Source organism: Musa acuminata, chromosome BXJ1-11 (genome assembly GCF_036884655.1).
Source record: "Musa acuminata AAA Group cultivar baxijiao chromosome BXJ1-11, Cavendish_Baxijiao_AAA, whole genome shotgun sequence".
Taxonomy (NCBI): domain Eukaryota; kingdom Viridiplantae; phylum Streptophyta; class Magnoliopsida; order Zingiberales; family Musaceae; genus Musa; species Musa acuminata.
The window spans coordinates 19,519,346-19,576,956 of NC_088337.1; the positions used below are offsets into that span (position 1 = coordinate 19,519,346).

Sequence of the window (57,611 nt, forward strand, 5' to 3'; positions counted from 1 at the left end):
CCAAAAAATTTAGCAAATGTTACATCATGCTTAGAATATTCAGGCTATCAAGTTTTAGATATGCAAGTTTTACAGCATACAAGATAGCACTTTTAGAACATGCAAGCTAGCAGTTTTGAGATGTTCAAGAAAGCAACTCTTGCTTCTTGAGATATGCAAATTTGTCAAGTTTTGCTAGATGTGCAAGTTAGCATTTTTGCCTCTTGAGATAGGCAAGATAGCACATATGCTTCTTTTGAGATAGCAACTTTTCGCTTCTCTTTAGACTACAAGCTAGCAATTTTTACGATATACAAGTTTCGCAATATACAAGCTAGCAAAAACTTCGAAAGCAAATGCAAGATAACTTTCTTGTGTAGGCTCATGATTATTGCTTCCTATTGTAATGTGCAGGTTGCAAGTCTTGCTTCTTGAGATATTCAAGATAGTGATTTTCAAGAAGACAATTTTTGCTTCTTGAAATAAGCAAGTTAGCAATCAAGTTTTTGCATCTTCTTGACTTGTGCAAGCTAGCTATCTCCCCCCTTTGTCATTGTCAAAAAGAAAGGAAGAATACAGTTTTGTAGTTTTTTTTTTTCTTTTACAACGATTTCAAAATCATGACAAAGGATGAATAATCAAGTTATGAATGTCAAGACAATTTTTCATCATGAATATTTTATCATTGCATGCATCGTTATCATAGGTTGAAGTATTACATGCATAATTTCATATCACCATTCATAATTACATTAATGTTTCAATATAGCAATTTCTTCTCAAAGTGTGTAACTTAGCACTCATAACATTTTAAATCATGATTTACATCATATGCAACACATCACATCATAATTAGAAAGCACAAGTATTGCATGCATAATTGCACATCATAAATGTTTCATATCATGATGGTATCAATTTTGTCAAATTATATCCTACCATGCATGATCAAAACTTCTCCCCATTTTATCATTGAAAACAAGAAGAAAGTAGGGGGTAGAGCATAAAAGTGTTAAATATTTCAATCATTTCAAGGCATCATAGATTAAGTTATGATTCGTGATTCATCATAAAGCAAGTTAGTTTTCAATCATCACATAAGGCATTTAAGGAATTTTTGAAACATAGGAGAATGATTAATTTAAGCATACAATGTTTTAATTCAAGTCATGAATATCAATGCTTTCATATTGTGAGTATCAATTCATGAATACCACAGGATATTATTTGTGACTTCAATTTTGCAAGATCAAGATTATGATTTAGATAAAACTTATTCAAATCAAATCATTAACTTGAAATTCATAATCAAGTCATTAAAATTAATTTCGAGATTCACAAAATATCATGAAATCATTAATCTCGATCAGATGGGAAAAGCATTTTTTAAGAGATTCTTTTTCATCTAATCATGCCTTAGTCTTTATATGCCAAATTAAGATAAGCATGAATGTTCAAGACAAAAGGCAAAGAAATCTTGTTATTTCTATATTATGAAATATATGATATCAAGGCTCATGATTCATTTGAAAAGATATAGTACAAATAGCAACTTGAAACATTATTATCAAGATCACATTTTAAAATATTCCAAGTTTTAAGATATTAATATGACACTTCATTGAATTCTAAGAAATCAAAAGACAAGTTGCATTTCATTTGAAGAACTCCTTTTTGATAAGCATAATGAACGATCTTGATTTATAACGAGCTTCATGTTATAATTATCAAGATCATGATTTTAATAATTATTCTCTTTAGCAATGAATCACAAAAGCACTTTATTTTTGCATAAGAAATCTCATTGTATTATGATTTATAAATTCTTTTTCTGCACATGAATCATAGGAGATATGTATGTGAAACAAATCTTTGCAAGCAAAAATACTATCATTCATATTTCAAGATGGAATTTATAAGCAGGGATCATTTCATCAAATCTATTTTAGAAAATTATTTTTCATAAGTGTATGAGTAAATCCGATTGTTAGGATACCACTTGTTAAGTGAATCCGAAAATGAAATTAACACTTTCATATATTCAGACATGATTTTTGCTATAGATTTTGAATTTAAATCATGAAGATCAAACAAGCTCATGATCATGAATAACTTAAAATCTCATGCATAAAATTGTTAATCATTGTATCATAACCATTTAATATTATTATGCATTACTTTAAATCAAACGTGATTTCATTCAACAATGTTAATCAAACATGATACATATTATTACTTCTTAACCATGATTTCATATTTTCAATCAAAATAATTTTGTTTATTTATCATAAAATATGCAATATTATCATTTTCGAAATTACTAGCATGATCATAATTTTGTAATTTTTTTTTTAACATGTAATTTTCAAGAAAATTAATTCTAAACTAAAAAAGAAAACTACATCATGAAAGCATCAAGTAATTTCAAAATAAACCAAAGGCATTACCTCAACGTTGTAGGCTGTTAAGGCGTAGTTTGCCGCCTCGCTTTTGTTGATTTTTTCTTCGTCTTCGGAGGAGCTCGATTCATCCCAATTTTTGTTCTTCTTCTTGCGTTTAAAGCAAGTAGTTCCATTCTTTTTGCTTTTTAATTTTCGTTTCATTTGTAGTTTAAGTTCACCATCACTTGAGCTTATGCTCGAGTGGTCTTCAAATGTTCTATGTCCCAAATCCTTCCTGTTCTTTGGAAGGTTGTTTTGTTCATCATTGTCCTCATCACTTGAGTCATCGCTCAAGTGGCATTCATTTGTCCAGAGTTCCAAATCCTTCCTGTTCTTTGGAAGGTGATTGTGTTCAACATGTTCATCATGTGCATTGTGCACCATTTCATATGTCATCAATGAACCAATTAGTTCTTCAAGTGGTAAGTTGTTTAGGTTTTTAGCTTCTTGAATAGCAGTTACTTTTGAATCCCAAGTTTTAGAAAGTGAGCGCAAAACTTTGTTAACGAGTTCAAAATCCGAAAAGCTTTTACCAAGTGATTTTAAACCATTGACGACATCCGTAAAACGGGTGTACATGTCAACAACGGTTTCGCTTGGTTTCATATGAAAAAGCTCGAAATCATGCAGTAAAATATTAACTTTCGAGTCTTTGACTCTACTAGTTCCCTCGTGCGTGATTTCAAGAGTGCGCCAAATATCGAAAGCCGTTTCGCACAAAGAAACCCGATTGAACTCATTTTTGTCCAAAGCGCAAAATAAGGCATTCATAGCCTTTGCGTTTAAAGAAAAATACTTCTTCTCCAAATCCGACCATTCGTTCATCGGTTTGGAGGGAAGTTGAAAACCGTTTTCAACAATATTCCATAAATCCAGATTCAGAGAAATCAAGAAAACTCTCATTCGAGTTTTCCAATAAGTGTAGTCCAATCCGTTAAAGAACGGTGGACGAACAACCGATAAGCCCTCTTGAAGAGCCATTTCTCTCGGGTGTAAATCCGAAATGAGAAATACCCCGCTCTAATACCAATTGTTAGGATCGAGAGCACTAAGAGGGGGGGGGTGAATTAGTGCAGCGGATATTTTTCAGCGATTAAAAAAACGAAAGCTGCGTTCGTTCGATAAAGACTATTTTGATGCAAAAGCCGATTCTAAGATTACTTATGATTAAGTGCAATTTATGTTTAAACACAGTTAGCGTCTAAACGCAGTTTGCGTCTAAATGCAGATTTACGTCTAGACGCAGATTTACGTCTAAACGCAGATTTACGTTTTAAACGCAGATTTACGTCTGAACTTTGAAACTCGTTTGTATACTCGCAGAAGGCCGTATGCAGTTGAAATCAAGATGTAAACGTGAACTGAGATATGATGATTGTGCGAGGAAAGCCGATTTACGTCTAAATGCAGTTTTACGTCTAAATGTTGAAACTCGTTCGTAAAATTGTAGAGGACAGTTTGCAGTTATCAATAGGATCAAAATGTAAGTGTAAACTGCAAAGAAACTCGTTCGTAAAAGCACGGAAGACAGTTCTGCAGAATCAAACGTAAACGTAAACTATAATGTACGAAAATACGAATTTACGTCTGAATGCATATTCGGAAGAACAGCACTTAGAACTTGTTCGTGAAAGCGCAGAGAGCAGTAGTAATGAAGGAGGTTTGCAGTAATGATAAAGTGCTCAAAAATAAACGCAAACCAGAGATTTAGAGTGGTTCGGTCAGCCTTGACCTACTCCACTTTTGGCTTCCTCCACCGACGAGGTCGCCGACGTCAACTAGGGGCCTTCCTTCAATAGGCGAAGGCCAAACTGCCCTTTTACAGTTTCTCTCCTTTTGACAGGCTCAGGAGACAACCTTTACAGACCTTTCTCTCCTCACTTTACAACTGAAAACTTGAAGAACAGAAGGAGGAGACTTAAAGGCTTTACAACACTTTTGAGCTCTTAGAATCACAGAAAAGATCAAGATTTCGGTGTAGGTCTATTGCTCTTTCTGTGCTGAATGGGTGGGGTATTTATAGGCCCCAACCCAGTTCAAATTTGGAGCTCAAAACCATCAAATCCCGGAATTCCGGGATCAGGCGGTTGCACCTCTGACTGGAGAGGTTGCACCGCCTGGCAGAGCTCGAAGACCGAGCTCAGGCGGTGCCACCTCTCTGTCAGGGAGGTTGAACCGCCCAGTCTAGCTCGAAGACTGAGCTCAGGCGGTGCCACCTCTCTGTCAGGGAGGTTGCACCTCTTTCACTATTTCAGCTCACTTGGTTTGACTCCAAACTTGGTCCAAACCAGTCCGAACTTGGGCCTAATTGGCCCCTACTTGGGTTATAGGATTAACACTTAATCCTAACCCTAATTAACGTGCTAACTATGAATTTAAAGACATTTTCTAAGCTATTACAAAGTCCGCAAGTCAAGACTTCTTCTGGCGAGCTTCCGGCAAACTTCCGACGGTCTTCCGATGAACTCTCGGAAACCATTCTGCGGACTCCCGGCAAGCTCCTAGACTTCACGATTTGATCTTAGCGAGTTCCAACGAGCTTCTTCGGCAAGCTCCGATCTTTCTCGGCGAGCTCCGCGAACTTCCAACGAACCTTCCGGCGAGCTTCCGAAAAACCCTTCGGCAAGCTCCCAACTCATTCTCGGCTAGTTCCGGTAGCATTCCCGACGAACCTTCGGACTTCCGTCGAACTCTCGAACTCGCAACAAATCCTTCGCGCTTGACTCCAACACTTTGTTTCGCTTTATGTCTTCATCGTTATCATAGTTAATCCTGCACAACAAAACAAAACTTCGATCGAGACAATTAATCCTAAGCAATTTACCCAAGTTGTCCGGCATGTCATTGGTCTCTCGACGCTTCGTCCGATTCTTCGGCGCATCGTCCTCTCCTGCAGCCTATTGCCCAATCGGCCAGTTGACTCCGCAACTCCGATATCCTTGGCACAATACCCGCTCTTCTTGGCCCGATGCCCGAGTCCACGGCCCGAAGCCTTCTGTCGATACGTCGACCGATCCACCGGCCCGACGTCCAATCTTCTGACATGTTCCTTCGGCATAACATGATTTTCCTGCTTTAATTGTCTCATCCTGATCGAAGCATCCTGCGTCACTCAAAACGCATATAAACATATATCAAGTAGTTTCATTATCAAAATACGAGATTCAACAAAGATCAGGCTTCTTCCCTTTCCATATCTCATATGGTGTAGACACTACCGACTTAGTTGGAACTCTGTTCAGAAGGTAAGCTGCGGTTTCTAGGGCATATCCCCAGAATGAGATGGGCAGGTCAGCGAAACTCATCATGGACCGTACCATATCTAATAAAGTACGATTTCTCCTTTCAGAGACACCATTGAGCTGAGGTGTGTAAGGAGGTGTCCATTGGGATAATATCCCATGGTCCTTGAGGAACTGAGTAAACTCTGTACTTAAGTATTCACCTCCTCGATCTGATCGAAGAGTTTTGATACTCTTTCCAGTCTGGTTCTCCACCTCATTCTTATACTCTCTGAATTTCTCAAAGGCCTCGGACTTGTACTTCATTAAGTACACATATCCATACCTTGAGAAATCATCAGTAAATATAATGAAGTAGGAGTAACCTCCAATGGCATGAGTTGACATGGGTCCACATACATCACTATGTATGAGTTCCAATAACTCAGTGGCTCTCTCTCCAGTTCTACTAAATTGAGATTTGGTCAGTTTTCCACGAATGCAAGGCTCACAAGTTGCATATAACACATAGTCGAATAGATCTAGATATCCATCATTTAGCAACTTTTGAATCCTTCTTTCATGGATGTGACCTAGCCTACAATGCCACAGGTATGCACTGTTCAACTCATCTTGTTTCCTTTTGGACACATTTACATTCATGATATGTGGAGTGGTGTCTAACATAAATAAACCATTATGCAATGTTCCTTTCGTGATGATCTTATCATCTAATAATATCGAACAACCATTGTTCTCAAAAACAAATTTATATCCACTAACTGTTAAACATGAAATGGAGATAATGTTTTTGATAATAGAAGGAACAAAATAACATGCATCTAATGCAATAAAAGCTCCACTAGGCAGATGTAGGGCGACCTCGCCAACAGCTAATACAGCAACTTTTGCTCCATTACCCATCTTGAGGTCCATCTCGCCTCTCTCTAGTCTCCTAGGCCTTGCTAGAACCTGCAACGAATTGCATATATGATAAGCACTACTGGTATCCAATACCCATGTGTTATCATAAGAGTCTGACATATGGAGACTGATCATGAATGTACTTGAAGCTTCATCAAGCTTTTGTTTCGCCCTTTCTGCAAGGTACTCTTTGCAGTTTCTCTTCCAGTACCCATCTTTACCACAGTGCAAGCACTGGCCTTTGTCCTTTGTTGGGTCTTTCTTAGCAACCTTTGCTTTACCTTGTTTGCCCTTGCCCTTTCCCTTCTTAAGGGACCTTTCTGCTTTCCTTTTCTTTCTGGTCTCACCAGTGTAGAGAACTGGCTTCTCTTTCTTAATAGTACTCTCTGCCTCCCTCAACATATTGAGGAGCTCTGGGAGAGTCACCTCAAGCTTGTTCATATTAAAATTCATTATGAACTGTGAAAAGGAATCTGGTAGGGACTGAAGCACAATGTCCACACACAAGTTATCCTCTAGGACCATTCCTAGACCTGTGAGTTTCTCTATCCACTCAATCATCTTTAGGACATGGTTCTGAACCGGTGTCCCCTCAGTCATCCTAGCGCGGAAAAGGCTCTTGGATATCTCATATCGTTGAGTCCTTCCCTGTTCCTCAAACAATTTGCGGACATGTAGGAGAATGGATCTGGCATCCATCTTTTCATGTTGTCTCTGTAACTCTGGAGTCATAGAGCCCAACATATAGCATTGAGCAAGAATGGAGTCATCAATGTACTTCACGTAGCGAGCGATCTCATCCTCGCTTGCCCCTTCTTCAGGCGTAGGCATCACTGTATCAAGGACGTACACGATTTTCTCCGCTGTGAGAACAATTCTCAAGTTACGGAGCCAATCCGTATAATTTGGACCAGTGAGGCGGTTGACATCAAGTATGCCACGTAAGGGATTTGAAAGCGACATTTTCTAAAAATAAAGATGTAGCAGAAATGAATAACATGCAGATTTTGCAAGAAATAAACTATCAAGATATGGACTTCTATCTTAATATGCTCCCACTATTTTACTAACGAGTCACGCGACACTCTCAGCACGTGAAACGGAAGTCTCCGGCAGACTTCTAGTGGGGATCAGGATCCAATCAGCGTCTTAGTGTAACCTCGAGAGACTCGACCAATGACACTAAGCCTAAAAGGTAGGCAACTCTTGCCGATCACAACTCCTTGTGATTCCCGTCCTGTTCGGCCTCCGAATCACCATGGCCTCGAGGGACTCGACCAACCATGATGCTCGGTTAAGTCAACACCTTCGTTACAAGATGAGTTTGATTTGATGATATATCCTCGAGGGACTCGACCAAGCATACCATGCCCTCAGGTCACCGGTGACATCTCTATGTCGTAAGCAAGATAGCGAATCACGATATAGGTGAGTCTCGAGGGACTCAACCAACTTAACCTACACCGGGAATTGGTTCCTACTTATAATGATGAAAGACCACGTGGGTCAATCTAATTACCTCACATTTACCGACTTAATATTATCGAGAGATGTTTCTATGATTTGGTCTCCTATGACATGTCACACATATACATATTTAATATATATCTACATCGCATGCAAATATATATACATATCTAGTATGTGTATAAGCAATCACACAAGATGATCATGGACCACAACCTAATATGATTAGGCCCGAGCCAGTAAGCCTAATCACTCACATCAAGATCTATGTGTGCAACGGTGCATCTCCATGCCCTGTGATCGTCCATCTCGTCCTCGTCGGTTCTGTCGACATCTTGATGCATCTTCATGCATCACGATCGTCCGTCTCGTGGGTTCCGCTATCGCATCCACGCTCCCGCTGCGCCTCCTCATGTGATTACAACTTAATCATAGGCACGTAGGCCCGACAATAAACGAGAAATATAATGGAGGCTCGCAGACCTCAATAATAATAATCACAAGTACACACATCACACGGTCCATGATCATCCGTCCACACATCATACATCACATGTATAAATAATCATCATCATGTAGGACTACTAGATAATAATAAATAATAATAATCAACTAAACCTTTTAATTAATTAATATTTTATGAAATCAGGGACATGTAGGGAATTTCTTAAATCCTAAGGGTATTTTCATAATTTGGACAAAAGAGAGAAACTGGAATTTCTCAAATTCACAAGGGCAAAACTATCCTTTTGCCCAAAACCCTAATTCCCTCTGCTGCTGCCGCTGCCGCCACCCTGCTGGCGGCGACCTGTGCAGCGGGGCGAGGGCGCTGACCTCGCCTGCAGGCGGCACGCCCGCTGGCGGCGCTGCCAATGCAGGTGAGTGCCCCCGCGGGCGGTTCTGCCGGCAGGGCAACGCCCGCAGGCGGTGCTGTCCCGCCGGGCCACTGCCCTTGTGGGGGGGGGGGGGGGGGGGGGGGGGGGGGGGGGGGGTTTCGCCCGCGGGAGCAGCGGCGGCAAGCGCCGCTGCCCTACGGCGCCTCACCCCGTGGGAGAAGCGGTCGCAGGCGCCTCTGCCCGCGGGCTGCCAGCCCCGCCGGACGCAAGCCTGCTACAAGCAGGCCGCCGACCGGCTGCTACAGACGCAGCCCCTGTGTTGCCAGCCTTCGGTTGTGCTGCACGCACGCAGATTGAGGGCAGCAACTGTTGCTGCCCTTCCTAGTTTTTGCATCAACGATTTTGACGTCAAAATTCTTCCTAAACACAACACACGCAGTTCAAAACCAATCATTCGCACGAACAACCTGGCTCTGATACCACTGTTGGGAAATCTTGGGGGCGACATCACATGCGCAGTGGAAGAACAAGAAAATAAAATCCCCGATTCCCAAAAGGATGTTCGTCATCGTGCGAAGATTGGTGCGCAAAATCCGCGAAACTTAAAACTGCGTATAGAGTAGATTATATTACCTAGGGAGATCGTATATCCTTGTTTCCTTACAGATCCTTAGGAGAGGGTGAAGGAGTTCAAGCGTCCTCCTCGCTAGCGGTGATCCACACAGCAGGGTTGCGACGACGCTCCTCAAAACTCCAGGCCTACTCTGAGGTGGAGAGAGAGAGGAGAATAGGAAAGGCAAGCAAATGCTCTAGCCCATGAGGCTCTGAATCCCTCCTATTTATAGAGGTCCCCTGTCAAACCCTAATGGGTCCTCCCTAGTGGGTATTGGATCTGCATCTAATAAGACAAGGGCTCCGTCGGATATCTCATATCCGAACCTCTACTCATCGCAATGCCTACCATATGTGTGTGACCCTCTAAGCCTAATATCGAGCTGGCCGTGAGTCATACCTGTCAGAACTCCTTCTAACTCAGTGAATTATTATCTCTGTAATAATTCACTCGACTCATCGACTACGGATGTATTGGGCCACTACGCCGTAGTCCCCAGACGATACAGGGGAATCCAATCTATTGGACATGTCTGTCCTCAGTTACCGTGTACCTATAGTCCCTCATCCATCTAATATCCCAAAGACCGTATATCGAGCATGGTGCTGTCAGACCCATACGGTTTCTACTCGAGTCTCGTTCTAATCGGATTCTCCCGGAGAACTCTTTCTTAATCAACCCGAATGACCCTGGCCAGGGATTTGTTTGAGCAAGAACACATGGGATATTCCTCTCATGACGCCGAGAGTGGATGATCCTCTATCGACACTCAATAGCCCTCGTAAGGTCGACTATCACTCCCAATGACCAGTTGTACTAGATCTGGGACAGCCAAACCTATAAGTCTGGTATCAAAGAGTGGAGCACTCATACAGGACATCCTTGGTGTCTCAAGTCTAAGGACCAGATACACCACTAGGACTACGGAATCGCTGTCTGACAATAAGACATCATCAACCATCCAACATTCCGTAAGCGGATCAATTAGTGAACTCATTCTCCAATGAGCACCTGTACTGTATCCCTAGTGTCCCTACACGAGCGGCTATGAGACCAACTGCATCCATCATATGGACGGGTATACAGCACACCAGTCTGTCCGGTTATCACGATGTCTCTCTCGAGTAACCTATAACCGGGATTATTTAGGATATGTGTTTAAAGGTGAATCGATCTCATTATCGTGATCTCATCACGATCCGATTCTCATTGCACAAATCCAAGGACATCACAATATATATATATATATATATATATATATATATATATATATATATATATATGCAATAGTTATAAAGTGATATATGCCAAAATATAATAAGCAAAAAGATTTTGTATCAAGTCACACGTGCCATCACTCACATGATTGGCTTGCTGGGCACCTATGACTAGTAGAAAGGGACCAAGAAGATGGAGCATGCAGAGGCAAACTCAAAGTACCAAGACAAGGCTGAAGGGTAGAGGCCAAGAAACTTCGTAAGACTGGTGTTAATGAGCTTCTCATCAAAATAGCCGAAAGTGAAGGACTTCGAGTTGTGCAAGAGTGCACGACCAAGGAACAAAGCAGGCAGTATGCAGTGTTGTACCTTTGCTACTCAATGGAGTAGGCGGCAGGGTTGATGGAGAAGACAGCACAATCCCAAAGGAGACCAAAACTATTATAGACTTACTCCAAGTTGGGGTGAAAACTTCTTGCATTCCAGAAGTTCGATGACATTGAGAAGGTGAATCACAGTAGCTAACTCAACGCAAGGAGTGTAAATACTTCAAGTGCTTCAGAAGTGTGAGCAAAGAGCAGGTGAAGGCCAGTAATCAACTCGATGCATGAAGTACAACCCTCGAGGAGGCGGGCGAAGTCAAGTAACCTTTGCCTTCTCAACTCTTGTGGGTGAAACTGAGTACCTCAATTCTCTTATCTATCCAGTAGAGGAGCTCTACACAAGTTCAAAAACCCTTCGAAGATAATGGAAGACAATAGTTGTCAAATCTTCATTAATGGTGATCAGTGCTACTGAGAGTAGATTATCCGCTTCATTTCCCAACAGAATGACAATCGAAAGTGGAAGTGATGTTAATCTACTTGGAAGTGACAACTACGTGAAAGAAGAGTCGATGGGCAAATTTGGTGGAGGAAGGACCCAAAACTTCAAAAGTTTACGAGGCGATGCTCGTTAAAGCTCCAACAAGCATCCACCCAATTCAAGCAGCATGAGACATTTGAGAGACTAGCGTATAGTAAGGATGGTCTTTTCTTTCATCTGAAGGATCCGCAGGAACCAACTGGGATCAACACAACTCAGCCAACCCCACACTAGAGTCAGAGTCATTGGCGAGTTGAAGCAGCATGGTGGATCAAAAGTTCGACTACTCAACAACAACAGTAGAGAGCAACTAGGAGCCAAGAGGTGCATTACAACTGAAGCGGAAGATTGAAGACTCAGCAAAGGTGGAGAGTTGCAGTATTGGCAAAGGCTTCGACGAGGACGTCGAAGGAATAAAATGGGAGAGAATGTCACAGAAAAAATTCTAAACATGATGTTTGATGTAATGCTTAGGTATGTCCGTGTCTTTTGGCTTGTTCATGCTTTGCACAATATGTAGAGGGATGGTCGAAGGCTTAACAACCTCATTTTAGTTGGGTTTGGTGGCCTTTTTAGGCTTGTAAATAAAGGTTGTATCATGTGGACACTTGTGAGAGATATTCGGTCTATAGTGGACCATTTTGACCCTTTGTTGTATAATCATTCAGAGCTTGTAAAGTGTGTTTGTAATTTGCATTGGCTGTGAAGTATTTTCGGAAATGTTTACTTGTGGATCCCGAGTGAGGCGTTTTCTCTAGCCCGTTTTCTCTTTTGTAGGTCCTAAGGGACCATGGGAGGTTTCGGAGATGCTGGCCTTTACGGACGGACACGCAAGGGTGTTGCACGACTTAAGCAAAACCAACTAAGTCCGTAACATTGCATCGACGCCGATGCAATCGTCGAGTGACGTCGATGCAGATATAGAGCGTCAGCATTTTCGTCGACGCGTCACCTCTCATCACCACTCTCCTTATCACCAATAGCCACTCGTGACCCCATTGGCACTGTCCTCCGCCACCATTGAAAACGTAACTGGGATGTTGAAATTATCTTTTTACCCACCGTTTTCGTGCTTCCGTCAGTAAAATCGATAGTATTAGGAAAAATAAAGCTATATGTTTTATTTTTGTAACTATAGGGAATTAAATGTAAATTTTTTGTCTAGGGATCAGGATGCTAAAGAGGGATAACGACATGTGGTAATATGTAATTGGCCCTAATGACACAGACCTTTACAATTTTGATTGTTGATATCTTATGTATTGCTAGATGCATACCTTTTAGTGCTTAATAATTTTCTCTTTTTTCAATTTTTTGTAAAATATGATATTTTATTTTTTTCTTTAATGTTGTTTTTTTATTTTTATATAATTTTATATTTTCTGATTTTTTTAGTTGATCATATGGTCAAACAGGTTGACACTCACAAAATCTTTCTATATGTTTTAAATATTCTTCGTATATATTAGCTTAATGATTTTATATCTTTATTCTTGAATATGCAGTCGGACCAATTGACCCATCAATCCAACTAGTGATCCAGTGATCAAGGTTTGGCCAGGATTGCCCGGTCCATTGTATGATAAGTACAAGCATTAGAGCATCTAATGATGAGCCATTCAAAGATCATTTCTCTTAATAAAGAAGTCATCCAAATTTAATTTGTCCCACCAGAAAGACTGTTGTGAAGTCGGCCATTGGCATGACACTCTTCCTTTATGGGTGGAAACTGTCCTAAGATTTCAATAGTTATATGAACTATAAAGAGAATCATGTCAAATATAGTGACTTTTGTGCTATTGACATTTGACATCATAAATAGTATCCAATGTGAACTAAAATTTAAGGGTAATTTAAGATCTAAAACACAATAAAAGTTCTGTTTTGTAACATTCTCCGTATTATGAAATCAGATACATTTATAAGTCTATTTTCCTTCACTAAACATTGAATTTTCTAACAAATAATGCAGCGTTTTTTAGACACATATAGATTGAATTGTATAGAACTGGGTATTGTAATTTACAATTTTATGCGAATTAAAAATGGTTGCTATTAGTTTAACCTAAACAACATTTGCAACGTGAACAATTTTCATTGCCATGTTGCAAACACCTCTCTTTCTACTGCTTGCCACTCCAAAGTATAGGAATTGAGTTTCCTTTGATTGATTGATTGAGTCAGTGGGAAAGTGGAAATGTGAGCTGGAGAACCATTTTGGTTTATAAAGAATTTTAGAAGAGTTTATTCTAGGTAAAAAAAATAAGCAAAAATCATTACTTAGTTGGCCTATAAGCTTTAAGAGTTGTGTGAAAAAATGAAAAGTCTTTTGGTCTTTTAAGGAGTTAACCTCGGGACTCTACTTTACTTTTATATTAAGTGCACTTCTGACTTTTTCAGTTATGATAAGTTTTTTTAAAGCTACTTAAGTCTCCTAGAAGTCACATTTTAGGTTTCCCAAGGACCAAAAGGTATACAAGTTCCTTAAAAGCCAAAAGATAAAATCTATAAAGTTACTCTTAGGAGGTTACTCTTGGGAATCATTTTCTTCATTTGATTATCTATACTAAGGCTCCTAAACCCCTATATCAATGGATAAAACACTTCATATTTAGATGAAAAAAATTACATCATCTCGCTCCTAGTCTCTTACTCTCCTCTTTAATCTCACTCCTCTCTTGTTTTCTCTCTATTTCTCTTCCTGTTCTATTTCAATTGGTTTCAGAGCCTTTCAAGCAGCAAAAACTCACAGATACGTGCACCTTCAACATCAACCCCTTGCATGTGGAGTTGGATTTTGGGAACTGTCCCTATGAAATTAGTGGATCAATTGGCTCTCGATGCCTAGCAATTTTTAAAAACTTTCTAATATTTTTTTCATAAACACTTCAAATTTTGATAAAATAAACTTGCATCTTCTATCTCCTAGTCTGTTATTCTCCTCTTTAATCTCACTCCTCTCTTGCTCTCTCTCTATCTCTCATCCAGTTCTACATCATCTTGCCTTTGTTCAAAAAGCACGAAATACACAGAGGGATGGTCTTGGGAAATAGGTTCAGTTCATAATTGCATAAAAGATCAGATGCGAAGAATGTCCTCTTTGTGTCATTATCCTTTGTTTTCCTAATCACTCTTTGGGTATCAAGTAATTCTATTTCATTATGTTTTCCCAGCTACTTTGAAGAATAAAGTGATTCTTGTTAGATTATCTATGCAGGAGATTATAATCCAACTATCCAAGAATGAATTGCTGTTCATTTCAGATAAAGGGATAATTTCCTTTTCTTTCCGAAAGCAAATTTGTTTATTAAATTAAACAATGGGTTCTTTGTTCATTACATTTATAATATTTTTATATTAATTGAGAATCAAGGATAATATATTATGTGGAAAGCTAGAAATTCACATTAATTACAAGAGTACTTAGTTTTGTGGTAGCCACAAAACATTTATGTATTTATGAAAAAAAAGTATAGGTTACATGTGCTTTGTTTACACAAATTGTGTTTATGTGTAAAACCTCATCCTCATGAAAGTTAGGTGATTAATATACATTGATATAAATTCTGCACATATAGTTAGGAAAAAATACATTTCCTGATTGCACTAGCATTCTAGTTAAAGCAGAAGTCTGTAGTTTAGATTTACATTTTTAGGGTCAAATGTTTATACATCGTCCTTTTAAAGGTTGAAAGTTAATTTTATATTTATTACATGCCATAATTTATTTGACTTCTATCAATAAAGGAGTTAGCACAGATCATAGGATTATTTTAGGATTTTGAAATATAGTGACACTTGAATGGGTTTAAGGATGCATACTATTGAAGGAAAATTAACATAATTTACACATAGGAACTTAAGTGAGTGGGGAAAAAATTCTTGGGAGATGGATAGTGATTCATATAAGATTTAATATACTGGAAAAGCTAAATAAAGAATGATCTAGTTTCTATTCTGAACAAATGTTTCACAGAAAATGTTGCAAAGATGCAAAGAGTTTGAGATAGAATTTTAATAATAAAATTTGTACCATGAGAAGGTACTTGTGCATTCTCGATGATGTATGGAATCCAGGTGCATTTTTAGATTTGAAAAGTGCTCTTGGATCCTTTTTCTAAGTTTTTGAATAATATTTATTGAATCTATTTAGTCTAATTTATTGAGTTGGTTTGATTCAGTTAAAGTCAAATAAATATTTATTTAATATTTATTTATTATTAAAGTTTAAATCCTGATAGACTCTAGATGGAATTCTATAAATAGGAATGTAACTACTTCTTTTCAGTTATCTATGAAAAATACTATTATGTGAAGCGATCAACCGCAGCCACGCACCCCTGCTTCCCTTGCTTCCGGCCAGCCCACCCGTCGCCCGTCGCTGCTCTCCGGCTAGCAACTGACTCTGCCCCACTTCCGGCCAGAGTCCACTGCCACCTCCCACCCGAGCCACCACCGCTGCCAGGAGATGACGCTGCCAACGTCCCACTTCGCCGCAGCCCTGCTCCTCTTCTCCACCGCTGTTGCAGGGCAACTCCTTCTCCACCACCGCCGTTGCTTCTCGGCCGATCGATTACCCCCATCGTCACCTCCCAGCCGAGAAACCACCGCTGCCAGCCACCGTCGGTCGTGATCAGTCGGCATCGCTAGCGGCTTCCCCTACGGTGCGACAGAAATAGAGTATCCTCTTCTGCCGCAACCGCCGATCTCCCCTACTGCTGCGGGCGTCGACTGCCACCACCATCGCTGTTGCTTCTCAGTCGGTGACCACCGCCACTGCTGCCTCTCAACCCCGGGAACAACCTTTCCTTCTGTGGTGCGACAGAAACAGAGCTCCCTCTGTTTGCCGCAGCCGCCCGTCGATCCTAGCCAGCGGACCGCCCCATCGCCGCTTCTACCGTCGACGACGCTGCCTAGTCCGCCATCGTGCTGCCCCCCCAGGTTGTAGCCGCAGCCGCCGGTGTCGCAGCCCCCCTCCTTGCAGCGGTTGCAGAAACAGAGCTTCCTCTATTGCTGCAGTCGCCGGTCTCCCCTGCCGCTACGAGCACCGACTGCCACCACTGTCGCCGCTGCTTCCCGGTCAGCGACCACCGTCACTGCTGCTCCCCGGCCAGCAGTCTTCCCTCCTTGCTGCTCCACCCTGCTCGAGCGATAAGGACCGCAGCCGCTGCTTCCTGACTAGCGGACCAACCCCCTCGTCACTTCTACCGTTGGCGACGCTGCCCCCAACCGCGCCACCATCGATGCCTCCGTTGTCCCTAACCGTGCCACCATCGCTGCCTGCCCTTGGGACGCAGTTGTAGTCGCTTGACCATCCCTCTTCGCAGCGATCAAAACAAAGCAACTCTTCCTCCGTCGCAGCCACCGCATCGGTGAGCCCTTGCCGATGCTGCCCTAGCCGCACCACCGTCGCTGCCTTCCCTTGGGTCGCAACCGTCGCAGCCACAGCCGCTCGACCTCCCCTCCTCGTGGTGACCACAACAGAGTAACTTTGCACTTTTTGCCGCAGCCACCAATCACTGCAGTTCCCGGCCAGCAACTACTGCCGCCGCTGCACTTGGCCAACGACCAACCCCTCATTCTGTAGCAACCGCCCTCCAACAGCGAACGCAACAACCGCAACAAGGACGCTACCCTGCCTCAACCCCAGCAGCGCACGCAACAACCACAGCAAGTACGCTGCCCTGCCTCAACCCCAGCAGCGCATGCAACACCGATTCCTCTTCTCAACCTCGGCCGATTCAACGCCGCCTTCCCCTTGCTTAGCATATTCTGCCACAACCATAGGTTGCCATCACCGCAGCCTCAACCCCGTTGCTCGGCGATCGCCCCTTGGGTCGTAGCAACTGCAGCCACATCAATGCAGTCGCCTTCCAACCCCGGTGCTCTCACCCCACGCAGCGATAGAAACAGGGCAGCTACTCTTCCTCCAACGCCGCGACCGCAGCACTACCCTTGGTGTCCACCTCCTCGGCAACTTCGCATTGACAGTGTTGATGCCCTTGACCGACACCAAAAATAGGAATTGAGATTACAGATTTGCAGTCTTACGCAATAGCCACTGATAACTCGGTGAAAGCACAAATGGAAGCATTGGAAATCAGAATTGAGAACCAACTACAAGAAACACTTAATGATTTCAAAAAGAGCCTATTAGAGAGCTTCAGCAAATTTCAACAAAATTGGGGCTCAAGTTCTACGTTGCATAGATCTGAAAATACAGAAAAATGGCCCCAAGATTGTGACACAAATTACTCATACATGAAGATGGAATTTCCGAGATGGAAAGATGGAGATCCGACCAATTGGATCTCTAAGGCAGAAAATTTTTTCCATTTCCACAGAACTCCAGAAGAATCCAAGGTAGAAGTGGCCTCAATCCAGCTTGAGGGAGATGCACTCTAGTGGTACGATTAGTATAAAACTTTCCACGGAGTTCCTTCATGGGAGCAGATCAAAAGAGGGCTTCTTGTTCGCTTTGGCCCATCAGAATATGAGAATACTGATTGTCAGCTCACCAAAATTCGTTAGACTTCTACAGCATTAGAATATCATAGTAGGTTTGAAAGATTGTCAAATCAAGCTAGAGATTGGTCGGATCGACAACTTATGGATACATTTATTGAATGGCTTATTCCAGAGATCGGGTGTGAAGTTAAGGCTCATCAACCCTGCACTATGATAGCTACGATCTCATTTGCAAATCTACATGAGAAAAAAATTAGTAAGAAAAGATCAGCAAAGGGTTTGTACTATGATGAAAAATGAAGTACGGAGCACCGATGTAAACAAGGACAACTTCTGATGATTGAACCAATTGGAGAGGAGCCGAAAGCTAAGAATGTGGACTCCGATCATGAAGGTATAAATTCTAATGAAGACGTTGAACCTACCGTACATACAATGCATACATTAACTGACTACTCTAACTCGCAAACTATGGAAGTTGGCGGAACTTTGGAGCATCAGCCTATTATAGTTTTGATTGATACCGGTAGCACTAACAATTTTATGGATAGTGATACTATTGACCGATTGGCCCACCACATTGAAGACTATGACATATTCGAAGTAAAGATCGTTGATGGACAGATTTTCACTTATGATAACAAAGGTTCAAAGATAAAATTGATTATATAGGGCCAGAAGTTTCATGCAACGATTACTACACTGAAAGACCGACTTGTTGCTTACACTATCAAAAAGTGGAGACCATACTTACTTGATCAATGGGTTGTGAAGCGTTGCAGATAGTCTATGGCTAAAGTGCTGAAAGAGAAGCTCCCCAAGATTGATGCTGCTCAGCCTTGAGGACAAGGCTGATTTGAAGAGGGAGGAACTGTTATGACCCTTTTTCTGAGCTTTTGAATAATGTTTATTGAGTCTGTTTAGTCTAGTTTATTGAGTCGGTTTGGTTCAGTTAGAGTTAAGTAGAGGTTTATTTAATATTTTTTTATTATTAGAGTTCAAGTCTTGATAGACTCTGGGTGGAACTCTATAAATAGGGATGTAATTGTTTCTTTTCAGTTATCTATGAAAAATACTATTATGTCTTTTGACAACCCCTAGGAGGCCGATCCCCTCGAAGCGATCGTTATCATCCCCATTTCTCCCCTTTCTTCCACGATAAGATTTTAGGGTCTTATCATTTGGTATCAGAGCGATGATAAGACTTTAGGATCTTATCATTTGGTATCAGAGCGATGATAAGACTTTAGGATCTTATCAGCTTTAGTAGCGGATCAGCGCGCTGTACGGTGCTTCGCAAACTTTATCAAAGTGAAGCATGGAAGCTATTCTGCCAAAAGGCATCTTGGAAAGAAGACGAAAGTTGTCCGCATGATACAGAGGAATGAGGGTAAGATTGTTGAGAAGTGTCAAGGCCTACCACTAGCTGTTGTGGCCATAGCCCGAATCATGTCACTCAAAAGGAAAACTGAGACAGAATGGAAACATGTTTATGAGAAACTAAGTTGGGAGTTCACTAACATCCCAAGCTTGGACAGTGTATAGCAGGTTCTGAACATGAGCTATGGTGATCTACCAAGTCATTTTAAGAATTGCATCTAACATTGTAGCATCTTTCAGGATTATAAACTCGAGAAAGAAGTTGATCAGGCTTTGGAGCTGAAAGTTTTGTCCGAGACAGAGCAACACAGACTTGGAAGAAGTTGCAGAAGAATTTCTCAATGAACTCATCCATCGGTCCATGCTGCACATCGTAGAGAGGAATAGCTTTGCAAGGGTGTGTGATTTAACTCTATCAACAGCCACAAAAGAAAATTTTAGTACCACGTGGAAAGATTCAGAATAAGCACATCTGGGCGATGAATCTCGGCGATTGTCAGTTCACAACTGTGCCACTAACAGCATCTTGATCCCGATGGATTTTTCTCGGATTCGGTCTTTGTTCGTATTCAAGCGTGACTCATCTCTAACCAGCTTGATATACTCTATATCATGTCATGCTAGATATCTGAGAGTTATAGATCCAGAGAATGCAGATATTGACAGAATTCCTGATGTGTTTATGGATCTATTTAACCTGCACTATTTGGGTTTGAGGAAGACAAAGGTTAAACAGGTTCCAGACTACATAGGGCGGCTTCTTTATCTTCAAACCTTGGATCTCTGTTACACTCAAATACAGAAGCTACCAAAAGGAATTACCCAATTATAGAAACTATGGCACCTGCTCGCTCTTAGTTTGAAAGAGGAAAGCCGTCAAGTTTTTCATTTCTTGGCCTATGTAAAAGTTCCAAATGGCCTGCAAATCTTACGAGCTTACAACACATTGACATTGCTGCAGATGAGGAGTCAGTGGAGTGACTTGGGAACTTGACCCATCTCAGATTTGCTCAACGTATCTGAAGTTCGAGGAATCGACTGCCCAGAATTGAGTGCCTCAACATCGCAAATGCCTTTACAAGTTGTGCATCACTGCTTACAACGAGTATGAGGGTTCTCTGGTTGCAAGATATCAGCCCCATCCTCAAGAATCTTGAAAAGCTCCATCTTCATGGGAAGACTTGTGGAACCAGTCGTAAAGGAGCAACTCCATGCACGATGACTCGTCGGGCAGCTTAAGGCATGTGTGGTTGTTGTATCACTAATCATCGCCCGACTGAAATCACAAATCAGGGATATGGCATGCATCTGGAGGGGAAGAGGGGGTTGGGTCAACGGCAGTACAATTTTGGATGGGCACCATGTTCATGGCTCTGTATTGCAGTCCTGGGCTTTCGCTGCTCTCGGAGTAAATCTTCAGGAGCTGCGCTTAGGCTGGAGTGGACTGAAGGAAGATCCACTTCCAGCTCTCTACCACCTTCACAATTTTTCAGTGCACTATGTTCACAAGGCATACGATGGTGAGCAGCTATGCTTCAGCACAGACTGGTTCCCTAAACTTGAAGAGCTTCGTCTACTTCATTTATGTCTCAAAAGGATCATAATAGAGAAAGGTTCCATAGCCAACCTGCGAGTTCTAATAATGGAAGGCTTGCTGAAATTGATGATTTTCCCCAAAGTTATTGAGTTCCTAACTTTCCTTCGGAAACTATACTTCAAAGAGTGCAATGACTTCTACCACATGATCCAGGGAGATCGGAGAAGCAGTGTGGAACACATTCCAAAAGTCTTGGGCAAAAACCAAATTGATGGTACGAAGACCATTGAAGTCTTAAGCTGACCCAATGGCAAAACACATCCTGCTCTTTCGCAGGTACTCAATTTCGAAATCCCACCTGGCTTGCTTGTCTCTCGGTCTCTGCTTATTCTCATAATTTATCCATTGTTGTATGGGTACAAAATTGTTTGCTATACCATGCACACAAAAGGGTGGAGTCACTCTGGCCACTAGCCAGTTAATGAATGAAAAATGTTTTTTGGGCAGAAGTAAACATTCTTGAAACCTTTTACGAGGGACATGGCCTTAATTGATCTGATGTGGAGGACACACATGAGCCCCGGTCATCAGGGTAAGAGAAGCTACATCACTCCTAAAGAATCTCATGGGTGATTCATTCACCCTAAACAATAGAGTCTAATGTATTTTAATATACTTCATAGTATTATATTTTCAATTTGCATTTGAACTTTCTTTGGCTTATTCAATTTTAAATAAACACAAATAATGAGTAGATATTGATGCATGCACGTTCCCATATCAATGAAATTATCTTTTTGTACAACAGGGTATTAAATGCATGCTTAATAGTTTAATCCACATCCATGTAGGTATGGCAACATATTTATACGTATTTGAGTAAAATATTTACATTTCATGAGGAGGGAAACCATTCTCATTGTGAACTCGTATCATTCTCATTTTTATGCCTCAAAATCTTACAAGATTGAAGAAAATGAGACATGCAAGTTCCACAACTCAATTTTGAAGAACTAAATCTGCATATTCTAGCCTCCAGGAGCCAATTCTGCAAACCACTCCATGCTGCTGTCAACAATTGCCACTGCAAGAACCAAGACCGGGAAACTGTCATATCAACTCATTGGAGCCTAGTCCTGGAGAGCAACACAATCTGTTGACGCCTGTCGCCAAAGAACAACACAATTTGTTAGAACAAAGTCTTGGAGGACATGACATCTTCCAAAAGTGATCTAGGGAAAAAATGAGGTACGTTGCGGAGTTTCATGAATCAAATTTATGTCTTATTTTTGTATGAAGTAATCACTCCAATTATATAGCAAGCAATAAATCACTTTTTTATTAGAGTTCATGGTTAATGTTCTCTTCTGATACCGATTAAAAATTCTATCCAATTTGCTAATGAAATTATTGATGTATTTCCATTCATATGTGAGAGATTGTATTCATGTATCAACTCATTGCTCATAAAACATTAGTTGAACCAAAATAGTTGGATGGGTTGTTATTATTGTAGCCGATTTGTATGATTGAAAGCTTGAGATTTTTATTGGTACTTCTGTTACCTTTTTTTTTCTTTTTATTTATTTATTGTATTTTAAATATCAGGGACTTATCTCTGCTATTGTTGTACTACATATCTGATGACGTATATATGTGATAATATTGTTATAAGATCCAATGATGTATATGTTATCATATTGTTATTGAGTTACTTTGTTGGACTCTTGTTATTTTCGGAAAGACATTTGTCCTCATTTCCATTATTGGTCAGAAATAATTATATATTTAGGCTGAACTGCTATACACTGTGATTTCTCTTCCCCCAAAAAGATTTCTAGTTCCACCTGATATGATATCCAACGCAATCATGCAATTTTCGGAGAGGAGATTAAGGTGGCTTTGCATTGTAATGTCCCCAAGTTTTCCAACCTGTAATAAGATAGGCAATTGGAGAGGTGACTCACTACACACCATCCACTATATAGTTTGATCTAAAATATGTTATAAAACAGTAGTTTGATTTAAATATATTATAAGTGCAAATCCAAATTCACGGTCTCACCGACACTCAACATTGATTCACATACATACTCGTTACTTGTGGCAGTAGTAGCACAAGAAACTGCATCATTACCGGCTCCACCCGCTTTCCACACATCTCCTTGCATCAGAGGTAATGGCATCATTCGATCACTATAAATCAAGCCGACGCCCGTGCCACCACGCACCACTGCAGGAACTCCCCATAGCAATGGCCTACCCGTCATCGGCTGCGTCCCCGGACCGTGCCTACCGAAGAAACCAGCTCCGGCGCTGACACTAGCGCGCCATGAAGGGTGGTGAGGCAAACGAAGGCAGTCACTGAGGCCGCACACACTGTGGCCACCGGTCTCCATGGCCGGACCGAACTGAACATGCCTCGTCCGCAGACGCTGGCGCTTGTGCGCGTTTTGGTGCCCGCCGAGGGCTTGAGAGGTGGGGAAGTGGCGGCAGCAGTAGTGGCACCCGAAGCGGCGGCCGCTCTTGCTCCTGCCGCCGTCGCCGCCGCGATCGCGGGAGACGTCGATGCCGAAGAGGCGGATGCCGGAGATGGCGGAGGAAGGATTCTTGCAGGCGGCAAGATCATGGGTCGCGAGCTCATCCATCTTGGTCGGAGGTGTGTGATAGGCTTAGAGAAAACAGGATTTTGGGGGGGTGGGGAGAGAGAATATATAGATCTTGTACTGAGATATTGTCTTTTTCGTTAAATGTCTCTCCTGTTGTCGAGGGAGAACTCTCTCCTGGAGTTGTGGACGAGTTAAATGGCCTTTGGCGTCGTATACCAAGAACAGTTGGTGCACAGACCTCTCTCTCTCTCTCTCTCTCTCTCTCTCTCTCTCTCTCTCTCTCTCTCTCTCTCTCTCTCTCTCTACTCTTATTGCTGGAGAAAGGATTTTTCTTCTTCTTTTCAGATATTATTTTAGAGAGCAGAACAAGAGGGAAGCACTACTAGGATCATCTCATCTTCTTCATCTTCTGTGCTTTTAACAAGCCAGTAAACAACGCATCACATCACCCCCATCTCTCTCTCTCTCTCTCTCTCTCTCTCTCTCTGGCTTTCATGCATGTGTCACCAAGAGTCAAAATGAGAGAAGGGAACTTGACAAGCTCTGATGTAAAATTGTGATGGTTAGTCTTATTCTATAAAGTGTGCGTCTCTCCTTGGTACTGTTTGCTTTAGCTGTTGGTTTCTATGTACGTATCAGCTAGTGTCTATAGTGGACAACCAAATCCTAAAACATGTTAGGTGATTGATTTAATAGTGGTAGATCCTCTCATACGTCATGAGATTTTGAGCTAAGCTACTTTCCCTCTCCAACTTCATGCATGTTTAGTTAGAAACCCTAGCCAAACTTTATGCTTGGAAGATTAAGTTTGTTATCTTTGCATAAAACTTAGGTTCTTTTTCCTTTAGGATGTCGACCAGTTTAGCCGGTAATGATCTTAACCATTAATACTAAAATTTTCTGATTGAAAAGCTAACAGCAACTCATGATCCGATGGTGCAAGAAAGTGACATTGAATTCTTGACATATTTCTGAATTGAGAGACTCGCATGAGAAATGTCATGGAGAAACTCCACAGCCGCTTCACTTTGTAATGATAGTTGAGGAGGTGGTCTTTATGAGATGAAACATCATGTTAGGTGAAGAGAAGACAACAACTAATTCCTAACCCTCATGTTTGTGTTTGTGCAATTGCTCACTTGTTTCTATCAGCAACATGTCATTGTCCCTGTGACACCAGTGATTCATGCTTCAGATAGGAACAGGTGCTGCTGATTCATGTGGACTCAGATTCTGGTGTTAGATGCACCTCCTCCCCTCATTGATAGCAATATTTGTCATTTCTGACAATAATATGCAGCTACCAAAAAAAAAGGACCCCCTTGTCATTTTCTAGCTGTTGTTCCTTGCAAACCCATCTCTTTGTGGATTATTGTTTTCCAAAGGCTGTCTTTCTTGCATGTCACGAACCCTAAAAAAAAAATTAAATTAAATTGATACTCCTATATAGTAAGGTTGATATAAGTATCATTCAGCGAGTATGTTCTCTATTCTTTCTTTTTAGGGTGCATAGTAACTTGGATGTAGATAGAGGATAAGATGAAAATAACAAAATTATTTAAGATAATATGAATTAATGCTAAGAAGATTTATAGATATTAAATAATTATTACTTATAGTATGAGGAGACACATAGAAAGATCCCAAAAAAAAAAAAATTAGTAAAAACTAAAAATGAAAACATGAAGGCTCTTAATTTAGTTAAGGATATTACCATTGTTAAATGATTGAAACTAGATATGAGAGGATTGTATGTATAATGATATATTGTTATTGGAATTTTAAAGTATGACACCTTATGTTTAGTCTCATCCAACATGTAAGAGGGTCTACTACTATTAATTCGAGTTTATATATCTTCAAATAATGAATGGTTCAGACATATTCAATTAATAGATAGGATCAGTTATCGAATCATATCATAACAGGTGATTTTAGAATGCGTAGGTATTTCAAACCAATTATATTAATATGTCATTTATCTTTGTGGATGAGATCATTAAATTATATCCATATATATATATATATATATATATATATATATATATATAAGAGTAAGTTAATTATGAACAGAGGGCTCCTGCCACATTAAACAGCCAAAGTTAAAAGGTTTTTTTGCTGGCCTAAACTTTTGTCAACATCTGTTTCTTTCTCCATGAATGCCTGAGCCATTTTGCTATAGTACCCCACAGTCACCGTCTTTATTCTTCCCTGTAGCTTGTGTTGTCATCGACCAGCTTGGAAACTTGAATCTAACCCAAATAAGTTCATCTCACTGCATCAACATCTGCTTTTGTAGTTTGGAGGTCACTTAATGGAATGTACTTCTATGTCTCCCATGTGTTTCACCACAATAAATCCAAATAACATATCCAAATGACTGATATGCTAACAAAATTTATTTTTTTTTTCTTTTTTCACAATCTATACAAATCATATAATGCTTCTCCAAACACCCAATATACATACATATATACATACATTCATACATACATATATATTGAATATCATTCCTTCATCCAAATCCTATTGTCACTCAGTAGGCACTTATGTTTCCTTCTCTATAAATATAAAGAAATTCTATTCACCAAACTATCCAAGAAAATTATAAATTCTATTCCTCTTTGTTTAGAACTTTTACCGATATTTATTCAATTATATCATCTTCATTATACTTTCAAAAAAAAAAAAGAAATGTAATAAATGATAAACGATGAAAATGGGATTTTGGTCTCATGATCTAATAAAATTTTATCAACTAAGCTAACTAGCACTCGTAAATTTATTGGATAAATCCTTTGTAATGAGTATAATATATTGTCACTCGAACGATGTTTCATTCAGGTCGCTAATTATAAATTCGCGTCGCACTTAATTCAACCACTCGATCTAAGTGCAAATTCAGCTCCTCTACCAACGCTGCTTGAGTTTATATTGCACTAAAATATGACATCTCTCTTCCGGAACACCCTTAAACCCTTGCATTAGTCTGTTGTCCGTAATGTAAGCGATATCTTTACACTGTTAGAGTGCCAGCTTATCGTACTCCCATTAAAAGTTAGAACATGTCGGACTTTCTCTATCTATCAACCAAATTAAGGCTATAAGCGATTAGTTCTTCCTACTTAAAACTGGATGCTTCTTCAATGGCTGGAGCAGTACCGGGAACGTGACTCCTCGTCTCGTCCTTCTTTATATTGTTACCTCCTACGGTGGAGTACATGGATAGGAAACATGCGGCGAATACCATCTGCTTTATGTACTTGCATTTCTGTGAAACGACTATGACGTTTGTTTGATGCTTGAAGGCCAAGTCCAATCAGTCAATTATGTGTTCGCTCTTCTCTATAGTCTGTCTCATTCATTGATACCGTCCTTTCTTCTAACTCTACCAACTAAAGTTGATGACAAGAAACCATACGGCATCATCGAATGGGGTTTGTAATCATGTGTCTCCATTAATCATATCAATCACTACAAGTAAAGAACAAATTGTTTAATCACTACAAATTGTTATCGACTATTAAAGTCTTTACAAAATGATCGGGTAATTAGACATCCTCAAAGTTTATCGGATGTGATTTTGAACTCAATTATTATATTATTATTATTATTATTATTATCAAATCAATACAAAATGATCAATATCTAAAAGGAATCTTTAACCATTGTGATTTAGAATGTCTTCCTGAATCGTGTGATTATTACTGTTTTATTAATACTTAAGGGAGACCTCCTTATGACGAACGAGTTAAGAGATTTTCTATTATGTTAGTTTGCATTCTCAAAATTTTTATCCATTACATTTCTATCAAATCGAAACAAAATAATTTCTTTAATATATATATATATATATATTTATTTATTTATTTATTTATTTATTTATGTCCCTTCTATGTTTCTTATATCCTTTAATCTTAGGCGCTCTTCTTGGAAAGTTGTCACCACCTCAACTCGCCTCACCTCAGAAGCATACCTTAGTACTCTCCGGTCGTCGACAATTCAATCACGTTAGTTAGACGGATGGACCATCTAAATCTATCCTCACCATAAAGTTTATGGTTATATATGTTGCAGACATTAGTTATGCTCTAAGGAACATATGTAACTGATAGTACTATTGGAGAAGAGATCCATTCTCATTTACACTGCCGAGAGGGCATCTCCAAGATCATGTCCATGAGACCAGAAGAAGCTGAGGGAGTAATGCAGTGTTTCTTCCCCCGTGCGCTGGGAATGCTTGCGTGGGGAGCTTCGATACAATTAGGTCTCCTATATGCAGCTTGTGTGGGGATCTGCTGCCCCCATAGACTTCCTCTCATCGTATAAGGTTGACATGACCTGACACCTGAGTTATGATCTGACTTTGGACAGCCTCCGATACCACTGTGAAAGATGCACCTACATGTATAGATTGCTTGTTTAAAACTACTACATAACCTACAACAACATCGAATTAACACACTATATGCTAATGGATTTTGGAGTCGAGTATTATTGCTATTTAAGAAATTATTCATCTACCCTATATGAAATTTTGCGTTACATGCTAGTTAGTACATGAGCTGAAGGATTTGGTGAATTTGCACTATAGATCTATTTGGAATAATAAGTCATTTACTCTTGTGTTGTTTACCACCATATCTGACTGTGTAAATCAGAATCGAGATTATACGGCACTCATTTTTAGTCTCATATTAAATATGTAAGATTAATTGAGTTAGGTTTAGTAGATCAAATTAATTGTACTATCATCATTAGCCCTCCTGGCTTAAGCATTGTAGATCATCGATTCACATATATCAAGTAAATATATCAATCGTACTATTGAGTTAGGTCTCAGAAAAAGGATAATAGGGATAGAGCTACCATCGAGAGAACCTCACACGCATCCTACTTAGATTTGTACTATTATTAATATCAACGGTATGCTAATGGATTTTGGAGTCGAGTAGTATTGCTATTTGTACTATTATTAATATCAATTTAATGGATAATTATTCGATCAAACCAAATCTTAACAATTGAGATTAAATATTATGTTCATAAGGTTGAAAAGAAACCTTGCTATCGAACAACTATTTTAACTTGTTATTGAAAAGAAAGAAAAAAAGAAAGCAACCTTCATTAGCTTGGTGCCATTGATAGTAGACATTTCCATATCTCAGAACAGTCAAATGAAAGGCATGTATATGGTGTTTTGTCCTCTCCAGTGTTTGATTTAGTAGGTGAAATGTTTTGCATAGTTCTATGTACAGTTTGGTAGGTGAAAGTTTGAAATGCCCTCATCGATATTGCAAAATCCTGTACACAGTTAGGTAGGTGAAACTTTGACTTGTCCTCAACAATTTTCTAATCATAATCCCAACTCTCGATGTAGGAAATCTAGCAAAATAAAGTTTGAGCTGGAATTTAATCTGCACGTAAATAATAGATGTTTTGATCATATATCAAATTTGAGGGATAAATTATAGATTACCCCATATAGTTAATTATGATTAGTATCTTCATTTTTATACTTTAAAAAAGTAACATTGGATCCTTATTCTTACGAAGGTAAAACATTTAATCATAATTCTCCTTTCGTTGTTAATTTCGTTAATGAAAAAAAAATACATGTGTTGTCAAGTGTAAAAAATTCATATGGATAAAATTTTAATTTTATTATCTTTTAAATTATTAATTTTATAGAAACTTTACTTATTTCCTCTTCTCTTCTTCTTTCCAAACTGTTCGCTTGTAATTTGTCATACTTTTTTACTCACTCGTCACACCTATTGTCTCGTTGCACTTACTCACCCGTCGCACCTGCTCATTGCACCTACTCACTCGTTACACCTGCTTTACTTGTATGCTATACTATTATTAAGCGGGCGAGCAGGTGCGGTGGGTGAGCGACGACCGACAGGTGCAACGGGCGAGCAGGAAGGTGCAGCAAGCAAGCTACCGGCGAGCATTTTAGAATGAGGAGAATAAAAAACAGTAAAATTTATATAACATTAATAATTTAAAAAAATAAATTTATATTTTTATTCTTTCCGTTCATACTTTTTTTTACGCGTGCGTGACAATACGTGTGATTTTTTTCATCAACAAAGTTACTGATATAAGAAGAATTTGAATTAAGTATTTCACCTATAGGGACCTCAATACTACTTTTTAAAATATAGGGATCGGGATACTAAACATAGTTAACTATAATAGATAATATGTAATTACCCCCAAATTTTATATTTGAGAAAAATTATATTTTATGTTCATAAATATTTCAATAAATATATTTTATGTTTCTATACATATTTTATTAATAATTAAATATCTTATTCTTTAAATGAGATTAAAAACTTAAATCAAATTTTCATCTATACTTAATACGTAATAAATTGAAACCTAGTGATACTCAAATCAAATCATCCCTTGTCATCGATCATTCAAAGAATTGTTTAGATATTATTTATCTTATATATCTAAATGAATAGATGATATTTCTTTATTTTAATATTAAATAGTCATTATTTTCTTATTTACAGCCCTTTTAAATTGTAACTAAAAGAATGAACTCTATAGTACTGCCCTATCTTAAGAATCAATTTCAAGATTTTTTCACCAATTTTCTAAGATAAAAATGTCTGCATGTATTTTCTGATAACCGGTAATTCCTTTATCATCTCACATATTTTAGAGGTGATAATTTTGGATATTAATACACTATACAAAATTTATATTTATCTTTCACAATGATAAACCTCATCGATATTTATTAGAAAAAATATGATTAATGTCTTGATTGATCCGACGTGATCTAAACTCATATACGCAAAAATACCTAAGGTGTCTCTAATATTAAAAATATCATATTTTGAGATGACTTCAGGATATATCTAAAATGGAAATGTGAGATAGAATAGTTCTCTTGCTCATGGAGTTATCTTTCTTCCTATTTAGAATATATCTTTATACCTTTAAAAGAGGGAAAGATTGTCTTTTTTTATCATAAAATAAAGAAGGAGAATGAGATATAAGATTGTCTTTTTTTTATCATAAAAGAGTTTATGATTATCCTTAAAGAAGTTTGTATTTCTCTTTCTTATAAAAATGAACAAAAGGAAGATTATATTTCTCTTTCTTACCGAAGTGAACGAAAAGAACATTTATGTTTCTCTTGAATGACGATCATGTGTTAACTATCGATAAATTTTTAATTAATATTAATTAGACAACAACTTAAGATAAAGCATTCATCCAATCTAAAAAGTCGAAACATTACCAAATTTGAGCCATATAGAAAGTAAAAAGTAGCAACTATTAATGGCTATACGTAGCTAATAAATACTTTTGTCTCAAACATACTATGGGTGATTTGACATGTCCAAAATCACCTGTTATTCCAGGTGACCTACTCTCTCTCTCTCTCTCTCTCGTCAATGTCTAGTGCAATAATAATAAAAAAAATGAAAATTAGCTCGTGAAAATTCATAATTTACATAAGCTTATAGCTCATCAAACTCGAATTCAACTCGATCGATTTGAATATATAAAAAAATTTTAATAATAATAATAATAATAATAATAATAATAATAATAATAATAATAATAATAATAATAATAATAATAAAGAGACAAGCTCATGATTCGTCATGGTATCAAAGACACGGGATATACAGTAATTTTGCACCACCATTTGCGTGATGGAGAACCCAAACCACCATAAAAGCCAGTGTTCACGCCCCTTCTAATCCACGTATAAAACATAGAACCTCGAGATCAACTGAGCCAAGAGGCAATAGAGAACTGAAACCGAGGAAGACAGTGGACACAATGACCAAGTTTTCCTGCTTTGTCTTGCTCCTCCTCCTCCTCCTCCTCTTCTCTGGTAGTGCAATCTCCTTCCCTCTCTCTCTCTCTCCCCTCTCATCTTTGCCTTCATAACACAAGGAGCTAAGACGAGTATCACCTGCCAACTTACAACACTGACATCCGATACAGGTGACTGGCAAATCTTGCAGATGAGATGGCGGCCAAGGCAACTGCCGACTGATGCCTGGCGCAGGGCTCCGCTACGATGTCGCCTTCTACGTGCCTGAGTGCATCAGACTCTACCATGGAGATGGGCAGTGCCCACAAATAATCCTGCCGAACAAAACTCATCTCCGTCTGTTTGCATCACTACAACTGTTGAAATAGCAAATCATCTTGCACCATTTCTAGCAAGATTATCACAACACAGAAAATAAATGCCTATGATACATATACATATGCATTCTGATGGCAATCTGATATGTTTTCAACTGTCAAGATAAGAACAAGATTTCCAATAACCTGTCAACACTCCATAAAGTTACAACGAGGGTAGGATCCATGCATTTGTTTGAGCAGCTGAGAACATGATCTGATGCACACCGTTATCTCTTCCACTCATGCAATTTAAACAAAGATCTTATACACTCCTACTAAAGTTCGATTCCGTATCGAATGAGATGAGATACCAAAAGCCAAGGATGAATTGCCAGGGAACCACCATGATGAATTGCCAGTTCATGCCCCAAGTTTTATCTCATCGCTAAGACTTGAAGCTCTGAACCACACCGCCCATCATGGTATGTCCGCCTTGTGTGCCCACTCCGACGTTTGAATGGAAATCGGGAAATGGAAAGCTCAAGTGATCCTGCTGTGTTAACATTCTTCCGTTCGTAGAAGCAGTTCTGATGTTGGAGTTGATCGAAGGGGCAGATGAACCAATCGAGCCGCTTCCTGAGTAGAGCTTTGAGCCAGAGTGATCCTGGCAACCTGATATTGCCGAAGTCTGGGTCTGCTTCTGCTGCTGGAGCTGCTTTGTGTTGAGGAACCGTCCGCCAGATCCTCTTGCCCTCTTCATTGCATGAAGGTGGCGAGACTCATGAAGATACGGCTGGAAAGATACAGATAAGATTAGACACAAGTTTGGAGTCAAAGAGAGCAAACACTTGAGAGAAAGTTGGAGTCAAAAAGAGAAAACACTTGATAGAAAAAAATTGAAATTTCAGCTAAGTCAACAACCATCGATTTACTCAGATGTACATCAAATAAAACAGATTTTGTTTTTTTTAAGAAAAAAATTTGACATCCAAGCACGTACAATTATCCATATATACAATCATGAAAGTGACGACATTTAATTCAAATGTTTGCATACAAACAAACCATGCTTGACCTAGATCATGAATTACAAGAACAATGAATGTAAAAATTCATGAAGAATCTTGATAAAGATTTCATATCTTGAAAATTGTTGTGCTGTAAATTTACCGATTTGAACAACAACAATTTTCATACCGATTTATGGCTTACGTATCCCACATACCAACCCGGTGACGAGAGAAACCAATTGCACCACATGTGGGTCTCACATGGCCCTTTTCATCACCAGGCAGATGGGTGATTTGGGCAAGCCATAAGCAAGTAGCAAAACATTTTTTTGCTTAGTTAAGCGAATAACGATTACAGCTTGTATTCTGAAAGCCAGATAAAAAACTTAAGTCACTAGTGACAAGCAACTCAGCATTTGAAGAGCAGAAATATAAAACTGCTGCTTGGAAGTCAAACAACCTTCTGTTTCTATCATCCATTACCACTAAATCAGGCAAATAACAGAACGCATTCTTAAACATGTAAAGCTATGTGTGATCTGGTTGGCAACTGGTTATCCAGGTGGCCCATTAATACTCAGAGATGGGGAACATATAGTGGAAAATTATATTCCTGTACAATCTAAAGCTGCTGATTCCATTACAAGCAAAAGATGGTTCTTGCCAACTATACAGTGGCTACTGAACCATTGTAGGATGAGATAAGAAATATTAGACATTACACCACTGATCAGGAGTTCTGTATACCAAATCAAGCTAAAGGATTCAGCATTAATGAGGCAACTGAAATTAGGATATAGAGAATCTATGGCTTGATGGATTAAGGTAAAGCAGTTCAATATAAGAATTCCTAGACATGCAATTATGTTGATTTTCTTCCCTCGGAACAGAGTAGATGTCATCTTCTCACTACTCCTCTTCTACCTTCACTGAGTCATAAAATTGAAATGAAGGCAAGCTTCAAAACTACAGGGCATGTATTTGCAGTACAGCTTTTCAGCCTCCATTTGCTAGCTCTAATTAGGTTGTTTTTCTTTGATGCCTTTGTTTGCCGTTTGCCGTTTGCTGGGTTTGCTGGAGTTCTGCTTCTTCATCGAACTGGACCAAGAATTGACCACTGGTTTAATACTGACGTGACTACAGTAGAGAGAAAAGAATCTTGCTCACTTCCAAAATATTTTCCTGCCCCTGATCCCTCTCAGTCGAGCTTTTCGTTCATACTTAAGATCAGAAGATGAGATAAGCCGAAAAACAATCACACTTAATGAATTGGACACAAACAAACAAAAGAAACAAGAGATGACCGTATGTTCTCTTTGTTTTCGCCCTGCCCCAAATGATGGTCTCCTAGCTCAGAGAACTACACTTCATATTGGAAGAAAGTTTTCTAATACACTTGGTAGAGTCCTGTCAGCTTAGGGCTGCTTTGTCTATGTGCCACTTTCCAAATGAAAAGAGAGGAGAGCACCTCTTCTTTCTTGTTAGGACTTAGGAGGTCTTATGCTTATGAGGAAAAACACTTCTATTTGAAGGTAAGATCGATTTTGTCTTTAAACTATTACTAAATACGGGCAGATTAGCTTTTAAAGGAACTGGTCAGTACTGTGCCAATGAAATTAGTAAAAGCTAATGTTTTGATTGCTTCTAACACAAGGTTTGGAATGATTACAAGTTTGTAAAACACAGAAAAACTACAATCATGAACAAAATTTGCATCGATTTAATGATAAATGTAGAGCACTACACTGTCAAACTGTTCAATTGGTTTCAGCAGCTGTAGCATACATTTTCCGGACCAAAAGAAATTAGAGGTGCCAGGGATTAGCAAGTAGCTGGTGAAAGCATAGTGTCGAATGGCATAGATGCAATCTATATTTACTTTGAAGACAGTATGTTGATGACACGAAGTTCAACAAGGATTTTTGGTTCTCGGTGCCTTCCTACAATTATGCTGAGAAAGTTTGGACTAGGATATAGCTTGCGTTTAAGAGTTCAATATATTGTGCTCCATTTCTGTGGAGTGGAAAGCTTCCAAATTGTTCCTGTTGATAGCTTGTGAGGGTTGTTAGTCATATAACCATGTAGAGTTAAGCTTTCTATCAACTTGTTTGTGCAATATAAATTTTCTTATTTGTGTAACAAAAACGAAGATATTTTCAAATAGACCACACCATCTGAATCCAAAAGGACAAGAACTTATAAGATATGTTCATTACAGAACTGCATACCTTTCTAGCCTTTATGAGTTTATTTTGAGCCTCCAACTTTGCTCGCAGTTGCCTCCTTCGAAGTATTGCATTATATTGTTTCGCATTGACATAAAGTGGCTCTTCTGCAGAAGGTTGAAGAGGCAGTGGAACTCTACCAGAGGACGCTATTCCCACCATTTGTGGATGAATCTGCAGTTAGAGTAACACAATACACCATGAATTCATATCTTACATTAAAGAAATTACTGGAGGTATGTAGTATATGTTAATAGAAAGAAAAACAAAATCAGCACAATAGAAGAGAGAAAATTCTGAGGTTTGAAATCAATATCTACTTAGTAAGCTTGAAGTACAAAATTGATTTTTTTGTATGAAAAGGTTCCCAAAGACTAAATAAAGTATAAATAACATACAAAATTCTATCTTCACACTAGTAAACTTGGTGAGGCTGCCATTTCTAGTGGCAAGGATGAGATGCAAGAAGTGTAACACCCTAATTTGGTCTCAAATCAAAAGTAAATTAAGAATTAGATTGGCTTATAAGAGGTTGATAGGTGCATTACTGTTACATTTGGCTTAAGCATTTTGGGTCAATGGTTCAGACTCAATGAAGTTAGTAGATTAGTTATCACATTAGGTTAGGTCATGACAATTGATATCAGACCTAATATTGGGCATGGTGAAAAGTTTGAGTAAGAAAGGATTACTCAGGGACACATCAAGGTGTGGAGCTAGAGTCTAGACCCTAAAAACCTTGACCTAACTAACTAAACCTGTAAAAACCTAAACCCTAAACCCCAAACCTAGACCTAACTAACTAAACTTGTAAAAATCTAAACCCTAAAAACCTAGACCTAACTAACTAAACTTGTAAAAACCTAAACCCTAAACCCAGGATTAAAAAAAATGCAAAAAGGAACTGGTTCAATAACCTTGGAACTAGAGATGATGAGACCAGGATTCCTAATTGAAAATGTATTATCTATTTGGAATTTCTTTATGAATAAACAACTTAATCTTGATTATAAACTCTCGAGATTAAATAGTTTGAACCGCTTAAATTTCATCTATAATTATGATTTCCTGAAAGATATAATTATAGCAAAATTCATTGTTTTTTCATTGATATGATGCTATTAATTTGTTATTATTGCAAAATACCATTTTCATTATCATTGAAGATCTTTTGTCTTTAATTTTTTTTGTTTTTAGTCATATATGTACTTCTTTTATCTCCCTGACTTATTTGCTACAAGCATAATATTGATTATTTATATTATTTTGTATTTTGTTCTCTGCTCTGTCATATTTGAAGGTTATTTTCTTTTGGATGTCTAGGTCCATTATATATAAATATTATTCTTCATTCTCTTGACTCTCATAAAATATGTTTTCACTTGTTATTTCTAATATAAAATAGAAAAAACTTATTCCTTTTAGTTTGTATATTTGGATTCCAAATTTATTGACTTTCACATGTATATCTTTATCCTTCACTTATCTCCATCAATGTTATGACAATCAACTCTTACTATAATATGTCATTATGATATGGGAGTCAATTCTTATTATAATATCACATGTATATCTTTATCCTTCACTTATCTCCATCAATGTTATGACAGTCAACTCTTACTATAATATGTCACTATTTTATGACATTCAGTTCTTATTATAAAGTTCATAAGTATATTTAAACGTATTTATTACAATTAGTATGACTCTGATTTCAGCATCTATTGAAGTTAGTATTTTTAGTATTTTATTTCCTACTGCTATATCTACAAATTTCTTCCCTATATTCTATTTTTAGTAATATTGCTCTTTATTTAGTTTCAAAAGTGTATGTTTCTATAATTTTTATATATTCTTGTCTTGATATGCTTAATTGTGGCAAGATTTTTTTTTTACATTTTATTATTTTTTTATCTTCTAAATTAAAATACTTTTATCTTGACTTTTTTAAATTTTTTACATAAGGCTTATGTTGACTGACTTCTACAAGTTTTCTATTTCTTTCTAAATTGTCCAACGTTTCTATTATCTTTTTGACTATATAATCTAGTACTTCTAAATATTTAAATGTCTTTGACGTTTAAATGAAAATTTAAACACAAATAATATTTATGAATTTATTAAATATTTTATCCATCTTTTCATTAAAATTCTGCTGGTATATTTTTTAATAAAAAGCATGACTATTCATTCATATAGTCGTAAAAGTGTACAAAATGCCGTTGATTCTGTACCATCTTCCATTTCTACTTACCAAAATCTTTTTCTAAATCAAATTTACGAAATATTTCAGCCTTATTTGTCCTTTGGATCATAGTATCTTGTCATGTTTTAGGTATGTATCAATCAGCCTTTTATGTATCATCATAGTATCTTTGTTAGGTATCAGGTATGTATAATAGGCATTATGTATGTATAATCAGTACCTTTGCATTATAGTAGCTTTGCTAAATATTTTATCATTTAACTTTTCATAATTTATTATCATTCTCTTTTTTCATCTTTTATTTCTGAGTGATTTCTCACCATAAAAGGTTGACATAGATCAGCAACTTTTTATGGTGAGAAATCACTCAGAAATAAAATGTGGAAAAGTTAAAATGATAATAATTTATAACCTCTATAGCAAGAAATCACTTAGAAATAAAATGTTAAAAAGTTAAAATGATAATAAATTATAAAAATGTTGAATGACAATGCAAAAAATGATATATACCTATTACCTATTAAACATGACAAGTGGAGCTAAAATATTTTAAGATTTTGATTTAAAAAGTGACTGTAGGCAAATAAGAATGCATGAATCGACAATCATTTAGTATATACTTTTAGCACTATATGAATGGACAATCATATTTTTTAAATTAAAAATATTCTAGCAAGTATAAAATATTTAATAAGTTCAGAAACTTTATTTGTTTTTTACATTGATAAAATTTTAATCTTTTCAGATAACAAAAAAGCATATAACTAACATTTGGAGATACTATTTAAAACAGTCGAAAGAAAAAAAAGATTCCTTTTAAGTAAATGAAACATGGAGATAATAAAGAAATATAGACTTTCTAAAATTAACAGTAAAACAAAAAAAAATAAAATTACAAGATCATATAGTCAATGTAGGACAATTTAGAAGAAACAAAAAATTTCAGAAATTTGTAGGAATATTGAACTACATAAGACCTTTTATCAAATATATAATCCAGTTAACATAACCATTGTATAATATTAAAAAAAAGATAAACAATTACTAGAAAAAATAAAAAAATAAAAGAAAAAATTAAAAATCTAACCACAATTAAGCATACCAAGACAAAATATATATTGTAATGGAGGGCAGATATCAACTTCAGTAATTCCTTCATTTCAGGATTAAACTTGTGTAATCCATGCCACAAAAAACCTCAATCAGCAACCAAACATGATATAATTATGAGAAATAACTAGGAATACAAAAAACATTTTAATATAGATCACAGGATGATGTAGGAATTCTATGCACAATAATAGTCTCAACTTGTAACTACTAAATTTCTACTACATAGGTACAAATTCTCCACAAAAAACGTGCAATAGTTTTTAATTTATCTCTTGTTTTTCTTTCACTTTATTTTATTTCTTTATCAAAATTCCAATACCTTAGCTAAAACAGCAACAGTCCCTTTTGAATGCATACAGAAACAGGTATGAACCAAACAGTTGAGGTTCAAAATGGTTGAGCAATCACATGAATGTTCAACTGCAATGCAGATAAAGGTAACAAGACGTTAACAAATATGTAACTAAAAATACCATTGGTGAATTTACCATAGCATGTGGTCGGCACAACGCAAGGATACCACCAAAGTATGGGTCAGCACAAGGGTAAGGCACATGAGCCTGCACATGAAAGAGGACATCTCAGAAGCATATTGATCAAATAAACATGCAATTACAAAGTGTTTGAAGTAGCACATTGCACTATGAGCTCCGAGACTATGAATAGGAACTTACAAAAGACTGGCTATAATCCAGTTTTGGAAATGAAAATGCAGTTTCTGAAGTTCCCAGAGATAAAATGGGCTTCATATGACCATCAACCAAATTCTTGTATGTATTACCAACACCTAATGAAGGACAACTATGTTAGAAGGTTAAATAGTAACGTGTCTATCTGAAAAGCATTCATATCAAGAAAAAAGAACCCTCTCATTAAGATTGCAAATATATCTATTTTTATAGTTATATACACATGCATTCAAAATGAGAAACAGGAAGGTTGTTCATTTCCATCCTGTGTAAACAAAATTCAAGTTATGAAAATAGTCTTCTATTTATAGAGTTACGTCGATGTATATCAACTCTCTCTAGACTTTGTATTGGTAGGATCTTCTTCACTAGCTTTGCTACCTTTTTATAATACAAAGTAACATAGACACAATAAAAATCACTGTCAATAACTAGAAAATAGTTTTTTTATTTTAGCATCCAGCAGCAACCTCTAGTGTGGCACAACCGAAGTTTATGTGGTATATTATAGTTCATACCATTGGCATCTTTAAGTATGCAAAAGTATGTGTAGGATATTCATGGACTTCATCTTGTCTAATTCTTTTATGATAATAAAGAAAAAGTAGTAACAATTTCATTCAATTGGAAATCCAGACTTTATCCCATAAAGTTCTACCACTTTGATAAAAAGAAGAAACAAATTAATAACAAAATCAACCAAAATTCAAGAACGAACTTATAAGAAAATAGTAATAATATACATGCCTGTTAGGACTCTAGCTAGGAGAGTCCTAATTGAGAGAGACATTCATGTAAAACCTACCTAAGCCGACCCCTATTAAGAGGTGAAGAGGCCGGCTAAGGTTACGGGGTTGTTTCTTAGAGAAGAATTAGGAGTTGTAAAGGAATAAAAGTATTGAGTAAGAGTCCTATTAGGAGTTAGGGTTTAGAAGCCCTATAAGTAGCCATGTATTCCGCCTCTTTTCATAAGCAATAGATGAATCTTTTCTGCAGCCTTTGAGTAGCAATTTGGAGCGAGGAACCCCTATAGAGTTCCAAGGAGGTCGATCCCCTATAGAGATCAACCCCAAGTTTAGAATCTGCAAGGGTTCTAACACCCGGTATCAGAACAGCGTTCTTGGCGTCTCGCTGCCCTGCCACAGCCATCCATCAGCCCTCTACAACTGCCCAAAGCAATTCCCACAATTGCTTAAAAGATCGTCGCCAAATTCCGCTGTCATCTCCACCACCGCAGATCATCCTTTGATCTCCCCGTGAATTGCAACAGGCTCTGGTTTCCTACCTTACTGCTGCTGCAATTTAGTTATTCTTATTCGAAAATTAAAAAAATTATTCATATATTGCTGCATAAACTTTTCGTCACAAAGTTTTCATCTCTACGACGAAAGATACATTGCAGAATTCCAGCCGCATAGCATCGTCTGTTTGATCTTGCTACTGTGTTTTTTTTATCCAAATTTCTACGAAATTTTTATGACATCTTTGACACTTCCTAACAGCAGATTTTCCTTTAGTTTTGTCAAAAAATTCTCAATATAAACCATTGATCTTCTACGTCTAATCCGTTATACTTGAAAATCTGCACTGTAAAATTTTAGCCGCATAGCACTATTTGTTTGATCTTGATACTATATTTTTTCTGTCCAAATCTCTACGAATTTTTTATGATAGCTTTGACACTTCCTACCAGTGGATTTCCCTTTGATTTCATCGAAAAATTCTCAATATAAACCACTGATCTTTTACGTCCAATCTACTACACTTGAAAATCTATGCTGCAGAAAATTTCAGTCGCATATTGTTGCCTTAACCCATCTATTTGCAATCTTTTTTGAACGAAATTTCTTATACACTTCATAGATCATCTTAGCTTCCATTTAAGATTGATCTATTGAGGAATTCATCTCTAAAAACGATTTTGTGTTGCTGCAAATTTTCGTCGCAAACCGCTGAAATTTTTCGACGAGAATTCTACTATCGCAACTTGTACCAATTTACTTGTTGTTATTGCCAAAATTTTCTTGATTAAATTGGACATCCTTGCTGTGATATAAACTGAGATATTGCTATCAATTCCCTCCTCAAATCTCTCAAGTTTTTGGTGAAAATTTTGTCGAGAAACCGTTGTTTCTTCGACGACAATTCTGCTCTTACAAGATAACACAATTCTGCAACAAAACTGCCACTGATTTCTATAAAACCTTTGCTGCCATCTACCACAGATCTAAAACTTTCATCCACAGCCCTAAATTCGACCAAGTCACACCCTCAAACTGCACCCAAAACAGCCACAAAACAAGCCTGAACCGCAGCCTACATCCACCAATCCACTAACCCTTTCAACCATCACTTCTCTCAACCTATACATGCCTTTAACCCGACAACAAAAGAGAGATCTTAACATCACAGATTTGGAGGCATACACTATGGCATATGAGGAGGTAATCAATGCTAAATTCGAAGCCTTCGAGGCGCGAATGGAGAATAAGATTCGGACTCTCTTTACCAAACTCAGTTTGGGCCGACCACCAAGCCTGAAGAAATCACATCAAAGAGAGAGCTCTAACTAATTGCACCAAGCCCGAAGAGATGACTTCCAAGGGAGAGGAGGTTCTATGATCGATCATAACTATCCACACATGAGGGTGGACTTCCCTAGATGGGAAGAAGGAGACCCGATTGGTTGGATCTCGCGCGTCGAGCGATATTTTTGGTACCACAAAACCGCGGACGCATCTATGGTGAAAATTGCAGCTATACATCTTGAAGGGGATGTCATACAATGATTTGACTGGTTTGAATACACTCATGGAGTCCTCTCATGGCGACAATTCAAAGAAGGACTGCTGATCCGCTTCGGACCAACCGATTACGAGAACATTGACGGACAATTAGCAAAGATCCGATAAACCTGCATCATTCAAGAGTACCAAACTAGGTTTGAAAGGTTATCTAATCAAAATCGTGATTGGTCTAAAAAACAACTATTGGGGACCTTCATTGAGGGCTTGAAGCCAGAGATCCGAGGAGAAGTTAAAGCGCGACAACCATACACGCTTGTGGTAGCCATCTCTTTCGCACGACATCAAGAGGAGCGATTGAACCATGAAGCTCGAAGGACTAGGGTCGCTCCTCTGTTGAATCTCGTATTTTGATGATGAAACCATTTGATATGTGTTTATGATTTAATTTGCGTTTTGAGTGATGCAGGATGCTTCGATCAGAATGAGACAATTAAAGCAGGAAAATCATGTTGTGCTAGAGGAACATGTCAGAAGATTGAACATCGGACCGGTGGATCGGTCAAGGTATCGACAGAAGGTTTCGTGCCGTGGATTCGGGCATCGGGCCAAGAAGAGCGGGTATTGCGCCAAGAATATCAAAGTTGCGGAGTCAACTGGCCGATTAGGCAATAGGCCGCAAGAGAGGACGATGCGCTAAAGAATCGAACGAAGCGTCGTAGACATGCCGGACAACTTGATTATTGCTTTGTATTAATTGTCTCGATCGAAGTTTTGTTTTACATATGCAGGATTAACTACGATAGCTTGAAGACATAAAGCAAGTCTACATGAGTCAAGTTCGATGGGTGTTAGAGAGTCCGAAGATTCGTCGGAGATGCTGCCGGAACCAACCGAGAAGAAATCAGGGACTTGTCGGAGTTTTCGAAAGACCGCCGAAGAGATCGTCGGAGGTTCGCGGAGATCACCGAGAAGGCTCGACTACTCGCTGAACTCACCACAAGATCGAGAGCCTGCTGGGAGTCCGTCCGAAGAAATCCGAGGGTGTATCGGAAGTCTGTCGGAAGTTCGCCGAAAAGCTCGCCAGAAAACTCGACGTTGCCGGTTAAAAACTTGCTTAGGACTATCTCTTAAGCTCGTAGTTTGCATGTAATTAGGGTTAGGATTAAGGGTTAATCCTATAACCCGGTTAGGGGCCAATTGAGCCCGAATTCGGACTGGTTTAGGCCAAGTTTGGAGCCCAACCAGTGAGCTGAAATAGTGTAGGCGGTGGCACTGCCAGAATAAGCGATGGCACCGCCCAGAACCCGAGAGTTAAGCGGTGGCACCGCCGGACTGAGCGGTGGCACCGCCAGTAAACGGTCAATATGATATTGACAAGCGGTGGCACCGCCAGCCTCGGAAACCCAAGAGAATTCAAAATTTGGAGCCCAAATTTGAATCCTCTTGGGGCCTATAAATACCCCTCAATTCTCAACAGAGAATACAACCTTTGAAGAGTTAAAGATTGAGATAAAGTCTTAGCAAAGTCTTTAGCAAGTCTTGTTTTCAATTGCTTGAGTGTTCACCTCCCTCTTTCTTTTTGAAAATCTGTAAGAGTGTGAACCACTTGTAAAAGGTTGTAAGAGGGGTATTTGTCCTTCCCCTTCAAAGTGATTTGCTAGTGGAAGTTGGGAGCCTCATCGAAGAAGGCTTCGCAAGTGGATGTCGATCATTTTGACCGATCCACATGAAATTGGTGTGTTCCTTGAATGTGTGAGTGTTTACCTTTCTTAAACCGTTATTTACATAGCAGCAAGCTTTTGGTATTTATCTTCTCACTTTACTCGAGCTACTTTCACCAAGTCATTCATCGTCGAATCGAAATCTCTACGCATTTACGAAATCGTTTTCAAACTTACGAGTTTTAATCCGCTGCACTAATTCACCCCCCCCCCCCCCCCTCTTAGTGTCGCTCCGATCCTAACATCCTCGACCAGCAATACGGAAGCCCTCAGCCCCCCCTACTGTCGACTGAGTCCCTGCACCAAAGACAAGAGAAGAGCTTCGGGAACGATATGCAAAGGGGTATGTTGGCACTACGACGAGCCGTGGAGCCGTGAGCATTGTTGTAGTAAAGGGAGACTTCTTATGATTGAACCAGTAGAAGAAGAGGTCATTGAATATCTAAAAGAGAGCCTTGAGCATGAAGAAGAAGATGTGGAAGAAAAGCCACAACCGACTGACGTTACGGTACACACACTAGCTGGCTACTCAAACCCGCAAAAGATGAAAGTTGGAGGCCTTCTCAAACAACAATCGATCACTGTTCTCATCAACACGGGCAGCACTAATAACTTTCTAAATAGTAAGGTTGCAGCTCGGATGGCACTCCACATCGAAGGTTGCAGCAAGTCCGATGTAAAGGTCACCGACGGCAGAACCCTAAAGTGCGGCCAAAGATGCCCGCGGGCGAAACTACTGCTGCAGGATCAAGAGATAATTGCATATTTCTTCCTCCTCCCTCTTGATGATCATGAGGCCATGCTCAGAATTAAATGATTGACAACATTAGGAGATGTTTCTTGGAATTTTATGCAACTAATTATGAAATTTTACAGTAAGGGGAAACAAGTGATACTGCACGAGAAACATGGGGGCGACGTAACGACGATTTACACACAACAAATGGAGAAGGTTTTGCATAAAGCATGCAGCAGCTTTTTGGTACAACTTAAGCAACAAACTGAGAGCCAATAGAATTTGAAGATCCAAACCTACTTTCTTTGCTTGCTGAATTTTCAGATATATTTGATGAATCGCACAACCTATCACTTACCCGTCGGCATGATCATTATATAATGATTCTTCCAGGCAAACCTCCAGCAAATACTCGGCCATATCAGTATCTACATCTCCAGAAGGATAAAATAGAAAGGATTATAAAAGAGATGCTCGAAACAAGAGTTATTCGGCCAAGTTGCAGCCTCTACTCTTCACCGGCGCTACTTGTACACAAGGACGGAACATGGCGAATATGCGTTGATTACCGAGCTCTCAATGGCATAACCATCAAGGATAAATACCCTATTCCAGTAGTAGATGAATTGCTAGATGAAAGGGAGCACAAATCTTCACAAAGCTGGACCTTCAATCCGGGTATCATCAAATACGAGTGTGTGAAGAAGACATACCGAAAACCGCCTTTCGAACACACAACGGCCACTACGAATTTTTGCTTTCTTCAACAAAAGGTAGAATATCTTGGGCATATCATATTAAAGGAAGGTGTGATGGTGGGCCCCTCCAAAATAGAAGCAATACAGAACTGGCCAACCCCGAGGAACATAAAATTGCTACATGGCTTTCTGGGTTTAATAGGCTACTACCGCAAGTTCGTGAAAAACTATAGAAAGATCAGTGCACCACTTACTTCCTTACTGAAAAAAGATATCTTCCAATGGTCGGACAAAGCCTCCGCTGCCTTTGACAAACTTAAGGCAGCCATGACGACGACGCCAGTGCTAGCACTACCAGATTTCAGCCGACCCCTCATTATTGAGGCTAACGCATCTGGAGTCGGAATTAGAGCCATTCTCATACAAGATGGTTGACCACTCGCATACACTAGTAAGGAATTATCTCCCTCCCATCAAAATATGGCAACATATGATAAGGAGATGCTCGCCATTGTGCACGCAGCAACGAGGTGGAGACCCTACTTGATCGATCGACGATTTTAAATTAAAACTGACCATAAAAGCCTTCAGTTCTTTTTGGAGCAAAAGATATCATCCTCTGAGCAGTAAAAATGGGTAACAAAACTTCTTTGATTTGATTATGAAATAACTTACAAAAAGGGGAAAGAGAATGTTGTTATAGATGCGCTTTTGCAACTACTCGAGCAAACTGAATTTTTTGCCGTTTCACTTTCGACCAGCGACTTCCTTGAGGATATTAAGATGGAATGGCAGGAAGATTCGGAGACTAGTAAGATCATAAACAAATTGGAGGAAGCACCAAGCTCCATGGCTCATTACAATTGGGACTCAAAAGAATTACGTTATAAGGGACGCATTGTGCTTGTGACAAATTCTACTTGCATCTTCATAAATAAATTTTAGACAAAGTTATTCCATATGCAAAATACTAAATTGAAAAGGAGTACGACAAATCACCCACAAACAGATGGCTAGATGAAAGTTGTAAATAGGTGCTTGAAGACAAAGCCACGCACCAAATATAACTACTCAAGGAGAACTCCAGACCCAGCCAAGTGTCATTATTGATCGACGGATCGTGACTCGACGACAACGACCCACTACTGAAGTGCTAATACAGTGGGCGAACTTACCAACAGAAGATGTCACTAGGGAGAACTATGACGACTTAAAGATCAAATTCCCAGAATTCATGAATCGTCAGCCTCGAGGACAAGGCTGATTTGAAGAGGACGGGTCTGTTAGGACTCTAGCTATGAGAGTCATAATTGAGAGAGACATTCATGTAAAACTTACCTAAGCCAACCCCTATTAAAGAGGTGAAGAGGCCGGCTAGGGTTAGGGGGTTGTTTCTTAGAGAAGAATTAGGAGTTATAAAGGAATAGGAGTCTTGAGTAGGAGTCCTATTAGGGGTTGGTTATAAGTAGGAGTCCTATTAAGAGTTAGGGTTTAGAAGCTCTATAAATAGTCATGTATTCATCCTCTTTTCATAAGCAATAGATGAATCTTTTCTACAGTCTTTGAGCAGCAACTTGGAGAGAGGAATCCTTATAGAGTTCCAAGGAGGCCGATCCCCTATAGAGATCAACCCCAAGTTTAGAATCTACAAGGGTTCTAACAATGCCTCCTACACCAGTTTTCCAAGAATTATACTGCATCATATTGCATTTGATATTTTTGACTTCACAGGAATTTTTAGCTGTTTACAGTTAGCATTTTGATTTCTTTCAAGTGTATAAAACAGACACATACCAACTGTAGAAGAGAATCTTATAGTAAGAAAATAAGACATTCAATAATTAAAACAATATTAAAATTTTGTAAAAGTTATGATCAGTTAAACCTATTGGGAAGCACTTTTGAATCACAAAAACATTATAGAGCTTAAGTAGACCTCTGTCAATGGCAACTATCAAGCTCCCTATCTAGACTCTGAATGTCCATAGTGGACTAGAGGAACCATTAGCAACTGAGTCAACATTTGCATCAGGAAAGAAATGAAAGTGAACCCATCAGGCAACTACTCAATCTGGCAGAATAAACATATGAATCATTGGCAACATTGAAGGTCAAGCTCATTTCACAAAGAAAAGTTTTTTTTTCCTCTAGATTATTTTGACAAATTAGACAATCATCAAGTCCAATGCTCAATATAAATTATAGAACAATATGGTCATTTAAGAGGATCCCTTGAAAGGCATAACGAATAAGATTTTCTAAAGTAACATAATGCAGCAACAAAATAAAATTATTAACTCAAAGGAAAGCAAACTTAAATTGATGTTGATAATATGATTTTCACACTACCCAAAATAGCATGTTTTAGTGGTAAAAAAATGACTTCAAATTATTTTAATTTATACCAGAGTTTACTGAAATATGTTGCTCATGAACATTGTCTTCACTTGTTCCTGATGCTTCTTGACGGGATTGACCAGTGGACTGAGTTGATGAATCATGGTCAGATATTGGATGGCTTAATTGCTTTACTTGGTTGCCATCTTTTGCCAAGAAACCCATGTTCATATTCAAGTTCTTGGAACAAGAAGACTGTGGAGTAATTGCACTACTAGAATTCCAACAAGTAGGATCGAACTCACAGGTAGATGTTGAATAGAGTGAACTATTCTGTGAACTTTTAATGCCAATGTCTTGCATTTCAGATGAATTTGCATCAAGATGCATATCTCAATTCCATAGATAACCAAGTCTGGAGCAAGTAAAATCTCTTTCTAGTTATAAGACCTAGCTAACATTCACTAATAACAATAATCGCTATCGATGTGCTGAAAGAGAGATGGGAGCACCTGAAAGCAAAACATATACCATGTAAATAATTCTCAAAATTATCTCATAGCAATTTTAAGGATAAAAGAAGAAAGCATAACAATGAGATATTACTGGTTGTAACAATAATAATTTGTTGTATAAAGTTTATACATGACTTGTGGAGTTATTGTACTCCATTATCATGTCATTGACAAGCGTCCATAATGCACTGTATACACTATATTTAAACAACTATAACCATTATGTACACATCGAAAACCATGTAATGCACCCAGCTTTTTAAAATTGACTTTAAGTTCACATAAAGTCATGTTTTCCATCAAATCTGTATTTATGGTAGATTGCATGAACATGATCACCATGCACTTCATCACATCTTGGCATAGCTGCACATGTCAGAAAAAAGGTTGATATTTATAGGTTGAAGTGTAAATTAAGTTTAACACGGCAAAAGGACTGAAGTTGAGCTAATTCTACAATCTGAGAACATAAAAATAATAAAAAAGAAAACCACTAGCAATTTGTGAATATCTGATACAAGACTGTAGGTGCCAATCTAAGCCCAAAAGCTAAGCCAGATTATACAGTAGCATACAGGCAGTGAGATGTTAGTATCTACAGAAACCTTCAATAATTTTATTCATATTACGTGTTGGCTACCCTGGTAAGCATCCAAAAGGATCAACACTGAATCCATGCCAATAATTTGCTTCTATCAGATTTTGGATGAAAAGCATATCATATTTTCCACCAAATTGAGCAATATACCCCAGATATCAAGTCATTCTGATCGTAGTTGACTTCCTCAATTATACCCATCGTCATAATATGATAATAGCTGAAGTGGATATGATCAGCACTTCATTAATCACCACTACATAGAGTGCCAAAACCTTCATTTTACAAGTGTTAGGAAAAATTTTTGAAGCAGGTTGAGAAAGATAGTTTTGTAATATAGAAGAGTTGCTTTTCTTGAAACCTTTATGGACCTTTGGTATTTTAAGTTTATTCCGAACTCTTAGAAAACGAAGCATTTTAGGTTGTCCATACCTAACAATCCCATGAATAAGCACAATTAAGAATTTTACTTCAATTACAATATTCTTTAATAGCTTCGGAATCTATAACTTCAAGAATATCCCAAGCATAAGAATGTCCAATGACTAGAGCAAAGCATCTTATATTTATTTATGAGCTCTTAAATTACTTTAGTGACTACAAGCATCTCAAATATGAGAAATCTCAATGGTCACAGATAGCATTTTCTTTCTACCAAGTTGAATGTTCAAAAGGACATGATTCATCTAATTCTATATTTGGTTCTCACATTTTAATATCTACTAGAAACTATGAAAAGACATGCCCTCATGCCATTCATCATATGCATCAAACTTCTGGAGAAAGCAACTTCACAATACATGAGAAAAAAACTTGCATTCCCATATATCAATCTAAATTTTCTAAGAGATGGATCAAGCACCAAAGGCCTTTATACAATTCCATAGAATGCTTCCTCTTAAGGACAGAGGTCAGCTTCCATGTCCAGCACAAACTCTTATGAAGAACCTTGAAATGTGTTCTTGAACTACATACCATGTGAAATATTATAATAGTTTCCTCCTAGTTTGTGGTGGTAAATTCTAATTCCAACATGTGCATGTTTTGTAGTAGTAACATCTAAATTTAGTGTGTACCCTTTGGTAAATGTCATCAAGCTCTTACCAACTTCTTTATAATTAACATTAAAAGCTCATTCACCTAGTCATATTGAGGTAGCTTTATACAATTAACTAAATGTACTTATTGCTGACATTCTTACACCTAGGGAACAAGTCTTTACATCTTCGCATAAGCAGCAGTAGATACCAATAGAAAAAAACTTATAAAAAATATGCAGCACATATGCAAGTTTTCTAGTTACCAAGTTATTAAATAAATAGGTGACAACTAAGGATAGGTTTGGGAACATATTTGCATCTTAATGTGCATTTGGAGAAAAAAGTTTGAGTGAATGTGCAGTTATGGAATGTTTTGAGTTCTTGATAAACAATAGATTAACGTTGTTTTTTAAATGTGCATTGACGTGAGTGTTGTTTGGTAAGATTATATTTCAAAAGTCCATTGAATATTATGTGACAAATTTACCCTTCTAACATTTTTAATATTTATTCAAAAGTGAATATATCTTATTTAAATGAATAAATATATAAATAAATAAATTTATGTAATCTTACAAAAAAAAATTGATGCCCCAGATATAGAATAAATAAATAAATGTAAAAAAATTTGAAAATAAATAAATAAAATTGCTAGATCTTTTGTAATCAATGTTTGGATGTAAATCTTGGACTTGGCAGAGCAAGCGCCCAACGAAGCAAGTGGTACGACGAATAAGTGAGAGGAGTTAACGACGATAGAAATCGAGAGAAGGGGAGAGCAAAATGAGGGTTGGGGTTTCTATTATAGAGAGATAATCTTGTAATTTTAAGAATGTCATAGGGTACTTTGGAAAATTTTAAAAAAAATATTAACATCCCACAAATGTCGAAATGATAATGCTACCCTAACGTAGAATCAACATTTGAGCATTTATAATGTAGCACTCAGGCCAAATACGATTTAAAAAAATTATCAAACACCAATTCACATTTAAAATGTGCATTGGGCTATCAATGCACATTTCAAATATGTTTCAAAAAGTACCCTAAATAGTATTAGATTAGAAGGTGGAAAACTCATTCCTACATTTATGTGCATTATGTTTAAAGAAATACTATAATCTAGTTAGTTGATGATCTAGCAAGGTAAATTACACATTAATCCATTTCTACAATATTATTGCTAAGTAAAATGTACACATCTACATTAAAATAAAGCACCAACAGCAAGGATCTTTAACATGTTCGAATTAGAAAAGCATTAAGCATCTCATAACAATCGCCAGAGGATGTCAAATAGGTCCATTAAAATTTCCAAGAACAAGTATCTTTTGACATATCCATGCATCTTGATTAGTTTTCTCAGATTATCTAGCAGCAAACATCATCTTCCAGAAAAAAAAAACAGTGTAATATTCTCCAGCATAGCCCTCGATCAATCAAAATCACAGCCTCCATAGCAAATAGTTATGAATTTTAATGACATACACTTCATGCAGGGACCTGGCACCATACATGATCATCTACCAGAAAAGTGACAAGTGTGCATTTAGGACCATTGTAAAAATAGAAACTCAAGTTCCAAGGGCACACTATTTTATGATGACATCTGAACAATGATTATAATGATTCTAAGATGGAAACACTGTCCGTCATTTGCTGCACATTAGTCATGCAAGATATTTGTTCATTATTTGATAAATCTATGGTTGCTTAAACAACTTTCCCAACCCCATCCCACATTCAAAAAACAAAAAGAAGGATTGAAAAAAGAACTTATTCGAATGTCAACTAAATATGTTGCACAATCTTCTAGACTCGAAGTCACCCCACTCCACAGATTTCTCCTTATACTTTTTACAAAAGATTAGAAAAATCCATCTAGTAACAAAATAAAACTATAAAATGTGGTGTTCAGCTTTATTTTTTTCAGCTTTATAATAAAACTATAAAGATCAAAATCTTCTTCAGCTTTATTTTTTCACCTTAAGATTCATCAAAATACAGTATGAAGTGTGGTGTTCTTCCACCATTTCGAGATGAAGATAGATGCATTTATATATACTACCTCCTTTCACTTGCAGCAAACAAAAAATATATGCATTTCTTAATCAATCTGAGGTCACTCAAACACAAACAAAACTGTCAAAAAAAAAAAAAACAGAGAATAAAGAACTTTTAGATCCCTAATCTTTCCACTTCACAATTACATGAAAGCCAGAGATTCTCATTTTTGGCAAAGCAATAAATGTGCAAAAATCAACTGATCTGCCACTACAATCAACTTCACTTGTTCATTCTAAAGAATATTCATTCATCGAGATTCAGAAGCAAGCCCACAAATCTCTTCATGTCAGTCATAACATAAAAGGAATAAACAGAAGAAGAGCAAGCATTTAACATAGACGAGATTCTCTTAGTAGGAAGAAAGGCTTGCTGTTCTCCAGATTCAACAGTATTCAAAAGGATGAGTTTTAGAGCCATAAGTATTTGGAAAATCAATATAGTGTAGTTTACTCACATCTTGGTGAACATTTTGTCCACCCAAAAAGAGGGAATTAGTACTAAATGCATCTATTTCTCCCACTTTGCCCAAGAATTTGGCATGCCTATTTCCATTTACAGACAACTTTTTCTTCACAGGTGGAAGGGTCTTGATCACTAAAAAGGTGATCGTAATCATGAGTTGAACCTCTACAGTATCAATCAGCTATAATAAAATGGATAATCTGTCTATATATGCAATTCAAGCATCTGAAAAAGTGTGCCTTCAAAATATGCAAGCCAGAGCACAAAACTAAACGTTTCAACAATGGATCATTGAAGAAAATACTACTTAGACAGGTTTTTGAGACAAAGAAAAGAAAATATCATGCCATATCCATATAACAAAATTGTATAATTTTCCTCATCAATAGATCACAAAAGTAATGCCAAGTAAATAAGTAATCAACAACTCCATAAAGAACAAACACCATCAAAAGACCAAAATATTTCTAACACATCGCTTCTCATCCAAGAACCTACAACCTAATGGCATGCACTCCCAAAACCTAACAGGTTTCAGAAGAAATATTCACTTTCAACAAGAAAAGTAGAAGAAACCAAGTAATCAATGATTTCAAATAACAAACACCATAACAAGACCAAAAGAATACTAACTTATCACCTCTCTTCCAAGAACCCATAATTTAATGGCATGCGTCTCAAAACCAACAGGTTTCAGAAGAAATATTCTCCTCTCGACATGAAATGAACAAGAAACGATGCAATCAATGATCCTAAAACAACAAACATCATCATATGACCACAAGAATACCAACCACATCACCTCTCATCCAAGAACGAGCGAACTAATCGTATGCAGCTCCAAACCCAACAAGTTTCACAAAATGAATCTCCTTCCAACAAGAAAAGAACAAGAAACCAAGCAACCAACATTCCCAAATGAACAAACACCATAAGAAGACCAAAAAAAACACCAATATATCACCTCTCAACCACGAACCCACGAATAAATGGCGTGTACCCCCAAAATAAACAGGTTTCAGAAGGGATAAACTCATTTTGAAAAGAGAGGAACAAGAAACCGAGTAATAAACAATTTAAGAAGAAAAAACATCGACATCAGACCGAAAAGGAAACCAACCACATCACCTTCCATTCAAGAATCCACAACCTAATGGAATGCACTCTCAAACCCAACAGGCTTCAGAAAAATAATCTCCTTCTGACAAGAAAGAAAAAGAAGTTCAGCAATCGACACTTCTGAAAGAACAAACACCATAAGAAGACCAAAAAGATTTCCCACGAATAACCTCTCGTCCAAGAACCCACAACCTAATGGCATGTACTCCTAAACCTAACAGGTTTCAGAAGAAATCTTCTCCATCTAACAAGAGAAGAACAAGAAACCTACTAATCAAAATTTCCAAATGAACAAACACTATCAGAAGACCAGAAAATACGAACCACATCACCTCTCGTCCAAGCAGGAACAACCAAATTGCATGCACTCTCAAACCCAACAGGTTTCAGGTTTCAGAAGGAATAGTCTTCATCTAACAAGAGAAGAACAAGAAATCAAGTCAACTACTCCAAATGAACAAACACCATCAGAAGACCAAAAAATACCAACCACATCACCTCTCATCCAAGAACCCACAACCTAATAGCATGCACCCCTAAACCCAACGGGTCTCAGAAAAATAATCTCCTTCTGACAAGAAAAGAACAAGAATCCAAGTAATCAATGATTCCCAAAGAACAAACACCATAAGACTAAAATACACCCACCACAATCACCTACTAAGAACATGCAACCCCAAATCCAACAGGTTTCAGAAAACCAATCTCCTTCTTTCTACAATGAAACAAAAATACATATAAAAACTAGTCTTTTGAAATATCCGCTACAAAACAAACCTCTTCTCCAAAACATCCCAACGCCAAAAAGCAGTACACAAACAGAATCAAGAACAGGCCCTTAGAAATCAAACAATTTCAGCTGACAAGCGACACCTCCAGTCATGAAGGCATCTGAGTCGAGGCTGAATGATCAAAAGAAGAAAAAAAAGTCACAACAAAGTCATCGGGTCAAGAGCATAACCTTCAGGAAGGGAACATGTCCCCTTTCCTGATGCCCGTTCCTCCTTCTGCCTCCCCTCCCTCTCCTCTTCCTCTCTCTCTCTCTCTCTCTCTCACCCCCTATGGATGCTGTAAAGCTTTCACTTGCCAAATATACAAAAGCATCTGCCTCGTTATCAACCTTTCTTTATCCTTCAAAACAGTAAAGATATAAACAAATCTTTCTCCACTTCCAACGCCAGACACCTAGCCGCCTCTCTCTCTCTCTCTCTCTCTCTCTCTCTCTCTCTCTCTCTCTTTCTCTGCCCCTTCCTTTCCAAGACTACCCAATGTCATCTTGCCCTTGGCTAATTACCCAAGACTGGTGTTATATCATCGGTATCACTCTCACTCGAACGTCTTGCCCCATAGCAACCACACGAAGCATTTCGCCGATGACTAATGCCCACTGCTCGCCTGGCTTGCATGCTCGAGACCACTCCTCGCCCCCCACCTCCCCCCCCTCCCCCCCCCCTTCACCAAGTCGAACTCAGCTACAAACGGCCCTTGGTTTCATGTTCCACCCGACAAGTAAACTAATTGGATCCAAGGATTCATCCCATAGTTTCATTGGTAGATCACAGCGGTCGGTGACTTAGATTCTCTCTATTATCTCCTTAAGATTTTGTATGCTTATCACGTGTTCACGGTGTTCGTGAACAAATGTGCCGTGGCTAGTGAGTCAGCACGGCTCGGTCCACGGGTAAGTCGGGCCCTCGCGATGGGATATTGATCAGTGTTTCTCGATCTGGGTGCCATTGTGTTGAGCAACGTCTCTCCGTTCTCGGGCTGGTTGGTAGCTCACCTTCGTTCAACGAATGACGATTCCCAGGTCAAAACGCTCGTGACTCGAGGGTGGCAGTTTGCCTACAAAAATGGTTTTCGTCGGGTGATTCCCGACTATGGCCCCTCCGACGAGCAAGTCAGTAGTTGTGTTTCTCTTCCCTTTTTTTCCTCTGGTCAGATGCCGATTATGGGCTTTTATATTATTGTACGAGGGTCAATCGCATGCGGATTCGACGTGACGACTGATCCTCGAGGGATGAGACGGTATTGTGCGGTCGTTGTCCCGAGACGCACGGGATGATGTCAGACGGCGCCGCCCCGAGTTTCCGAGACGGGACATGCCAAACAGTGTCTCGGTACGGATTCTGACTTAGTGTGTGGGGGTGCTCCCCTTGCTGACCCGGCTGTAGCGCGGCGTGACATCAGTTGTGACGTGTTCTTGACCGAAAGTATACCTTATCACATGCGAACCGTGCATGCACAAGAAAGCTACGTGCTTCATGTGCTTCGTACACATTGAGCTGCGTATACCATCATAAAACTCTTAATATGTATTCAATCCAGTAAATTGTGTTACACTAGTCAATCTCCATCCAACTCATTTTTTTATTTATTAAAATAAATATTTATTAAAATATACGCACTAAGGCATAAATAAATAAATAAATAAACATTGCTAATATAAATGAATACAAAAATCACCCCTTGTATCGGAATGAACAAGTGAAATAAATTTATAAAGCTAAGTAATTCTATTTCCAAAATACTATTATTATTATTATTTTTATTTTTATCATTTCGAGCATGATTAGTCATCCAATTATTCAATCGAATCTCCTTCCTTGTATATACGACGGTTAAGAACATAGCTAGGGAGGGATTTTAACAACATGTGTATATTTTGCTTATAATCATCAAATTTTGGTCAGTAATTACGATGCCTTAAGATAAGGAAGCAAGAAAAAGAAAAAGGGAAAAAAGGATACAAGTTGAGTGTTTACCCTTACATGGTGGGGTGTAGGAAAAGGCTGAAGTTAATTTTCTGCACCACACTCAGGAGATCATGACTAAATTGTATGGGTGAAGATGACGATAAAGAAGGAAAGAATGACTAATTTGAGTGGGATTGCTTTTGATGAGACATGCAAGGGGACAAAGGTACACACACTACAGGCTAGCTCCATGGTCCCTTGTAGGGTTCCTGTGCTCTATCTACACAAGATCACTCCACGCCATCTTACATAGCATGGGAATAGTTATTCTCGTAGAACTCCGCAAAGATGATGGCTTTGGCATATATTAGAATATACATTAATGACTTTTAAAACTAAATTCCTTCATTATGATTTTTTTTTTTTGTTCGAATTCAAATGACAATATATTACTCATCAGAGTGTTACAAAAGAATGATAACATGAAAAAAATAAAGAAATATACAATGATGGATTCGATATGATTTCTCCTTATATCTTGAATTGAATGATCATCTCAACAAAGATAAATTTAAAAAAAAAATAATAATAATAATAATATAATACAATCGTTTCATCCACTGGTTATATCTTTTTCTTCCCTTCTTTTTTTTCTTTCTATAAAATCAAGAATCTTCTCATATCAACTCTATTCATCTTACAAGTCAATCCTTTTTTTCCCCCCCCCTTAACGACCACAATTCAAGTAAACTCTTCTTCATATGTGGATGTCATTTGTACAAAATAAGATAAGAAACCAATTAAAAATTTCCCATCACTTGAAAACTTTGTCGGTGAAGTATTCTATAACGTGAGGTGCAACCCTAATCTATACATTTAATATGTTAATGGGTTGTATCATGTTCTCAAGACCTAACTGGTCCATCGGTCGTGGCTTGATGAAGAAGTTGTGTAGGTGCTGATGGAGACAAGTTAACTAATAAGATATGTGTACTACATCAACTTGGATGAATCATGAACAGTAGTTGAACAAGCTCCACGTATGATTCAATTTGTATGCCTTTGAGCAAGTCAACTGGTATCATAATTCATCTTTAACTGTTCCCATTCCATGTACATAATTCTGAAGGCTGTGACATTTATTTCCTTCCTTATATATGCATAATATCAACATAAAAAGGACTTTATGTACATATTTCAGTAATTATTGCATTATATGTGCAGTTAAACGATCAATACATTCTCCTTTTAAATTCAAAACAAATCATGGCTATTAAATCAATTTCTAGATTGAGTATAAGTAATTTCAGGCCATCCACTTGCATATTTTTCATGATTAGATCAAGTAAAAATTGGTGTTGCATATAGGTTTCAAATTCTTGATACAACACAACAAGTGTAAGAATCACAGTAAGCTTAGCTGATATATATATATATATATATATATATATATATATATATATTACCGCCCAACCGGAGAGCGGACAGCTAATGCGTTCCACTTATTGATTATTGAACAGGGTCTATGGTCGGTCTGTGACCCCTGGATGCCGAAGGCGTCCTTGCGATGATCTTGTAGTTCCTACGGGATAAAGACGATGGGGTTGGTCCATGGATTTTCCTTATCTTGCCACATTTCGCTTAAAGGGTTGAAGGGAGATAATGCATCAAGCTATTCGCAAGGGTCAATTTGATCCTCTTCCCCAGGGATCCCAAATGAGGGAACTCTAGGAGAGCCGTCGACTCCAATTATCATCAACGTACGATCCATACTAGATCTGACCAACTGCCCATCCTACCTCCTCTATGTTCTTGACAGCCAATCCTTTTCTCATATATATGTATACATATATATGTATATATATATATATATACATATATATGTATTCATATATATATATACATATGTATACATATATATGTATTACATATATATATATATATATACATATATATATATA

The 57,611-nt window shown here is 38.0% G+C and overlaps 2 protein-coding genes across 8 annotated transcripts; both read right to left on the reverse strand.

The window, feature by feature from the left end:
* Positions 1–22,980: 22,980 nt before the first annotated feature.
* On the reverse strand, positions 22,981–23,595 carry LOC135596435 (zinc finger protein 8-like). The gene has a single exon (XM_065088482.1). The coding sequence runs from the start codon at positions 23,593–23,595 to the stop codon at positions 22,981–22,983; it is 615 nt and encodes a 204-aa protein (XP_064944554.1).
* An 8,240-nt stretch (positions 23,596–31,835) lies between these two features.
* On the reverse strand, positions 31,836–54,367 carry LOC103974055 (nuclear transcription factor Y subunit A-4). 7 transcript variants are annotated; one of them, XM_065089935.1, is made up of 7 exons: positions 53,916–54,367; positions 53,279–53,367; positions 47,222–47,665; positions 38,900–39,012; positions 38,714–38,785; positions 34,910–35,080; positions 31,836–32,464 (listed from the first exon to the last, which is right to left on the reverse strand). In XM_065089935.1, the coding sequence occupies exons 3-7, from the start codon at positions 47,541–47,543 to the stop codon at positions 32,117–32,119; spliced, it is 1,026 nt and encodes a 341-aa protein (XP_064946007.1). In that variant the 5' UTR covers positions 47,544–47,665; positions 53,279–53,367; positions 53,916–54,367; the 3' UTR covers positions 31,836–32,116. The 7 variants fall into 7 exon arrangements, with proteins under 7 accessions (XP_064946007.1, XP_009387071.2, XP_009387069.2 ...); XM_009388796.3 differs by lacking the exon at positions 53,279–53,367; XM_009388794.3 differs by lacking the exon at positions 53,916–54,367 and having other exon boundaries at positions 53,279–53,909.
* Between the last annotated feature and the right edge of the window lie 3,244 nt (positions 54,368–57,611).

Excerpts from the sequence above, each read along its gene's own strand:
- LOC103974055 (XM_009388796.3), bottom strand. The coding sequence starts at position 47,543 with ATGCATCTTGATGCAAATTCATCTGAAATGCAAGACATTGGCATTAAA. Across the intron at positions 38,786-38,899 it reads TGGATTATAGCCAGTCTTTT|GCTCATGTGCCTTACCCTTG; the intron begins GTAAGTTCCTAT and ends TTTCATGTGCAG. Across the intron at positions 35,081-38,713 it reads TGTGCCGACCACATGCTATG|ATTCATCCACAAATGGTGGG; the intron begins GTAAATTCACCA and ends CTCTAACTGCAG.
- LOC135596435 (XM_065088482.1), bottom strand. The coding sequence starts at position 23,595 with ATGGATGAGCTCGCGACCCATGATCTTGCCGCCTGCAAGAATCCTTCC.